Source organism: Myotis myotis, unplaced genomic scaffold (assembly GCF_014108235.1).
Source record: "Myotis myotis isolate mMyoMyo1 unplaced genomic scaffold, mMyoMyo1.p scaffold_m19_p_10, whole genome shotgun sequence".
NCBI lineage: Eukaryota > Metazoa > Chordata > Mammalia > Chiroptera > Vespertilionidae > Myotis > Myotis myotis.
Genome location: NW_023416314.1, coordinates 4,834,648 through 4,895,595, shown reverse-complemented (window position 1 = coordinate 4,895,595; position 60,948 = coordinate 4,834,648). Strand labels below are relative to the sequence as shown.

Sequence of the window (60,948 nt, the reverse complement as noted above, 5' to 3'; positions counted from 1 at the left end):
AACATGTTTCAGCATTCCCATCTCACAAGCAAGGAAGCTGGTACATTTATTCAGAACTGAGCTTTCATTAGCTGCATTAACTCCCTATCCTTACTGGCCTGCCCTACATGGAGGCTGAATATACTCCTGCAACCAGAGAAATCCCTCAGGCGGAGTCTCAGGTGCTTGCTGTAGGAAAACATTGACAGGTGTGGCCATGGTAAGTGCCGACAGAATGTGGGCAGGCACCATCATCTGCTTAGAATGACATCATGCATAGCTAACTTATCAAAGTCTAAAGACAATCAACACTTTACCCTTCCTGGGACCTACACAGGTCTAGAACACTTCGACTCCATGTAGTCACCCTCCCCTGAAATTCTTAGGCTATTGTTACTGTGTATTTTAATTCTATCTGGCTTATTTTAACCACATATGGCATTATTTTTCAAATGTCTATTAGAATCATCCACATATTAGCCTGCTTACTTGTTCTTCATTCTTTCTTGCATCTCAGACCTTCTATTTGGTTCACATTCCTTTTGTCTGAAATAGGTTATTGGTATATTGGAGAGTTGCAAACATTTGCCTTTTTGGTCTGACATGTCTTTATTTTGTCCCAAATCTTGAAAGACTTTTTCTGGTTATATAATTCTAAGTTAACAGGTATCTTGTTTTAAGCTATTGACAACATTATTTTCCTGCCCTCCCAAACCCCCATCCAAAAAAAGTCAGCTCTCAGTGTACTTGCCACTCTTTAAAGGTAATTGGTATGGCCCTAACTCCGTGATCGGCAAACCGCAGCTCGCGAGCCACATGTGGCTCTTTGGCCCCTTGAGTGTGGCTCTTCCACAAAATACCACGTGCAGGCGCGCACGTAAGGTGCGATTAAAACTTCGTGGCCCATGTGCAGAAGTCGGTATTTTGTGGAAGAGCAGGTATCTCTCCCTCTCCCTTCCTCTCTGAAATTAATTTAAAAAAATATAAGAAAAATATTGCTATGAAAAATGGCAGATTTTAATGCCTATGTTTCATTTAGGATTTTTGTGGTTTTGATTCTAACATTTAAATCTTTAATCTCTTTTGAGTTTATTCTTGTGCATGGTGTAAAAAGGTGGTCTAGTTTCATTTTTTTTTGCATATATCTGTCCAATATTCCCAACACCATTTATTGAGTAGACTAGCTTCACCCCATTGTATGTTTTTGCCTCCTTTGCCAAATATAAATCAACTATAAAGAGGTGGGTTTCTTTCTGGGTTCTCTATTCTGCTCCATTGACCTATATGTCTATTTTTATGCTGTTTTGATTACTATGGCTTCATAGTATAGTGTGATATCAGGCAGCAGAATTCCTTCAACTTTGTTCTTCTTTCTCATGATTAGTGTTGCTATTCTGGGTCTTTTGTGATTCCATATACATTTTTGGAATGTTTGTTCTAGTTCTGTGAAATACTATCTTGATAGGAATTGCATTGAATCTATAAATTGCTTTGGCTAGCATGGACATTTTTTATGATGTTAATTATTCCTATCCATGAACACTATATATTCTTCCACTTACTTGTATCTTCTTCAATTTTTTTTACAGTGTATAATCTTGTGAGCACAGGTCTTTTACATCTTTGGTTACATTTATTCCTAGATATTTTATTGTTTTTAAAGCAATTGTGAATGGGATTGTTTTCTGAAGGTGGCCACTGAGTGTGTTGATTCTGAGCCTCTTGTGAGAGACTCTGATGAAGGCCAATATAAGATGCTGCCTGTTGGAGGCACAAGAAAGCCACAATTTGTGGCTACCTCTGCTGGGTGTGCACAGGAAGGACCAAGCTGCATACCAAGGCTGGTTTTTAGCAGCACCAGGTCCAGGGGCAGGTCAGCAAAAGTCCTAAGGCACCCCAAGATCTGCCTCTGCCTACCTCCACCTGCTAGCTGCCTGTCAGGCTCAGTCACTGAGAGAACCTCTGGCTGTACTCCTCAGCAGGCTGTAAGCTCCACAATGTGGAATGAGAGGGAGTCCAGAGGGTGGGGCTATTGCTTTCCCCCAGGGCGATGCCACACAGAGGGGAATGCTCGACGGCAATGTGGTGTGGGAGAATGACCCAGCACGGGGATCCTGGCAGCTATCCCTTCAGCTCCTCCCCAGAGCCTCAAACCCCAGTCTCTCCTCATGCGAGTCTAGTCTGCTTCACCTCCCCTCTGCTGGAGCCCCGGGTGAGTGGCAGTCTCCATGTAACTTCTTCTGTAATCCTTGGTTACAAGACTTCTCTCCAGCTAGTCTTCACTTGGTTATTCAGGATGATTATTCTATAATTTAGTTGTAATTCCAGGTTGGTCCTGGGAGGAGGTGAGTGTAGCTTCCACCTATTCTACCACCAAATCTCATCTCTCCTCATTCAGGATTTTTAAATTGCTCCTTCACCTTTCCTTTTTCCAGACCTCATCTGAGACTCCTTCTTTAGTCCACATTCCTCAGCCCTGAACACATTTCCTATCCTCGTCCTTCTCCTCTTTTCTTTAACATGTTTAAATTTAAACCATTCTTTGCGACTCTCTTTCCTGGGATAATCACTGTAAGAAGAGAAGAATGATGTCCTGTGGGGAGATGACCCACCTCGCTGGACTTAGTAGTTCTTCTGTGAGTTAAATCATTTCCCCGATGAGCTCAGTTGATCTCTCCTGTCTATAATCCCTCCAAGCTGAACTTTGCCCCTTGGCCAATATTGCATGCAGCTCATGGCTCTGCCCCTGCCACTCCCCCCTTTGCGAGGATCCCTTCCCCAGGAATTTCATCACTTCCTAGAACAGCCAAACTTTTTTGGTATATTTCTCTCAGTTAGTGTTTAACCAAACACCTATCTCTAAGGGGTGGGCTGAACTGACAGAGGAAATGTTAAAAACATGAGACTCAGGAGGACAATTTCTGCAGGGACTCCCTGGCTTCTGGAGGAGAGGGAGGTAGGGCAGTGGACAGGTGGCATAGGAGAGAGACACAATGGAGTCTGGCTTCACCTCCAAGGACACCTATCTGAGCCATTTTAACCCTCGAGATTACCTAGAAAAATATTACAGCTTTGGGTCCACACAGTCTGCAGAAAACCAGATTCTTAGGCTTCTTCTGAAAAAGCTTTTCAATATATTCTGTGTGGGTAAGTTTGTCTGTTGTCTGTGTCTCCTATCTCCCCTCCCGACCCCAAAACGTGAGTCATGTAGATAAGAGTCTCAGGGCATGACTGGAATTTTTGTTTAGTCATTGCTATTTAACGGCCCTTTTGGCATCACCTTCTTATGTAGCTAAGATAAAAACTAATGTTGGTGTGGATATTTTACAGTTTACAAAGTGCTTTTATATCCATTATCTTGTTGGGTCACACTAAAGGGAAACCAGAAGATGGGAGTTCTGTCCTTGATTCTACATGGATTTGCTATGTGACTAGCGCCAGACATTTAACTCTTGTGATTGATCACTTAAGACATGGAGGTTCTAATACTTATTCTGTTCCTAACTCAATGGACTATTGTGAATATGCATGAGATAAAGACCTCCCAACATATGAAGAACTGGATGAAGACATTATATAAACTCAAATTTAAAAAAACAACACTTTCCCCCAAAAGTATTCCTTTAATAGTTTTGAGCAGCATGCCTCCACCCTAGATGAGGGAACAGAAAATGAAAGTCTGTTTAAAAAAAAAAAAAAGACTTTGACAGAATAGTCATGATGATCTAAGTGGTGAGATGATCGAGGGGGTCTATCTTTGGGGCCCTCCGTGGGGCTCTCCATCATAATGCCGGCAAAGGCAATGCAAGTCAGCTCTACCGCTGCCATAGAAAGCCTAATTCCCCTTCCTCATTCCTTCCTCTCAACCAGCTGGCGTGAAGGGAGACCTCCTGATTGACATTGGCTCTGGCCCCACCATCTATCAGCTCCTCTCTGCTTGTGAATCCTTCAAGACGATCATTGCTACTGACTACACTGATCAGAACCTGCAGGAGCTAGAGAAGTGGCTGAAGAAGGAGCCAGGGGCCTTCGACTGGTCCCCGGTAGTGACCTATGTGTGTGAGCTCGAAGGGAACAGGTAGAGAAACTGGGCTCTGCTTCTGGGCTTTCTGAGGGGACTTGGGTGACAGTTTGTTTTTCAGAACCAAGAATTATCCTTAGAGTCCAAGTTGAAAAGCAAAGGAGAAAGAAATCCAAATGGAGAATGAGAGAGCAAGAATGAGGTGGGGATGGGGAGGTGTGCGCACGCACCAGAACACAGGTAGAGGGCTGAAGAGATGCACACCGAGCCAAGAGGAATAGAGCTTTCCAGGCCGGTGTGTGGGCTCAGTGTCCTGGCCAGGTACCTTAGGACCTTGTTTTAGGACAACTTCAAGAGGCGAAACCAGCTCCTCACCAGAAGCTCTTGGGTGTCAGAACTGCCCCCTAGTGCCATCCTGTTGCTAGCCACCCAAGCACACAGGATTCTGCTGTGAGGGTGGCTAAGCTGATACCCCAAAAAGCTGACTCTATTTTTAAACTGAGATTTGCAGCATAAAGGGATTATTTGAAAGGAACTTGTTACTTCACCATCTATAAAGTGAGAGCTTTACATACTTACAACTCATGACCAAAATCTGACCCCGCCTTATCAACAAGTGAATTTATGCCACAAATCTAGCTTAAATTGCTCCTTCTCCCCACATGAGAAACTGGCAATAGTCCACTAGGCAGGGGTGACAGTTCTGTGTTTCACTGCCTTGTGCTCCTGTCCTGATGTGCCTCCACTCTGCTAGCCAGCCATCTTCAGTCCTCAGAGCATCATGTCTGCTGCTACGCATACTGCTGAGGCCCCAACAACTCCTTTGCAAACTGCATAAAAATACCACTTTGGTATTTTTCCTAGGATCCTGCTGGCCCTGTCTGCTACTTGCTCAGTTTACTTACTGTTTTTTCCTGCTCTTGTGGTTGTTTTTTGTTTGTGTGTGTGTTTTTGGTGCATTCTTTCTGTCTTTCCCCAAGGATTTAATTTTTACATGAAATCTCTCTCTTCCTTCCCCCGTCCATTTTGCCCTGTATTTCCCCCTTTGCTCATATAATGCACACTTTGTGTGTTGCACCACATCCTCTGTCTTTCCTTTTCTTTCACAATGGGAAAGCATATTTTTAATTCACATATCTCAAGATTTGGTCTAGAAAGAACTCTAATTTCCTGGCAAGACAGGCCTCTCAAAAAACAAGCACTGACACTTTTACACATGATTAAAGAAATTAGCTCCTTCCTTCCTCCCTCCCTCCCTCCCTCCCTCCCTCCCTCCCTCCCTCCCTCCCTCCCTCCCTCCTTCCCTCCCTCCCTTCCTCCCTCCCTTCCTTCCTTCCTTCCTTCCACAAACCTGTACTGACCACCTATGATGTGCTGCAGTGCTAGCTACTGGGATGGAATGGTAAATGAGATGGAGGAGGGCCCTGTCTCATAGAGCTTACGTCAGGAAGGCACACAAGTGCCAGATCACTTGGGTCCTCAAGACCAAGTTAAAGATTGTTGACTTCAGATATAACAGGAATGCATAGAGGAATAACCAAGACAGTATCAATAGTGACTTCCATATTCCCGAACTCAAAAAACAGGAGGATTGAGGCAATAGTCCTGAATCTCAGGGGAAATATAAGGAATGTGGTCTTTACATGTCCCTAGGAATGTGCCGCCTCCACCCTCTTCCTCTGGAGGATGGCCATTTCCCTGTCCTTGTCCTTACCTCTGGCTGCCATCTAGTTACCAGCGTGTTCCTTTCCTTCTAAAGCTAACTCTAAAGTCTGTTCTTTAGCCCTCCCATGTGCTTTGAACTGTTTGCTAACTGTGAGCTATTAAGGGTGTTCTACACTTTATCTTCATTTCTTTACATATCATTGCTACACTTATTGTTAGCAAACATGAATTGTCAAATGGAAATAAGCAAGGTGACTCATTGGTGGTACAATTCTTTATAACTTTGGTTGTGATTTCTTTGACTTTACAGATCAATTTAGGAGAATGGGTATATGGCTCTTCAGTGCGTGAGCATGGCTTATTTCTTCACTTATTTAAGACTTCACTTCTCTCAGCAATATTCTGTAGTTCTCATGTTTTATTTTGCTAAAATTTTCCTTTGTGTCACATTCTGAATGCTATTGTTAAATTTATTTTAAAATGTTTTAATTTTATTTTATTAATTTTTGCTTCATTAGCTACTATATAGCAATACAATTGATTTTTGTATATTGGCCTTGTGTCCTGTGATCTTGCTGACTTCATTAATTAATTTATGAGTGTTTTTGTAGATTCCATAGGGGCCATCTTCTTTGCTTTTTAGAATTTATAATATACATTAGACATTTATGTACGTTAAGAGGTATTCCATTTTTCAAAGAAATTCCCTCCAGCTCCTGTCTTCACTGTCTTCTCCAGAGCAGTAAGCAGTAATTACTACTCTTGTAGATGAGCTGCTCCATTGTGTTGGGCAGTGGTTATAACTTTATGTTTAAGGGCAGTATCATCTCCCCAAACTCATTTCACCACACAGTCTCACTGCACTGTTCACAGTAAAAGTACGCTCTGCTCAGATTTGAAGCGCCTCCTCAAAAGCTAGAGGCCCCGAAGATGCTGGGTGCTGACTTAGTAAGTGTTGACTGGCACCAATGTCTATTTGTTCAATTACTGAAACTACAATAATAGAAATGAAAGCTAACTTAATGGAAAAGGGACTTGGGAATGAGATCATTAAATATAACTAATACATTGTAGATACAAATGCCATGTATTTCCTGATTACTATCAGGTAAATATCTAAACTACCCAATATCTGGTCTAAGGGGAAAAGGTCAGAGACTCTCGGGTCCATTGTGAAAACCTGAGGTCCGCTGGGACAGTCACTTTAGTCTTTTTCTCAGAGACTTCCGCTGGTCCTTTTTTGGTACCCATTTGTGTCTGCATCTTTAGAGTCTACTTTGCCTTTGCTTTTATCATTGGATTGGTGGGTAGCTTTTCTAGGCCACTACGCCACCGACGACTGACAAATGGGGAGACCACAGGGTGCCTGCATGGTGCCAGGAACTTTTTGTAGGCCCAGAGCAGAACTGGAATGAGGATGTACAGGAACGCACACCATTGCCTCAGGCCGGAGCTCCTGAATGAGAGAGTCCGGAGCAGGAGAGCAGTAACCGGGCTGGGCTCCTTGTGCGTGGTCAGGCTGGAGCCTGCAGAGCAGCCGACAGTGCCCAGGCCCCAACCTCCTCCCCGCCCCTCACTCCCCACCCTTCCGCCCCCTACCGAAAGCCTGAGATCAACTGGGTCCATAGGGTTTCTGCGTACAAACTTTTAAAAAATATATTTTTTTTATTGATTTCAGAGAGGAAGGGAGAGGGAGAGAAAGATAGACACATCAATGATGAGAGAGAATCATTGATTGGCTGCCTCCTGCATGCCTCCCCTAGGAATCAAGCCCAGAACCCGGGCATGTGCCCTTGACCGGAATTGAACCTGAGACCCTTCAGTCCGAAGGCCAATGCTCTATCCGCTGAGCCAAACCCGCTAGGGCTCTACTTACATTCTTTTATCATCTGCAAATAAAAAGTTTTACTTTTATTCCAACTTTCCAACTTTCCACCTTTTATTTATTTTTCTGGCCTATTATACTGACAAGGACTTCCAGAACAGTGTTGAGTAGAAATTATGAGAGCAGACATCTGTGCCTTTTTCCATATGCTAGGAAAACATGTTCAATGACTCATCATTAAAAATGATGATGTTAGCTCTGGGTTTTTTCACGCATATTATTTATCAGACTAAGTTCCCTTATAATTCCTAGTTTCTTGGGACTTTTTAACCAAATGTTGAATTTTATCAAATTTTCTTTTATTTGTTGAGAGAGAGTCCCACGTGATTTTCCTCCTTTATTCTGAAAATGTGAATTACATTGGATGACTTTGAATGTTTAAACCAAATTAACCTAAACCCCTTGGTCATAAAATGTTATTCTTTTTGTATCTGTATGAGAGATATTGAACTTTAAATTTAAATATGCTTGGCAGGTGTGGTATCAGCATGATGCTAGAGTCATATACCAAGCTAAGAGTGTTTCTACACCCTCTATTTTTTAAGAGTTTGTATTTCTTTCTTAAGTGACTGGTAGAATTCACCGGTGCAGCCATCTGAACTTGGAGGTTCTTTTTCATGTGCGTGAAGGATTTTTATTAAGAATATGACTCCTTTAATGGCTATTTGGATTTTCTAGTTCTACTTTTGTGTTTTGATAAGTACTATTTTTCAAGAAATTTGTTCTTTTCATCCTGCTTGTCAACTTTTTGGCACAAGGTTTTTTTTGTTTTGTTTTTTTTTTTTAACATATTCCGTTACTAACCTTTTAATATCTGTAGCTTCTGTAGTAATCTTCCCTCTTTCATTCTTGAAATTGGCAATTTGTGTTTCTTTAAATCTGGGTAAATCTTGCTGTAGATTGGTAAAATTTATTAATCTTTTCAAAGGTCCAACTTTTGCCTCTGTGATTTTCTTTTTAAAATACATATATATTTTTATTGATTTCAGAGAGGAAGGGAGAGGGAGAGATAGAAACATTAAAGATGAGAGAGAATCATTGGTCGGCTGCCTCCTGCATGTTCCACACTGAAGATCAAGCCCACAGCCTGGCATGTGCCCTGACACTGTGACCTCCTGATTCATAGGTCAGTGTTCAGCCACTGAGCCACTCCAGCTGGGCTTGGCTTTGTTGATTTTCTTGATTGTCCATATTATATTGTATTGATTTCTGTTCTTATTTTCTTCCTTTCATTTACTTTGGTTTTAATGTGCCCTTTTCCCCTAGCTTCTTAAATAGAATCTTAGATCACTGATTTCACACATTTCTTTCTTCTAATGTAGGTGTGTAAAGCTATAATTTTCCTTTAGCATTGTTTTAGTTGCATCCCACGATTTTCGATAGGTCATGTTTTTATTATTCAATTCATCATATTTTCTAACTTTCTTTGTGATTTCTTCTTTGACAATAAATTATTTAGAATTGTGTTGCTTAATTTCCAAAATTTCTATTTTTTCTAGATATCTTATTATTATTAGTTTCTAATTAAATTTTGTTGTAGTCAGCCTGGCCAAGGTAGTTCAGTGGTTGAGCGTTGATCTATGAACCAGGAGATCACAGTTTGATTCCCGGTCAGGGCATATGCCGGAATTGCAGGCTCAGTCCCCAGTGTGGGGCATGATGATTCTCTCTCATCAATGAAGTTTCTATCTTGCTCTCCATCTCCCTTCCTCTCTGTAATCAATAAAAATATGTTTTTTAAAATATTTGTAGTCAGAGATTTATTTTATGATCAGCATATAGTCTACATTGGTGAACAATCTATGTGCTTTGACATGTCCAGGTCTCAGTTTAGTTTCTATAAATATCTATTAAGTCCAGTAGAATAATAGTATTGTTCAAATTTTCTGCATGATTTTTTAATCAATTACTGAGAGGTGTTAAAATTTCAAACTATGATTGTGAACTTATCTCTTGCTCCGCAAGATGAGTCAACATTTCCTTCCTGTACATTGAAGCTTTGTAATAACTGCATACATTTTTAGTATTATTATATCTTCTTGATGAATTGACTATTTGTCATTATGAAATATCTCCATTTTCATCCAGTAATATACTTTGTCTTGAAATGTGGCCACAACAGCCATCTCATGCTTGGTGCTTGTGTGGCTAGTAGGTAGCCTCCAAGATGGCTGCCAATAATCCTCACCTCAGCTTTTCAAACTCTTGTTGAGCTCTCTCCACTTGGCTGTCTGTTGGATTTAGTGATTGATTCTAACAAATACAATGCAGCAGCAGGATGGGCGAGCAATTCTGAGGTTAGGTCATAAAAGACCACAGCTTCTCTTATGGGGTGCTCTCTCTTACTCTCACTCACCTGTGCTGAGGAGTGAGCTTGGAAGCAAATTTCCTCCCCGCTAGGCTTTTAGATGAGCCTGAAGATATGGCCAACGCTCTGCAGCCTCAGGAGAGACCTTGCACCAGAGGCACTCAGCTAATCTGTGCCCAGGTATCTAACACAGAGGAACTGGCAGATAAATGTTTGTCATTTTAAATTGCTAGGTTTTGGGGTAGTCTACTAGTATTATACAGAACAGATAACTAATTTACATGGTACGTTTTTTCCCACCCTTTTGTTTTCAACATGTCTGTCTGTATACTTAAAGTGTTTTTCTTGCAAATAACAATGTTGTAGGTCTTGCTTTTCAAACCAATCTGACAATTTCTGCCTTTAACTGCATTGTTTAGCTGATTTACGTTTAATACAATTACTGATAATGTAGGTTGAGTCTAAGTCTACTATCCTGGCACACATTTTCTATTTGTCCCATCTTTTGTCATTCATTTATGCCTTTGTTCCTGCTTCTCCTTGGTGAATGGGATAATTTTTAGTGTTCTATTTAATATAAGTCTACATATTGACGTTTAGCGCCTCTTTTGACCACTTTGTGTTTTGTGTGCGTGTAAATGTGATTTTTCTAGAAATTACATGATATATATTTAACATATCTATTATCTCATGAACAAAGTAATATATTAAAACAGTATAATTCCTTTAACCCACTCTACCACCCCATATGCACATGTTGTCATATATTTTACTATAACACTACAATACCTTGCACCACAGGCACTCAGCTAATCTGTGCCCAGATTATCTGACACAGAGAAACTGATAGATAAAAGTTATTTTTGCTTTAAGCAGTCAGTAGTGCATTTGGTTTTTTATTACTTTATTTATCATTCTAACTATCTTTAAGTTCAGCAGTTTTAAGTATATCCAAATAAGACAGTATATATATCTATCCAGTCTAGTATTCTTCATTCTTTTCTGCAGATCTAGGCTTCTATCTGGTATCATTCCCTTTCACCCGAAGGACTTCTTTTAGTATTTCTTACAATGCAGTTCTGCTGAAGACAAATTCTCTCAGTTTATTAATATCAGGTAAGAACCAATCATTTTTCCTTCCTGTACTATGAGGACTTTAACAAATTTTGAATCCCAAAGTTCTTCTGGCAAATCTTTTCCCAATGTTTCATTGCTAAAATTGAGGATTTTAAATTGAAATATTATTATTCAAAGTATTATTTTTATATTTCCTTTCAAGATCAATTTGGACATTTGCTTTGTAATTATATTTGCAATTATGCAGACCTATTTTATGCTCACTTTATATGATTTTTCTAGTTATTTGAATTATTTATTCTGATTCATCTCTTAGTCAACTAGTCTTCAAATAATTTTTTCCAAAAGTACACATAGTCCCCTGCAGTTTGGCTCAGTGGTTGGCCCTGGGACTGAAGGGTCTTGGGATCAATTCCCAGTCAAGGGCACGTACCTCATTTGCAGGCTAGATCCTCAGGTGGGGTACAAACGGGAGACAACCAATGTGTGTGTGCGCCCCTCCCCCCCCCCCCCACCCAATTCTCCCTCTCCTTCACCTCTCTAAAAAAATCAACAGAAAAAATATCCTTGGGTGAGGACTAAAAATAATAACAATAATTTAAAAAAGAAATACACATAGTGACATATTTTCTAAGCTCATGCATATACAGTATAGGGATGAATTTTTGCTGCCCTTCACATGAGTAACAAAGTAAAATTGTTTAATACTGCTTAAATATTGCTCCATTTTTTCCTGGCATTTAGTAGAAAGTTGAAAAGTTCCTGGTCAGTGAGGCGCAGTCATCCTGTGCACTGAAAGGTTGCCAGTTCGATTCCCAGTCAGGGCACATGCCAGGGTTTCGGGCTTGATCCCTGACAGGGGTCATGCAGGAGGCAACTGATGGATGTTTCACTCTTCCGTGGATTTTTTTTCTCTCTCTCTCCTTCTCTCTTCCTCTCTCTCTCTAAATAAGAGGCTATTTTCATATGCCATTTTTAACTTGTAAACCCCCTTAGAATTTTATGCTAGCTATAGCCTTCAAATGGAAGATATCTTCTTCAAAATAAAAGTAATTTAAAACTGTTGTATTATCTATGTGTTCCCAAGAATTAAATTAGTATTAACTAGAAAAACAACTGTAGCTATAAGGATTTGGATAATATCTAAAATTACTACTAAATAAACAAGGAATTTCCCAGAATTTATAGAATTTCAGAGGAAGTTTGCAAAAAAAAAAAAAAAGTTCTCGGTCATTGTCAGACAATACAGCTTTCTGAGGTCCAAATCATTTATCAAGAAGGCTTCTATAACTTTCTTAATTTCTCTAGCCATCACAAGCCTTTCCTTCTCATTCAGAAATGAGCCCTGAAAATCTGGCAGGGTACTGAAAGCATCATTTATCTCATGCAGAAACAGCAGCTTACAACAACGGGCTCTTAAGACACTGTCCCTGCCCAATTGCTCTGTTAGACTGAAGAACTATATTTCTGGCAGGAAAATTCTGCATTCTCACCCTTATCCTTGTGCTAGATCCCGTGGCTTCAACTATTTTGAGAATGATAGTGATCCCATTCAACTGATGTCTTTCTTGAATCTTCAAGTGCCTCTATCAACCCACAACCTATTTCTCCTGAGAGCATTTCCTTTTTATCTGAAGCTATTTCTTCTCCTGACTGCTGCCGAAGACAATTTGAGCTGTCTCCCGTTCCCCTGCCTTTGGAGTGTGACTCATACATTTCAATACCACTCATTTTTATAACTAGCCTAAAAGTTATAAGACACTGGCACCCCATTCTTTTTTCACACTATTCATTTATCAAGTGAGAATGTCAGATACTAACATAGAACTAATTACTCAAGCATGAACCGAGAAAAAATGAGGTTTTACCTTACGAACTCCTAGAAAGAGCATTAATTAACCGCTGGCTCCTGGAGCTTGGAGCACATTGCCTTGCGGCCCCAGCCAATCAGCTTCCACATCACCTGGGAGCTTATGAGAAACTAGACTCTTGGTCCCCACTCCCTGTCTACAAAATCAGGATCGTGGCGTACGCAAGGTCTGCAGGGAACGGCCAGCGTCTTACCGTTTGGGAAGCACGGGTGCCTGGAGCAGAGCGTCCCAGCAGGTGCGCCAGGGCAGCTGGCCGGTGGGGATGAGAAACAGGTGTGCTCTGCCAGCGGCCTTCTCCGCCTCGGCCGGCCTCGGGGCAGCCAGTGGCCGGGAGGCCGAGCCCCGCCCAGTCGCCCCCCCCCCCCCCCAGCAGCTCCCCACTTACCTCTGTACTCAAGGGGCGTTCTCTGAAGTGAGTGTTCTCTAGACGCAGATTTCCGATCTGTTTGAGATGATGTTTGTCTATCGTCCCAGATGGACACAGTTGTGCCAAATCTGGTCCCTGAACCAGTGGAATGCCTCGGTTCCCAAGCACCTCTGCTCCCATGTCGTGCAAAGGCGGCATTCTTTCTCAGCATCCGGATGCGGAGGGTCGGGAGGGTTGTTTCAGGGGCACCTGGGAAAGTTCCTGCCTTGCGTGAGAGTGCCCTTCTCTCATAGTGCTCCCGCGCAGTGCCTCTTGGGGAACATGAGCAGGGCAGGTGGGAGCCTTCAACTGGCCATTTCCTTCCCCAAGTAAACATCCTACTCGTGTCTCAGAGCGTTTCAAGCCCAGTGTGCTGCAGTCGAGCTAGGATCCTCCCCAGGCCTGCTGCGTTGCTGGTGTTCCCATCTCCTCCAGGGGCACCATCATGCAATTGGACAAAGCACGGCCTGGAAGCCAACCTTGCCACCTCCCTCGCAGTCATGTTCCGGGCCCAGCACCAAGTTCTGTCTTACTGCCTGAGTCTCTCTTGAACCAGGATCTTTCTTCCCGTATTTTCCATTGCCCTGGTCCAAGTAAGCTCTTATCCTCTCCCTCCCAACTGGCCTCCCACCTCCACTCGCCTCCTAACATAATTAACTCAAGATGTGAATCTGTTTGCACCCCTCCCTTCTTTAACATCCCTTAAGGACTTCCCATGGCTTTCAGGACAGAAAGCAAAATTCTTAGCGCGGTCCGTAAAGCCCTGCTTCCCCCCTGACCTGTGACCCCGGTTGCCTGCCTTTACTCCATGCTCTGCTTGGCCTTCGGAGACCCAGCCTCACTGCATTGTCCTCTCTGGGTCCCTCGGCCTTTGCATGCAGGCTTTGCCAGTGCGAGCCTTTGCACTTGCTCGGTCCTCTAACTGGAATATCCCCACCCCCCCCCACCCCCGTGCTCTCTTGGCCTAGTCAGCGCCACTGCTGCAGCCTCTCTGTCTCGACTTACCCGGCCCCTTTGCAGAGGAGCTCTGCTGACACTCTGACCAAGTCAAGTCCCAACAGGCCCCCATTCGTGCCAGGCCCCTCCCCTTCCTAGCACTTTTCACAGCTTTCATCTTTCATTTTTGTGGATGATCACTGCATGAGCTCTTCCTGGCACCTAATAGAGGTTCAAAAGATCCCTGTAAAATGCTGACTGTGCGTGCACCCCCCTCAGACGCTCTCTCCTAGGACTGCCTTCAGCTGATCCAGCTGGCCGCACCGACGTTTACCAACGATTATGCCTGTTCTTACAGTCCTTACATTGACATCCAAGCGTATTTAGCTTTTTATTTCCTTTACATGTCTGATGGCTCCCCCTCAGGAGGCCCAGGTGGAACCTCTGGGGTTGGGCTTGGGGGAGGTGAGTGTAATGGAATAAAAGCCTTTGTGTGTGTGTGTGTGTGTGTGTGTGTGTGTGTGTGTGTGTGTGTGGTGGTGGTGGTGGTGGTGATTCTGATCGGCCACCTGCCTGGCAGAGATGGGGCAGGAGGGGCCTCCTCCAGATCTGGGGTGCATACTCGGGGTGGGAAGACCTGCTCCAAAGCCTTCTTCCCAGGAGTGCTACTCTATCCGCTCCCCCTCCCTGCTCCTCGGGCTTTCAGAGGTGGCATATTTACAGAGGAAATCGCTGCCCTTTTTGCATATTGATTCATTTGAGAGTACTTCTTCAGAACAAGAGACTCTGCTGGCCGCACTGCTGTTAGCTTTCTGTAAAGCTGCACACGGCTTTTCTGTGTGTGTTTATTACGCGCCCCTTGAGCTAAATGTGAGGCTGAGTGGTAATGGCGAGTCCATTTCCCTGCAGGCGAGCTGGACGCCCTGAGGAGCCCCGAGGTGTAATCTTTACGCAGCTGCCTTGGCAACGGAGTTCACCGGTGTTTGCTATCCGTCCAAGGACAAGCAAACATCCACAAGAGTGGCTGTTTCGAATGAATTTCCCTCTCAAATTGGCACATTCTCTGCGAGCTTTCCAGACTTCACAGCGTGCCTCACAGTTTGGAAACAATTGCCATCCTCACCTGAGCGGCAAGTACTGTTCTGTGGTGACTCGTGTCTTTAAAAGGCCACAGAGGTCCAGCCTGCTCTGCCGCAATCACTTAGATACACGCCCCCAAACATCCCCAGGATAAAAGGTCACCTTTTAACCCGTTAAAACATCACTGTTGCCACGTCTTAAGCTTTTGTGTACACTGAAGTTAACCATAGGGTACTTGAAATTTTTTATACTATATTAATTTACCAGTTCAAATCCGTGTTTCACACAAGACTTCCTTTATGTTGAATTATTGGGTTTTTTTTTTATTCTTAAAATGTCCTGTCGAAGGACTTCTCCATGTTCTATCAGGGTGGCTGGCAGCTTTGTCACTGGTTTGCCCACTTTTAGAATGACTAACGGTCCTGCTGTGACCCAGGCTGAGAGGGGTTCCCAGGGCCCCTGGTTTTCAGTGAGAAAACCAGAAAGTCCAGACCAATCAGGACAGATTGGTCACCCTCTTCCCACTTTTCCCCAATCAAAGGTAATTCCTCCCTGTGTGTGCGTTTCTTGGTGGTAGGAATTCCCTGAAACCAATAACTTGCTAAGCTTTCTCTCTCTGAGTCTGTCAGTCTCTCTCTCTCTCTCTCTCTCTCTCTCTCTCTCTCTCACATATAACAGCTTTACTGAGATAAAATTCACATAACATGCCATTCACCCATTTAAAGTGTGCCATTCTGTAGTTATTAGTATATTCACAGAGTTGTGCGATCCTCAACACAATCTTAGCACATTTTCATAACTCCCACAAATACCCTGTGCATTAGCAGTCACGCCCACTTCCCCATCCTCAATGCCTGCCAACCACTGGTCTGCTTTGCCTTTTCCTGTGACTGGAATCATATAATATGTGGCCTTTTGTGCCTGGCTTTCTTTCACTTAGCATGATGTGTTTAAGGTTCTTCCATATCATAGCACATATCCATTGTTTATTCCTTTTTTATCACTGAATAATAGTCCATTGTATAGATAGACCACATTTTATTTATCTAGTCACAAGTTGATGGACACTTGAGTTGTTTCTATCTTTGAGCTATTATGAATAGTCCTGCTATAAATACTTATGTACAAGTTTTTGTGTGACCATATTTTTCATTTCTCTTGAGTAAAAACCTATGAGTGGAATTCCTGGGTCATGTGGTGACTCTAGGTTTAATCTTTGAGGAACTGCCAGACTGTTTTCCAGAGTAGCTGAACCATTTGCATTCTCACCAGCAGTGTGTGTAGGTCCTAGTTTCCCCCGTTCCTTGTCAACACTTGTTGTTACCTGTCTTTTTTATTATAGGCATCCTAGTGGGTGTGACATGGTAGCTCAGAGTGTGATTTGCATTTCCTTGATGGCCAAGGATGTTAAACATCTTTTCATATGTTTATTGCTAAGCTTCTTAAATGGAAAATTATAATAAATATAAAGGATGTTGCAAAAACTGAATATATGCTGTCGGCTTAAGATTTAAATTAAATATTTATATAGGATGTCCACATTATTATCTATTATCTCAGATCATTCCACCTGGAGGTAAACCTCCATGTTTCATTTAAACCACTGCCTCTTCCTCGCTCTCTCTCACCTGCTCTGATGTCGGGCCATCCTCCGCTCTCTCCACCGAGTGACTGCTCCCTCCTGCAGCCAAGGGCTGTGTGTTCTCTGCACGTAAGCCTGGACTTGCAACCCGGCGCTTCACCGATTAACTTCCTCAGCGGCTGGGCACCCAGTCAGTGCTCCTGTTATCCGGGCTCCTCTGCGCCCTCATTCCTTCCCTTCTCTCACCGCTGATTGGATGCTGCTTCTTTCTCCTTTGCCTTTTCCTCCGGTTTCTCTTGCGCATTCTGTATGTTTTTTAATGTACCAGCTTGTCCCTTCCTTCCTGCCTTAACAATTTATGAGAGGACCCAGGCGCCCTCTTCCATCGCCGGCCCTTGCCTCCTCTGCTCCTGTCATTGACTGATTTTCTCTCAAGAAGCCCCACTGACTTGGCAGAAGAGGACAGGACTCCTAGCAAGGCCACAGAGAACACAGTCTGCTTTAGAAGACACACTCTCTGCTGCAATCTGTTCTGGAGCCTGAGAAGGGTAATTAGTAGTTCTCTTCTCTCTAGAGAGGCCCTGGCCACAGTTGTGCGATAGTGATTAAGAGTTTCTAAAAATGTCTATGGATGACCCCACTCCCCTCATTAAGCAGCCGCTACTACAAAACACCATTTCAGCATTTTAAACCCATTAGTGCCTGATATGTGTCGGTCAAATGGCATTACCTCGCAGTTTGGTAGAGGGGACAAGGTACTAATAATTAATAATTAATAATCAGTGAGCCAGGCGCTATCTAAGCAGTGGAGAAAGAGTAATTTCATGGGGACAGGCCAGTGGAGAAGTGGGCAGCCAGGTATTTTCATTGTCACTTCCACATAAAGAGATTCAGCCAGCACAGGGTAACGTGTCCACAATTCAGATACAAAAATGGTTTCTCATCATACTTACCTGGCGGGGGGTGGGGGGATGGGAGGGGGTACCATGATTACGAAGGTGTTTTCCCAGGGAGAGGCTTATCCATTGCACTCCAGATGCGCTGACCCCTGCGGTTTCCCCACATGTGGGAAACTCGACTGCGTATTTGTGGTCGTGGGGGACTGCATTCGCGCTCTCTCCTGTCAACAAAACAAAATAAAATATAAAAAGGTTTCTCATTTCTCCTCCCTGAAAGATACAACACTTAGGACAACGCTGAGATTTTTTTTTTTAAGTATATTTTATTGATTTTTTACAGAGAGGAAGGGAGAGAGATAGAAAGTTAGAAACATCGATGAGAGAGAAACATCGATCAGCCGCCTCCTGCACACTTCCCACTGGGGATGTGCCCGCAACCAAGGCACATGCCCTTGACCGGAATCGAACCCGGGACCCCTCAGTCCGCAGGCCGACGCTCTATCCACTGAGCCAAACCGGCCACGGCAACGCTGAGATTTTCAGCCCTAGCAAAGAGATCTGTGGTCCCCACGAGTGAGGTAGCACAATGTTTGTTGGTCTTTGTGTTTCAGAGTGAAGGGGCAAGAGAAGGAGGAGAAATTGAGGCGGGCAGTCAAGCAGGTCCTGAAGTGTGACGTGACCCAGAGCCGGCCGCTGGGGGCCGCCTCCCTGCCCCTGGCCGACTGCCTGCTCAGCACGCTGTGCCTGGACGCCGCCTGCCCAGACCTCCCCACCTACCGCACCGCCCTCAGGAACCTCAGCAGCCTGCTCAAGCCGGGGGGCCGCCTGGTGCTCGTGGATGCCCTGAAGAGCAGCTACTACATGATTGGGGAGCAGAGGTTCTCCAGCCTCTCCCTGGACCGGGAGGCTGTCGAGGCTGCTGTGCGAGAGGCCGGCTATGCCATCGAGCAGTTTGATGTGATCTCGCAAAGTTATTCTTCCACCGTGGCCAACAACGAAGGCCTTTTCTTCCTGGTGGGGCAGAAGCTGAGCAGATCTGCATGACAGCTTGTGGCCACAATGAAGGCACTTCCTTGACTTACCCAATTGACTTCAGTCCTTGGTTCTAATTGCTGAGGTCACTGTGCTGAGTAGAGGCTAATGGCTGGGGCGCTGAGGGTTTGTCTAGGACAAGGTTATAGCCGTCAGTAAACCTGGAGGCGGTTGGTTGACCGCCTATTCTGTGTCTAGACTTCACTACCTGTGATTATAAAAGAAAATATAACATTCCTTAAACATCTTGCTTATGAAGGCTCAAGCCCACACCTGCCTGCACAGCAATGTCTGAAGTTACTCAGCATTCATTTCCTTGGGGCCTGCTTCCTCCTTCTCTCCCACAAACAGACTTCTCTTCAACTCTTGCCTCTCTAGAGACCCCATCTTCAGCTGGGGTCCCCTGGTACCACCACTGCCTCTGGGGTCAGAGAACAGCTGTTGCTTTGCTCCTGGGTCCCAGGGATGAGTCAGGCCCTTCTCTTACTTCCCTCAGCACACCTACCTGGAGAGAAGCTTAGGGGTTAGCAAGCGCGATAGCAGGTGCTCATTACAGCTGCTGTTAGGAACAGTCTTCAGAGCCCCCCTCCTGAGAGGGTCCTGTTGGCATAGCCCTCGGCCAAGTATCTCCTTAGAGTTAGCTTATATCCTGATGGCATGCCTATGCTCTCCTCCTAGGCACCATCGCCCACGATGCTCTAAAGCAGAGGTTGACAAACCACGGCCCATGAGCCAGAGTCAGCCTGCTGCCCGTGTTGTAAAATCTTGCTGAGACATGACCACGCATTTACACATTGCCTGTGGCTGTTTCCGTGCTATAATGCCAGAGTTGAATAGTGTGACAGCAACTGTATGCATGACCTGTGAGGAACAGAGTAAAGACGTAAGATGGAGTCAAGCTGCTAAATGATTAACTTCAAGTGGGCTGAGTCATAGGGAAATGATTATTTTTGTTTTAAATGACTCTGGGGACTTAAACTTTTGAACTTTCCATTCTGTGTCAATACCTGGAAGCACATCAGTACATCGCGTGTTAATGACGGGACAGGCACCAAACCTCCAGGGAACCAGCTGAGTGACGTCAACAAGAAAGTGTTGCGATGTCTAGACCACTGGACAGCTGATGATTACCAGCACACACATGACGGTGACCATCTTGAACCAATTCGGGGCTAGGAATGTAGAACTGATTTTCCTCAAGAATATACTTTTTATTGTAAGAACCCTCAGCTATTCTTTCCCTTCCAGAACACTCTAGATACTGCCTCGTTGTGTTTCTGGTTTGCAAACCCTTAAGACCATTGAATAAATCTTTGTCACTTATTTCTAGCCATAGCTCCAGACTCTACTGAGCTCAGTTGACATTTAACAAAGCCCAAACTAGCTATTATCTGGACCATTACAGAAAGTTTGCCGATCCCAACATAAAGGAGAGAGGAGTGTCCCTTCCCACGCTTTCTCATCCCAAGATTTCCCTTTTCCTAGGTTTACTGACAGGGGACCTTTCTGCTTTCCACAAGGGAGAGTCCTTCCTCCCACTCCCCCCACATTCACGGACAATCACATCAGAGCACAAGAGTCCAACATCAGTACATTTTTGTTTACATGGTTGTTTAGGACAATGGTGTCATAACACAATATGGTCCATTTCCAGGATATTTCAATCACTCAAGCTCATAGGGCATTTACATTCAAACACAATATTCTGCCCTAACCGGTTTGGCTTGGTGGATAGAGCATAGGCCTGTGGACTGAAGGGTCCCAGGTTCGATTCCGGTCAAGGACATGTACCTTGGTTGCAGGCATGTCCCCAGTGGGGAGTGTGCAGGAGGCAGCTGATCGATGTTTCTGACTTTCTAACCCTCTCCCTTCCTCTCTGTAAAAAATTAATAAAATATATATTTTTAAAAAACCCCACAATATTCTAATCTGATTACAATTCTAGAGATTCCATCCTGAAGGACACAAAGGGGTGAGTCCTGGATGGAGAAAGCCACGCCCAGCTCTGTTCCTTGAGCAGGTGCTGATGACTGGGCCTGCACATCCGTTCTGCAAGCAGCAGCCCCCAGAAGAGCGCACTTACCTCACAGGAGCCAGCACAAAGCGCCAGGCTGCCAGGAAGTGCCCATGTCTTTAGAAACGGGGTTCTCTCCAGCATGTGCCACATCTCCCCGCCCAGAGGGAAGGCCACAGCTTCGCCCAAACCATCTGTATTTGGTTACCTCCCAAAACAGCAGCCCTTGCTTATTTATTTTTGCATAACTGTAAACAAAAACACGTTTTCATTTAAAAAAGGATTTTCTGGTTTAAAACTCTTAAAAATAAGCACTCTTCACCATTATTTCCATTATTGAAAATATAGCTCCTTAGATTGAATATTGCCTTCAAAACATTTTAAATTAAATATAGCACCCTTGCCTGGCCGGTGTGGCTCAGTGGTTGAGTGTCGTCCTATGAACCAGGCGGTTACTGTTAGATTCCCTCCAGAGCACATTGCCCCAGTTGTGGGCTCGAACCCCAGTGTGGGGTGTGCAGGAGGCAGCCAATCAATGATTCTGTCTCATTATTGATGATTCTATCTCTCCCTCTCCCTTCCTCTCTGAAAAAAAAAAAATGTAGCGCCCTTGAAAATTAAGAACAAACAACAGTTTGCTGTGCTCTGACATAAAGGATATAGGGAAACTGAAATACAGCCCTGCCTACGTTTCGGGCCAGTGAACTCGGAGCAGACTGTCCGTGAAAACCAGCTACACTGAAGACAGATTTATAAGAAAGAGACATAAGACTAATTAAATCCCGTAGCATAGACAAGAAAACAAACAAACAAGAAAATCCCCAAGTGATCTCTTTTTAAGAGAAGCTTCAAAATGATAGGTTTTTACTCTTTCCTTTGCTATGTTGTGTTATAACTTTATTTTTCTGTTTCCCCACTGAACTGTGAGCCTCTGGTTTATATGTAGACTCCCTGACACTTTGGCCAGACATGTCTGGGTGCTGGAGACAGAGCAGTGCATCGTGGAGGTGAGAGCCCTGGTGTCCAGCGCTTATGTTCCCAAAGAGGGAGTGGGGGGAGGCAGACAAGGAAGCTAACTGGTAAATAGGAGACTCTCTGATAGTGACAAGATCCACTAAGGAAATACAACTGCGTAATGGAGAGGAGAATGCCTGTGAGACAATGAGTATCTGACTAAACACTGTTTCAACAAGAGGGTTCATCAATCTCACTAAGAGGTTCCAAGGCCAGTACTCTGGGAGGGATGGTGGCTCAGCCCTGTGGGAGGGATGGTGGCTCAGCCCTGTGGGAGGGATGGTGGCTCAGCCCTGTGGGAGGGATGGTGGCTCAGCACTGAGGGAGGGATGGTGGCTCAGCCCTGTGGGAGGGATGGTGGCTCAGCACTGTGGGAGGGATGGTGGCTCAGCACTGAGGGAGGGATGGTGGCTCAGCACTGTGGGAGGGATGGTGGCTCAGCACTGAGGGAGGGATGGTGGCTCAGCCCTGTGGGAGGGATGGTGGCTCAGCACTGAGGGAGGGATGGTGGCTCAGCCCTGTGGGAGGGATGGTGGCTCAGCCCTGTGGGAGGGATGGTGGCTCAGCCCTGTGGGAGGGATGGTGGCTCAGCACTGAGGGAGGGATGGTGGCTCAGCCCTGTGGGAGGGATGGTGGCTCAGCCCTGTGGGAGGGATGGTGGCTCAGCACTGAGGGAGGGATGGTGGCTCAGCCCTGTGGGAGGGATGGTGGCTCAGCACTGAGGGAGGGATGGTGGCTCAGCACTGAGGGAGGGATGGTGGCCCAGCACTGAGGGAGGGATGGTGGCTCAGCCCTGTGGGAGGGATGGTGGCTCAGCACTGTGGGGGGGATGGTGGCTCAGCACTGAGGGAGGGATGGTGGCTCAGCACTGAGGGAGGGATGGTGGCTCAGCACTGAGGGAGGGATGGTGGCTCAGCACTGAGGGAGGGATGGTGGCTCAGAACTGAGGGAGGGATGGTGGCTCAGCACGGAGGGAGGGATGGTGGCTCAGCACTGAGGTAGGGATGGTGGCTCAGCACTGAGGGAGGGATGGTGGCTCAGTACTGAGGGAGGGATGGTGGCTCAGCACTGAGGGAGGGATGGTGGCTCAGCACTGAGGGAGGGATGGTGGCTCAGCACTGAGGGAGGGATGGTGGCTCAGTGTCCGCCAGCGCTGGGCCCAGGTGGCATCTTCCCGTCTGTGGGTGAGTCATTCGTGGTTGGAAATCTCTTTCAGATGCCCCCGCAAGTGTCTCATGTCTTGTTGCCCAGGACTGAGTAAAATGCCCGCCTCTAGACCAGTTACAGAGAAAACAGAAAGGCACAGGCATATTCCTTAAGATGTGTTAAAAGAATGAACAAATTCTTAGATAACAACAAAAAGAAAAATAAAGCTCATGGATTCCATGAATGAGCCAGCAGCTCTGTCATCCTAGCAATCCGTTCCCCCACCTCCACCCCCACCCCCTCAGCTACGCACATCATCCTATTTTCAAATTCTGACTCGGCCACTTCCTAGCTGTTTTTCCTGGGGCAAGTTATCTAGTTCCTCTGCACCTCAGCCTCCCCATCTGTAAAATGAAATTAAACTAGAACTTCTTGTCAAGAGAATGAAAATAAATGGCTACCTATAAAGGACCTAACAGTGGTCGGCAAACTCATTAGTCGACAGAGCCAAATATCAACAGTACAACGATTGAAATTTCTTTTGAGAGCCAAATTTTTTAAACTTAAACTAGATATGTAGGTACATTGTTATTAACTTAATTAGGGTACTCCTAAGGCTTAGGAAGAGCCACACTCAAGGGGCCAAAGAGCCGCATGTGGCTTGCGAGCTGCAGTTTGCCGACCACGGACCTAGAACAATGCTTAGCACTTAATATGCACATACTTCTCTACTGTACGTTATAATCCTTATTTCATCATCTCCACTTGTGGTGTTAGTTGCCAAAGCGGCTGAGAAGAGATGTATTGTTTCCAAGAAGGAGAGATTTCAGTTCTGGGCTGCAGGTGTCCAGGCCTTTTCCTGGCAATGCCCTCCAGAGGGGCTCTGCTAAAACTCAGCTTCTACACCACAGGCCACCAATTCCTTCTCGTTTAAGAAATATTCAGCAAACATGTATGTAGTACCCACACCCCTTTCCTACCTGAGGAACTTGGAAGGCAAATAAAGCCCCCGTGTCAGCCCGCTCACGGTCCTGGGCTTGCAGTCACGGTAGCATCCCCTGTTTCCAGGCACTTCCCAGGCGCGCTGCAGGCTGCAGCCCGGTCCCACCCAGAGCCCACGGTGCCAGCTCTGCTCAGGCTGTGCTCCAATGGGCGATGGGCGTGAGTCGGTTTGGCCTGTCTTGAGAAAGGCTCTGCTCATGCCAGTTCTGTTTGGCTGCCTCAGAGAGTGCTGGTTTCCTCCCAGCGAGGTAGAGGATGCTGCTTCTATTCTGAGCGTTAGTACGCTTTTTCTGCAAAGGGCCATATAGTAGATATTTTAGGCTTTGCAAGTCTTATGGTCTTGATGGAAACTACTCAAGTCTACAATTACAATGAAAGCAGACCTAACAATATGCAAATGAAAGGGCAGGGCTGTGTTTCAATAAAACTTTATTTACAAAAAGAGGTCGATGAATGTATTTGGCATTTGGTACAAGGGTTGTAGTTTACTGATGCCTGATCTTGTCCCTGAAGCAGCCTTGCTTGTGCCCAAGGTTTTACAAGGTTTCTCATGGACATTCTGGTTAGTTTCAAACATCAGTCCTGCCTACAGGAGCTCAAACCCAGTCCAGGCTGGAAGGGGACTAACGGAACATTGTTTCTCCACGCTGTAGCCACGCTCCATCACTCTCCCCTGCTGCCTCCCCCAATCAGAACTCCTCCCTCCTCCCCAGTGTGAAGCATTCAATAGTTACAGACAGAAAATGGGGGGCAGGGGGCGGGGGAGAAGCAGATGAAGCCAACTACACTAACAGTTTTCAAACTGCAAGTTGGCCTTCAATAGCGTATCATAAAATCAACTCAGTGCGCCACCACAGTCATCTGGAAAAAACAATAGAGAGTAAACTAGAAGACAAAATTCCCGTTGTAGCATTTCGCATGGTATTATTTTGTGAAGTTTTGTATAATTACATATATATATATTTGTTACTACATCATGATATATAATATATATATTACTTCAGCTTGTGATAAAAAATGTTTGAAAGTCACTAGGCCAGCCGTGGGCAAACTACGGCCCGCGGGCCGGATCCGGCCCGTTCGGCTGTTCTATCCGGCCTGCGGAGCCGAAAGAGCGGAGGGTTCTCTTGCTCTCCCCTCCGCTCCTTCACCAGCAGCAGTGTTAACATGTATTAGTTCACACAAACACTCCATCCATGCTTTTGTTCCGGCCCTCGGGTCCAGTTTAAGACCCATTGTGGCCCTCGAGTCAAAAAGTTTGCCCACCCCTGGACTAGGCTGTACTCCGGGTTCTGGGACTCATTCCCAGTAGCCAACATTTTCCTTTCAAACAGAGATGAAAGGCGTGGCCCTGTTCTTAAATAACCCCAAGCCACGGGGACACGGACAGGCACACCGTCAGCATGGGCACGGCCAGGGCTCGGGATGAGTCAGCACACAGTGCCGGAGGGGGTTGTCAGGAAAGGTGCTGTTTGCTCTGGGTCTTGTGAGCTGACCAGGGGTGTGTTTAGCAGATGGGAGGCGGGCAATCGCCCTTCTCATAGGTCTGTTGTCCAACTGAAGCTGGGACCTAAGCAGATATTTGGCTGCTGGTCTTGTGTTTGTTTTCCTGAAGTCAAACAGACAGACCCAGGCACTAGCAAACACTGGCTAGGGGTCACTCTGGTACTTACTTATAAATACCTTTGACCACTGACCCAGCACAGAGTTTTTTTTGGTCCACTTTCCAGGAAGATGTTCAGCAGCCTCACCCTGAGCAAACTGTTAGGATGCGGGAAGATGCGGGTCCTGTAATCTCCTGGGCGAGGACCGGAAGGGAGCGCTGTTAACAAGGCTGTTCACTGCTGGGTGCTGTGCAGCCCGACCAGCTCGGCCTCTGTCATGCCCATCAGCTGGCTGTCAAGAGGAATGAGGACACGTCCATGGCGGGACTTACCAGGCAGATCTTTAGAAGCCGGGACTGCCCCCTCTCATTTTAACCTCAGGCAACTGGAGAATGCGACATGACCACTAAGTCTTGTGGAGGCTACGAAAAGGTGGGAAAAGCTCAGGATTGCAGGATAGGCCCGGCCAGTGTGGCTCAGTGGTTGAGTGTCGACCTATGAACCAGGAGGAGGTCACGGTTGAATTCCTGGTCAGGCACGTGCCGGGTTGCGGGCTCGCTCCCCAGTAGGGGGCGTGCAGGAGGCAGCCAATCAATGATTCTCTCTCATCATTGATGTTTCTAACTCTCCTTCCCTCTCCCTTCCTCTCTGAAATCAATAAAAATATATATTTTTTAAAAAAGATTGCAGGACAGGTGCTCGCTTCAGCAGCACATATACTAAAATTGGAATGATACAGAGAAGATTGGTGTGGCCCTGCTTAAGGATGACACACAAATTCATGAAACATTCCATATTAAAAAAAAAAAAAAAGATTGTGGGACAGAAACTGTGTGCGAATCTTCGCCTTATCGCTTCCTTGCTATGAAAGCATCCTTCCACCTGTCTCCAACAGCCACTGCTCAGGACGACTGAAGTCAGATGAGATGCCTGTGAGGCCATCTTGGGACCTGGTAAGTTATGCATAGCTATGAGATCGCTTCGGTGTTATTAACCCTGTCTAGGCAGCCGCTGTGCCCCGTGTTGCTATATTCATTAAGATTCCTTTCATGACCTGAGTGGGGTGGACTTCAAAAGCTCTTGTAAAGCTGGATCGCGTCATGGAGAGGCTCCAGCGCGCCTAGGGAAACCCACCCTGCACACGCTTCATGTCTAAGTCAGCACCACGCACCTTTATGGCTCCTCGGTCAGTCAGGAGGTGTTTGCTGTGCCTGCTGGGTGCCAGGCATTGGCCTTGAGGGTGGAGGATGCAAGACTGAAGGTGACGCAGCCTCAGGGGATTATGTCGCTGTGAAGGAGGCCAGAAGGTGATGTGCTCTTACAGAGCCTTCAGATAAGTACTAAAGAGGAGGAAAGGAAAGGGAAGGAAAGAAAATGAAAGGAAAGGAAAGGGAAGGAAAGAAAATGAAAGGGAAGGAAAGAAAATGAAACGAAAGGAAAGGGAAGGAAAGAAAGAAAAGAAGAGAAAAGAAATACTAGATGTTTTTGTTTCTCAAGTCAGGTTGTCCTTTCTGAGAGAGGGCAAAAACAAAATGAGAAAACAAAAACAAACAAAACCCCCACCATGGCTCAGGTGTTTAAGAAAGATGACCACAGCCCTGGCCGGTTGGCTCAGTGGATAGCGCATCGGCCTGCGACTGAAGGGTCCAGGGTTCAAGTCCAGTCAAGGGCACATGCCAGGGTTGTGGGCTCGATCCCCAGGAGGCAGCCAGTCAATGATTCTCTCTCATCATTGATGTTTCTATCTCTCCTTCTCCCTTCCTCTCTGAAATCAATAAAAGTATTTTTTTAAAGAGAAAGAAAACATTTAAAGAAAGACGATCACAAAGACAAACAGGGGGTGAGTGGAATAAGAGGCTGTCCACGTATTCCCAGTGGAGCAGGGACTCTCTCCTCCTCGCCCACCACTTGCCCTCCCTCTTTGCTGGCAAGTTTTGGGCAAAATGCTTTGCTTGGCCCTCGACAACCAGAAGAGGGCGAGCGAGGCTGCCGCTGGAGCCTTCCTTCCTGAATTTGCCCTTTGCTGCGGCGAGGAATTCAAATTGAGCGAAGCCTTTCACAGCCAGAGCCCGGCCACAGCATATGCTGTGTGCTCTCTGCTCCGGGCTGCTAGGGAAAGGCGAGGGAATCCAGCCTATTTTCCCTTAACAAAAAAAAGTATAATTATTTTTACAGATGCATACATTTAAACATTTCCCCTCTGCCGTCTATACCCAAAATGCAAATTTTAATAAACCATTCAGAGGCTCTGGGCCAGCTAAGCATAAGAAATGTTAAATATTAGATTATGCAGTTAACTCACCATCATCTCCTATTTCCTGTTTATTCAAAGAAGAAACTAAAAGTTTTTGTGCTTTTTCAAAACTCCGTTTTTTATTATTTAAAAAAAATAGTCTTTCTATGGTTTGGGGCCAAACCGTGATGTTTAAAGCTTTAAATTTTACTTCCATAGCGTCTGATGAGTTCAGGGGAAGAGCTGGGGTTGCATTGCAAACCCTCAAGAAATCCCCGGGAATGAAGATCGCTTCTGTGCTGCCCGGTGGAGACCAGGACAGGATTTCCTCCCCGGCAGCCTACTGTCTCTCTCCGCTCACGGGAAAGCCCGCGCACCTTGAAAGAGAAGAGGATAAAACACAAAACTGGGGGCGTAGTTCGGTTCTCTCACTAAGATCGGTAGCAACAGGACCCACTCACTTGGAAGCCCACCACCCTGGGACCGGTCTTCTCCTCTGAGCCTGGCCACAGCTCTCCCTGTGCAACAAGGGGAGGAAGGTGTTTCTGGAAGGCGGGTAAACCGTTTGCTGCCCCCTTCTCCTCGAGGGCCCGTTTCTGCCCCTCCTCACCACCCTCTAACGTTCGGTAAAGGCTGTGGAAACCCCAGTCACTCCATGTGATCCTGGTCCTATAGGATGTATATCTTACTTGTGAGTTAAAATTTACAAAATTAAAAGTCAAAATCTCCTATTTTATAGGTGAAGGCTTCGAAACGGACCTGGGCCAAAGATCCTTCACCTTTCTGTGCCTCAGTCTCTCCTGTGAAATGAGAGGCTGAATTAGCTCCCTATAAAGTCCAACATTTTACAACTTATGAATCAGAGTACGATACCTGTTAAAGTAGAATGCCAACACGCGCCAGCTAGCAAATCCCATTTTTAATATTTAATAGAAATTGGCTCAAAACCCTATCCTTCATGCAACCCATGATTCCTCTACTGTTTCAGGGAATTGCGGGGGCGGGGCGGGGGGGCAGTGACTTCCATTTCTCCTGGTGACCCCTGGATCTGAGCTCCCCCAATCACTGGGTTCTAGTTTGTGAACCATCTCACTTCAGGCACATGCTGATCCTTTTCTGTGTCGCATGACCCTTGACCAGACTCATCCTCATTCTCTGAAATTCCACTGGCCCCAACATGCAAGTATCAGACATGATGGAAGCTTCAAGACAATGGAAGGAGTTCGCACATTAGGGACTCAGCAACTTAAAATACCGGCACCCTCGTCTTCACCTTCTGGGGAGTTTCCCAGTGGTGCGCTCTCTCCACTTGCCCTCACTGTGCCGCTCTGCTGTGCTCACTGGCTTCTTGGCTGCCCCCCGCCACGTCCCCCCACAAAGGCCTGTACCCACGTCTGCAGGTCACTGGCTTCTTCAGGTCCAGACCACACCCCTGGGGCTTCACTTCCCTCAGGCCTTCAGGTGCTTTCCTTCATAGAAACTTGGGTGCCTGTATTTCATCAGAAAGTTCACCCCCCTTTTGGTTTGGGCTCTGAGCTTCCCAGCACCCAAAGCAAAAAAAAAAAGAGAGATATTAGTTACAAGGCTCCCTATACTTACAAATTCCAGACAAGCCAGCTGTTCGGATAAGCTGGACTCGTCCTGGCCCTGCACACTCTGCCCCAGTTCACGGTCGTGGGGGCATTGTGGGGGTCACGCCCACCTGCGGCCTGCGCGGCGTATGCCCGGCTTAGCTCAGGAGGTCACTGTAGCTTTTCAAGACTGTTTTCAAGTTTGAAACCTGAAGAAAAGCACTATTGATTCCTGTACACAAAAAGCATTTAATGAGCGTCAGGAACAGTTCCCGGTGCTGGACAGAGGGGAGCACAGGACAAGCATGGCCCCCGCCCTCCCGGAGCTCACAGCCAAGGTGGGCACAGGAGGCAGGGCAGCCTCAGCACGCTAGTGTGATGAGATGGGGAAGCAGAGGAGAAAACAGTCTGGTCTTGAAGGATCGGCAAAGGCTTCCTGGAGGAAGTGACGCCTAAGGTAAAACTCAAAGGGAAAGTAAGATTTACCTGTGAAAACGGGAGGGAAGCAAGTTTGGGGCGGAGAGAAGAGCAGGTGGGACGGGCCGGAGGAGAGGGGAACACCACCAGGGTTAGTGCCCACAGCAGGTGCTGCAGTGCCCACCCAGACCCTTCTCCAGGCCGCACACCAGCCCCTACCTGCCCGGAGAGCTGGCTGCTAAGGGCTCACAGCTGCCCCTTCTCATCTGGAAAGTTACAAGCCATTACCTCCTCCCGCCCCATCCCCAGGGGGCAGCCCACACACTGGCTGATACTGGGTTTCAAAAGGCTGGTGTTCTTGCTGGAAGTGGGGGTGGGGTGGGGGGTACACTTGTACATGTAGTTTATGCTCCAAGCTCCTTCTCCCTCGTGGATGAGGCCAAGGCTAGGTTTCACCCGAGACCACATCTCGCTCAGCTCCCTCCTCCCTTCGTTAGCGTTTTCCCTGAAGAGCATCCCCTCAGTTAGTTACATGTCCCCAAGCCCCTGACCTGCTTCTCAGGAACCGAAGCTAAGACAATGGCGAAGGGAAAATTGTTGAGACTGAATCCTCTCTATGCACTTGGTTCAAATTGGAGCCCCATTCACCAGTACCTACTTAAGTTACTCCCATTGCCAATAAACATTCTTTTTTTTTTTTTTTAAATATATTTTTTATTGATTTTTTACAGAGAGGAAGGGAGAGAGATAGAGAGTTAGAAACATCGATGAGAGAGAAACATCGATCAGCTGCCTCCTGCACATCTCCCACTGGGGATGTGCCCGCAACCCAGGTACATGCCCTTGACCGGAATCGAACCTGGGACCTTTCAGTCCGCAGGCCGACGCTCTATCCACTGAGCCAAACCGGTTTCGGCCCAATAAACATTCTTATGTGATATTTCCATTTAGCCTTCTGATTACTAGGATCCCAGTTAAAACAGCCCTGATCTAAATTTGCAAGTAAGGACACCAAGACCCAGGAAAGCATGGTCGTTATCAGGGTACATACCTCAAAAAGATATCCAATGTCCTTTGACCTCCTGGGATTTGAGGACACATATCCCAGGATGACAACCAATGATATTCTGAGTTCTGGCAATACACACTCCTCCCACTACGTAAAGAGTCTGTGTTCTGGTTATGACCCAGTCTCTTATGAGTCTGATTAGTGTGAATCAGTGACCAGAATAAGTTTCTGAGCCTGGCCAGTGTGGCTCAGTTGGTTGAGCATTGTCCCATAGACCAAGAGGTGGCCGGTTCCATTCCCAATCAGGCGATATGACCAGGTTGCAGGCTCGATCCCCAGTAGGGGACATGCAGGAGGCAGCTGATCCATGTTTCTCTCTCACATCGATGCTTCTCTCCCTCTCCCTTCCTTTCTCTCTATAAAAAAGTCAATAAAAACATATAAAAAAAGAAAAAAAACGTTTCTGAACCTATAAGACTAGACACTGTCCGACATAATCTAAAATGGTCTCACATGCTCCTTCCTGCCTTTACCCCCTGGAGATCAGGGTGCATGACTTCCCATGGTGGGTCAGAGTGCGAGCTGGAACTTGACAGATGAGTAGAAAGAAGTTCAAAATGCACTGCAAAGCAAAGCAGGGAAACGCCTCTACAGCCAAGGCAATGTTTTGTGTGGGTTTTTTTTTTTTTTTTTTTTTCGTTTCTTGCTCCCAGGCAAGAAGTATGATCCATGAATTAAGGATAATTGTTGTCCTTTAGAAATGCAACTGTAATTATAACAGTTAAGTGCACTTAGTACACTGAGTCCTTACTAGAAGAGTCCATTGTTTCCGTTCACAGAGGGTCCCGCTAGCCGCTTGATCGTCCTCCTCCGGGTGTGGGGCTTACGGAAACCTGGGTCCCGGCCAGCGGGATGCACCGAGGAGAATGGGACATTCCACCTCCAGTGCGATCCAGGGCCCCACCACTCACAGCCCAGGTGAGCTGATGCCCAATCCCCTGAGGGAACCTGTTCTCTCTCTGCCTTTGGGCTCCCAGGCACCAGGTGCTAGGGATCCAGACGGGAAATCAGACATGCCTCAGTCCCTGCCCTCTCTGAGGTTACAGCCTGTTTGGCAAGGATGGACCATAAAGCCAAGCCAAACAATTCCGTGTGAAAAGTGTGAGTAGGGAACATGCACAGGTGTGGTTTCCAGGAGAAAGTGACTTTAAAATATGTATATACTGTATATTAATTTCAGAGAGGGAGAGAGAGAGGACATGAATGATGAGAGAGAATCATTGATCAGCTGCCTCCTGCACACCCTCCACTGGGGATTGAGCCTGCAACCCAGGCATGTGCCCTGACCCAGAATTGAACCACGACCTCCTGGTTCATAGGTTGACGCTCAACCACTGAACTCACCGGTCCGACCGGGAGAAAGTGACTTTGAACCTGAGATCTAAAGGATGAACAGAGTAGGCCAAGCATATGTTGTTGGCGGTGGGTGGGGGAAGGGGACCCGTATTCCAGGTAAAATGCAGCCAAGACCGAGGGAGGGGGGGGGGGAGAGAGAGAGAGAGAGAGAGAGAGAGAGAGAGAGAGAGGCTTTGTCTTTGTTCGACTCAGGTTATATTATCCCGGGAAGGACCAGGTAATGCTTCAAACTAACCAATCAACTTCCCAAGGTTTTGAGGGCTTCTGATGGGTCCACCCCCTAACCAATCCGTTCTTCAGATCTTTGGGGCTTCAGGTCCCCTATCCAATCCAATCCCTCTCCCAGGCTAGACTGACAGGCTTGTCGGGTCGACATTTGGCTCCTACTGTGCATGTGGCTCCCTCTTTATTGTTCTATCCTCCCCCTAGTGATCTTCCTGAAACAAACCGGTGAAGCTGTTTGTCCCCTGGAGTGTGTGAAGCTGTAACTTCCTGAGGAAGCAAGCCTATGCTCCCTAGTCAATTATGCTGCATAACGTCTGGTTTCTTTGGCTCTCTTCCTTTACTAATGTCTAACTACCTACGCCAACTAGCTGAATGACCAAATACATATTTCTTATAGATCACAGTATCGCAGTAATTTATGTGTCTCTTTCTTCCACAAGAGCTAGAGACTACTACGCTGTAAGCTCTGTGAAGAGTTATAATACAGTAAGAAATAACAGCAACAACTAACGGAGATATTGCTATGAGACCTTCCATATGTATTTTCTCATTCAGTTCTCACAAGAATTCTCTGAATTATATACTATTATTCCCACTTTAGAGATGGGGAAACCGAGGCTTAGTGATTATAATAGTACTTGCTTATGAAGTAATGGAGGCAGGATTTGCACACAGGCCGAGTCAGAAGCCCGCATGCTAATTGCTGGACCCGCCTGTGAATTTAAGCTCTTGTGGAGAGACCTTTGGAAAGGAAATACAAGGTCTTCGGCATAATTGGATGGCCACTCATTGGCTTGAGAAGGCAAATGGTCAGGGCTATTATTGTCCGGGAAGGTTTTCTGCTTATGGGCGAAACAAGAAGGTCTCCGCTTGGCGGTGGGACCTATGTGCTTGAAGACAGTGGTATAGGCACCAGGGGCCTGGGGGGTGGGGGGTTCTCGACAGCACCGGGTGGTAGGCTGGTACCAAACAGCAAAGTTGGGGCCCAGAGAGGATATGACCTGGGGTACGAAGGTCCCTCAGGTAGCAGCCAGGAACCGGGTTATGTCCGAAGCGATAAGATCATGCTGCAGCCACCCAGGATCTAGAAGGCACGCATGTTAGCATGAGGGAAGCCCACGGAGGGAAGACGCCTCAGCGCTCATCCCTCAGGGGCTCGGGTCAGAGTGGGATACTCAACCAGGCCAGGCTCTGCGTCGGGTCATCTGCCGTCATCTGCCGGCTGAGCCCGGGCTGCTGGGCCTGAGGAAACGGCTCAGGGATGAAGGAGTGTAGAGAACCGCCACCTCGGTACAGAGGCATCCACAGTCCTCGGCCAGAGAGGAGCTCCTTTCCCGCTGGGGGAACTGAGACTCACAGCCCATTTGCGGCCTGGAGATTCTGATTCTGAACATAACTGCACTTTGTTCAAAAACACGGTCCCCATTCACACCACTAGCCGCTCACAGTCCTCACTGGAGGTCCTCCAGTGGCCACGGGAGTCTAGGGGGGCCAGTGGGGAGGTCTGAGGCTGGAGGAGACCCTGGCATGTCCCCAGTGTCCCTACCTCAGAGCAAGCTGTCAGCCGTTTCCAGGAACAGAAAGGCCAAGGTCTCTAGAGAACAGACCACCACGGCCTGTGCACAAGTTCTCCTGCTGCCAGAGGCGGAGCTTTGATCTGTCTCCCACCCCCACCCCCAGGGAAGATAAAGAAAGAGGCCCCCCCCCCCCCCCCCCCCCCCCACACACACACACACAGTGTCTCCCTCCCAGCACCCTGCCTGCCACTGCTCAGATGATTTCATCTCAGGGAAGACCAGCCTCCCTGGCCAGCGTTCCTAAGGCAACCGGCCTCTCTGAGGAGCCTCAGGACAGTGACAGCCTTAGCACAGCTAGGCGCCACTGCGGTTATGTTTTCACCTTTAACAAATTCTCCTTGACCGTCATTTATATTCTTCAGGTCTGATCTAATTTCTCCTAGGCCTTGGCCTATGGACTTGTGACCATTTGTACAACGAGAATGGATCTGGTCAAAATGATGAAGTGAATGAAATCTGTCTCCATTAACCCCGCACCAGCCAGTTCTCTCCTATTCCAGATCCTTCCTGCTGCTGGGCGGCCGCAGCCTGCGCCTTCGCTCCCTCTCACAGGGTTCCTCTCACTGGTGCGGGTGTTTCGCCCCTGCCACTCGCACTGTTAAGAAACAGTGGATGAATGTGCAACCCAAATAAAACCCGTGGCCCGCCTCCACTGATACTACCCTATAATGAAAATTTTAAAAATCTGACTTCAAAAGCATTGAAAGCAACAAGGGTCTCGTGTCTGAGGTGTCCCGAGGCAGTGGGGCGTGGCTTGTACAACACAAAGCAAGACTTCCTAAAATCCCTCCTTTTGAATCTCCTTCTTCAGCCCCATCCCTCACAACAGCAATGTTTCTCCTCTCTCTTTCTTTTCCTCCCCCAGAGCTCTTCTGCCCCCGGCCCCTGGCTGTCACTCATGTCTCGTGGGGCGGCCGCCCCGCTCTCATCCCCCCCCCCTGCCTCCGGAACGGTCCTCCCTCGGCAGCCCATTTCCTAGGTTTCTTCAGTTTTGCACTCTCCCCAGTTCCCCGCTTGCAAAGTTCTAAGGCGATCAGAGGAAAGGCTCCCGGGAATGGTGTCCCCAGCTGAGACGCTCCTCTCTTGTGTGTGTGTTGGTGAGACATAAGCAACATGCTTTGTTCCCACTCAGAATCTATGGCTGCTTGGAGCTGTGCTGGTGTTTCAAATAGGCAAGGGGAACAGAGGTTTCTTTTCAGGAAAATATTTTATTACCTTACAATCATCTAGTGAGCACGTTGCTTCTAAGGCTTCAAGCTGTTTGCAAAGTTCAGAATCTGACCCCTGACCGCTGTATGAGCACCAGCGACTTGCCTAGATGTTTCCTCCCCTCTGATCACTAGCATCTTTTTTGTTTTTATTCTTTTTTGTTAATCCTCACCCAAGAATATTTTTTTTCCATTCATTTTTAGAGAGGGGAAGAAAGGGGGGAGAGACACAGAGAGAGAAACATGGATGCGCGAGTGACATATCAGTTGGTTGCTTCCCACACATACCCCGTCCAACCAGGGCCGGGAATCGAGCCCGCAACCGAGATACATGCCCTTGAGGGGAATCAAACCTGTGCCCTTCAGCCCACGAGCTGACGCTCTAACCACTGAGTCAAACCGGCTAGGGCTAGCATCTTTTTTGATGCATCGTGCCATTTTATGTCAGCCTGCCCTCGATCCCTCCCTTCTCCAGACTGTGCTCTCTATAATGATTGCCACGACTGTAAACCCCAAAGGCCTAACAAGGAATCTGACAGATGAGGGGTTCTTAAAAACATTTCCTGTATGGATGAATAAAATAATGTGTGAATGAATGAAGAGTTAGAAAACGATTACAGTGTATTTCTAAGCTTTGGTCAAAACTGTTTCAAATCATTATTGTGAAAATTATTACTGCAGGTAAACCGTACACTGAATTACTTTTGTTTTTTTCAGTCTAAGGATTTATAGTTTTTCTTTAATTCTGGAAAATTCTCAGTTTATTATCTCTTGTAATATTTCCTCTCCCTCATTTTAACTATTCTCAACACTTGGAACACCAATTCTGCACATGTTGGAGCTTCTCAGTCCAGCCTCTGTGATTTTAAAAAAAATCTTTATTGTCGAAAGTATTACATATGTCCTCCTTTTTGACCCATTGACCTCTTTTAGCCCATCCCAGCCCCCTGCCCTCCGCCCCAGGCCTTCAGCACCCTATTGTCTGTGTCCATAGGTTATGCATACATGTAGACAAGGTCTTTGGCAACCAAAGAACTTCTATGATTTTATTTTCACTTTTCTATGCATTTATCTTATTTGCTTGCAGTCAGGAAAAGCGGTTTTCTTATGTACCCGGGAAGAAGAAATGGAATTGGTGAATATGTAGCAAATCTCTACCACATTTATTTAATTCTTTTTTCAATAAACCAATTATCTTTTACCTTATCTACTCTACTATTGATCACATCTACTAAGTTTTTACTCATCTATTTTCAATCATTTTTGGCTATTTTTTTACATATGCCTTTTCCAATTCAATAACCAGTTGCCATTTTGAGTATGCTATTTCATCACTTATCTCTGAAGATTCCAAATAAACCTGTTTTAAACACCTTGGCTAGTTGCACCATTATTTCTGTTTCCGTAGGTATGATTTTTCCTATTTCCTGGGTCTGCCAACCAGCTTCCGTTATTATGGATATCACTAAGCGCTTTGTAATTTTTGTATAAAAGCTGATCATGATAGAAATTCTTTCCCCTGCTTGCTCCTCCCTATACAATGATTTCATCATTGTGTCAGCCTGGTCCTCTGAGATACACAGCTCTAAACTAAATCTTTGTATAAGAATTTGGGCATTTGGATCAATTATATATAGTACTAGAGGCCCAGTGCACAAAAATTTGTGCACTTGGGGGGGGGGGGACCCTCAGCCCAGCCTGTGCCCTCTCGCAGTCTGGGACCCTTCGGGGGATGACCACCTGCTGGTTTAGGCCTGCTCCCCAGGGTATTGGGCCTAAGCTGGCAATCAGACAGTCCCCTGGTAGCCCGGCAGCCCTCGGGGGATGTCCACTTGCCAGCGGGGAGCAGACCTAAGCTGCAGTCAGACATCCTTAGCGTGGCTGAGGAGGCAGGAAAGGCTCCCACCACCACCGCTGTACTGGCAGCCATCAGCCTGGCTTGTGGCTGAGCAGAGCTCGCCCATGTGGCAGCGCACTGACCACCAGAGGGCAGCTCCTGCATTGAGCGTCTGCCCCCTGGTTGTCAGTGTGTGTCATAGTGACCAGTCATTCCCAGTCTTTCTGCTGTTAGGGTCAGTTTGCATATTACCCTTTTACTATATAGGATAGAGGCCTGGTGCATGGGTGGGGGCCAGCTGGTTTGCCCTGAAGGGTGTTCCGGATCAGGGTGGGGGTCCCGCTTGGGTGCCTGGCCAGCCTGGATGAAGGACTGATGGCTGTTTTCAGGCTGGCCACACCCCGTTTAGGATGGGGGTCCCCACTGGGGTGCCTGGCCAGTCTGGGTGAGGGGCTGAGGGCCATTTTCAGGCTGGCTGGCGACTAAAGCTCCCAGCCTCCCCTTTTTTCTTTTTTTTTTTATTCTGGGATTTATTTACCTTCTATAATTGAAACTTTGTTGCCGTCCTGCTCGCTCCAGCTGGGAGGCCACAGCCTGCTGAAAGCAGGTATTTGGGGTTTGTTTAGCTTCTATAATTGAAACTTTGTTGCTTCCGGAGCTCAGAGCTGGGCCGTGGCAGGCGGGGAACCTTGGCTTCCTCCATCACTGGAGCAAACAAGCCTCCTGCTCGCTTCAGCTGCATGGCTGCCGGCCGCCATCTTGGTTGGCAGTTAATTTGCAAATCGCCCTGATTAGTCAGCAGGAAGCGTAGCGAAGGTACAGTCAATTACCTTTTTTTCTTTTATTAGATAGGATATCCACTTGATCTGATGGTTGATTGTATATAGTACCATTTTTGGATGCCATATACAGGCCCAATTCCTGTTTTTATACAAGAATCATGGCTTCCTGTCTAAACAGAAAGGTTCTAAAAATTTAGTTGGAGTTTCTTAGTCCCTGTTCACTGGGAGATACTTTTGGCTTGGCCCCAGGGTTCATTCAGGAAGCCGGATTCCAATTTCCATGTAATGCCCTTAGACATGTTCCTCACTGAAAGATTACAGACTGGCCTCCACACCTTGCTGAACCAGCTTTGCTTGTACGCATGGCTTCAGTTCCCTTTTGTCAAGCCCTCTCCTGTCTTTCAAACAATTAAAGGTACCCTTTTCTGTGTTACCCAACACATTATTTGTGTGTAGCTCTGTCTTCTTAACTGGACTGTAAGCCCTCTGAGGGTGGGGAGTAAGCCCGGTTTATCAATGATTAGAGCGTCCACCCACGGACCCAAGGGTCCCAGATTTCATTTCAATCAAGGGCACTTACCAGTGGCTAGCACTACGGCTGCAGCTTAGAGATACTCCACACTGGTGAACTTGAATTGGAGATGTTTTAGGGACTCTTGAGAAATCTAATTTTTATTGTAACCCAGAAATGATTCTTCAGTGATACGACCTGATGTTTGTGGGAGATAATTTCAGACATGACCGCAGGCATGCATTTGGACTCTGAAAGTGATGTCCTGGTCTGTTTGTTGGGGTGCTAACTTGTGCAGGGCCTTTTATTTGCTCTCATTTTGCTCCTTTGAAGATATAATTGCTTCTTGGTTCTATATTTCTATTGCTCATTACACTGTTCCATACCATTTCATTCTGAAAATAAAACAAAATAGGATATTTAAAATTAATGATGTGGGGCACTGCTTTTTTTGCTTTCCCTCTACCTCTAGGCAGAATTAGCAAACGGCTTGAACACCAGCCTTTTTTTTTTTTTTTTTTTTTTATCGGAAGCATCTGGGTTTCATTAGAGTCGGAAAAATCACTGATTATAAGGTGAGAAGCCTGAGACTTCCTTTACAATGGATCACTGGGATGTTCATCGACTCCTACGGTCTCCTGGCCAAACCTGGCCGGCTTGTGGCAGCCACCTCTGTTTCAGAACAAGTTGAAGAGCCACCCTCATTGGTTTGGGAATTTGGAGATTACCAGGATAAGGCTTCCCTCACTGGCTTCATTTTCGAAGACACAGAAAATGCCAGTTCCTTGGATGACACAAGTTCCTGTATGGCTGAGCTCTGTGTCTTTTGCAACTTTCCTTGTTCTTGAAGAAACTCATATCATTGGAGTCCATTGGTCATGTTCTCAAGGTCATAAGGGTGGCTGAAGGTTTGTCCTTTCCTTCCCAAGCACCATAACTGAGTTAAAATAGAATCTGCAGCCCTGGCCAGTTTGGCTCGATGGTTAGAGCGTCCACCCTCGGACTGAAGGGTCCCAGATTCAGTTCCAATCAAGGGCACATACTTTGGTTGCAGGCTCCATCACCAGCCCTGGTGGGAGTATATGCAGGAGGCAACCAATCGATGTGTGTCTCTTTCACGTTAATGTTTCTCTCTCTTCCCTCTCCCTCCCTTCCATCTCTTTAAAAATCAATGGGAAAATATATTCTGGTGAGGACTGAAAAAAAAAAGGAATTTGCAAAGACAAGCAACATTCAGTGAGAGATGTTACAAAAGTAGTAGTAATAATAACATTAGTATTTGGTTTTGATTGTGACTTTACGTACCAGGCCCTCTGCTTATCTTATTTCCTTTGGGTATATGTATGTTGGAGGAATGCTATTAGAGATCTTTCAGCTTATCTGAGCTTGGCTCTCTTCTCTCCCATCTGGATGATTCCTATTCCTGACTTCCTATTCTGGGGATCAGAATAGGTCTTTTATTTTTAAATAAATTTTTGTTGATTTCAGAGAGGAAGGGAGAGGGAGAGATATAGAAACATCAATGATGAGAGAGAACCATTGATCGGCTGCCTCCTGCACACCCCTACTGGGGATCAAGCCCGCAACCCGGGCATGTGCCCTTGACCGAATCCGAGACCCTTCAGTCCACAGGCCGACGCTCTATCCACTGAACCAAACTGGCTAGGGCTGGGGATCACCTCTTCCTTTGAAAACTCTAGGAGGATTAGGGGAACCATGAAATAGGCCTCCTAAACTCATATGCTATGTGTCATAGTACATGTTAATTTTAAATACGCAATTACTGAAAATGCAACCCCATTTGGCTTGAACATAAAGGAAATGTATTGGCTCATAAGCCTGAACAGACTAGTAATACCAGGCTTCAGCCGAGGCCTCTAGCAACAGGGTTGACAGGCAGGTCCGAGCCCCTTTTTCTCCTGCATCCACGGCATGCATTTCCACTCGTGGCCACTAGATGGCTGCAGGTAGCTGTGAGGGCTGAGTATGTCCCTTTTCACATCCAAGAAAGTTCAGAAAGAAAAAAAAAAAAGAAACAAACAAACAAAAAATAAAGGAGAAAGTTCCTCAAGTAGTTTCTAAGGAAGGGTGAAGCCGTTTCCCCCAGAATTCTCCAGAAAACGTGTCTTTGATTCACCCTAATTAGGTTATGTGTTCAATCCTACCTGTGACGATGGGAAGGGGGGGACCCACCTTGGGTTAAAGTCCGTCTCCCCGGCACCAACTGTGTGAGGGAGGGATGGACACCTAAATGGAAACCAGGTCCCTGGGTCGGAGGGCACCGGTGACAAGCGCTCCAAAATGGGGTATTTCCTCAGGAGAGAAGCGCCTGGCTTTGTCTTGTCTAGTCCTGCAGGGGAAAGCCTGGGGGCTCGGCTGAAGCCGGGATGAGGCCCTGAGGAAGGACACAGGGAGCAGACCAGCCTCTCGCCCAGCTGGAGCTGAAGAGGCAAAGAGGCTCACCTGTGTCCTCCCAGCTCACCTGGCGAGAAGGCCAGGTTTGAGAGCAAGGCTCTCCCGAGTGGCAGGGGGCTCGGAGTCACGTGGGGTAGCAGCAGGGAGCTGATGAGCGGGTGTCGGTACAGGAATCAGAGATTCAGAATGTTGGCCACCTTCTTACCTTTAGCGCGACTAACTATGAAAGAGGCATCATCAGACCAATACTAATACTCACCAGCTGTATAACTCAGTCGTTTAATTTTTGTTTCTTCATTTCTTCATCTGTAAAATGGGGATAATCGGATCATCATAGCCTCCTTGCCCATTTTGTGTGGAAGAAAGAGGGAATGATTCTGTTCTTAGTCCCATGTTTAGTCTTGGCCCATAAAAATGAGATCATAGCCACCCCGACCCATATGGCCTCCCTCTCTTCCTCTTCACTAGCTCCTCCCAAAGGAAGGAGAAACTCCAGATTTGATTGGTCAGCTAGCTGTCATTCATCTAGTTACACTAGAAGGTGGAGTTATGTATAAAAGTGCTGAATGAAGGTCAGTCCTGAAACATGGCACGGCCCCTTTCTTCTTTCCTTCCCCTTTGCTGTGGGTAAGTAGACAACGCAGGACCTATCTCGGCTCACCCAAACATCCTTTCCCGTCACTTCTTGTGGTGAAATTGGTCAACCCTTGTGGGATCTGGTCAATTTTCCATCCACGGGTCCCCCAAGAGTGCCGCTCTGAAATTTGCATATGAGTTTGGGGAGAGGAGCCCTCACTTTGACATGGGCTCACCACTCCCAACTCAGCCTTTGCCAGACCTTTGCATTAGGATAGAGGGTTCTTGTCCTGGCAGCTTTAATACTAGTAGCATGGTACTCTTTCCCGTTTGGCTGTTCTTTGTGTGCGAACTCCTTTGGTAGGAAGCCAGGTGGGGACCTGGGGATGATGGGGAGGCGGGTAAAAAGGTAGGAATCCATACCGAGGTCTACCCTACCCAGAGTTGCAGAGGTGGATGAAATTATACACATGAAACTGAAACTGAACACAGATGTAAGGTGGCACTTACCTCTTGATAAATAATGTAGGAGTGATGCTCTCTCCTGGGAACTGCCTGGTACAGATATCGGTTCTGTGAAGGAGCGTTCCGACTCCAGACACAGGAACCGTGACTGTTAGCTGGAGCTTTTCTCCTCCCAGCTGTGGCTTGAATAAAAGTGTATAATGGCATTAGATAGAGGCACTGCTCAGAAGGTGGGACTGATGTTCAACTTGGGGGAACAATTAGTGTTGTTACTGGACTGCTTCTGCACCAGGGGCTGGCCCTGCCGCGGCACGGCCTGGGACCTTTTGCATGTCAGGCAACCTCCAGGTCCTTGACTCGTGCAGGAAAAATGTCAAGACACGAGTCCCGGTGACAGTGAGAGTAAGTTTACTAAAGCTTGGGATAGTCAGACAAAGGAAGGGCCACTGGGGACAGGATTGGGGGTAAGCCTGGGACCAGCAGCCACTGCCCATAATCTCATTGGGACCGTGAGAGCTTAGAGTAGAAGCAGCAGAGAATGCGCCTGAGGAAAGGGGCCCATGGGTGCGCTCAGGGAAGAGCGTATGCTGGCATCCTTTGTCCTCAGGGTTTTCTCTATCTTCTGTGGGCAGGAACTTCAGGGGTGCTCCCAGGGGAGGGTCTCAGCAGAATACTCATCACACCTCCAGGTGTGTCGTTTAGTATGCTGGTATATCCAAATGGGCGTAGACTGGTTGGTTTCACCTCTATCTTTGATTAGTCTGGCTCTCCCTGGCTTTTTTATTATCTATGTCCTTAAATTGATTTTAAACCATCTTCTCTTAGGCATCTTTGTTTAGGGGGAATAGGTTTCAACCACCTACTCTTAGGTGTCTTTGGTTAGGGAGGACAGAGACTGGTGATTTATCAGCTGGCTGTTAATTGCTCAGCACTTGTCCGTTTCCTCATTCCACTTGCCAAGGAGTTTTCCTAGTTTCTTACTAACCTGCCTCATTAGATCCTTTCTTCCTCCTTCTAAGTCGATTTCCTTACAACGTGCCTTGAATTTCAGAGTCTCATGTGTCTTTGGTCTCACCACAAGGACTCTACTATTTTGAAAGATACCTGTTTTAACCCTGCCTTTCACTTGAGCTACTGCTCCCTCTTCTTCTCACTTCCCTTTACTATCCACCCCGTGTTTCTTGGCCACAGAATGATTGTCATGCCCATGGCTGTTCTAAGGTGCTCTCTCTAATGTCACCAATGATGTCATATCATCACATTCAAACTCAAATGTCATCTTAGTTCTCACCCTCCTTGATGCCCCTGTTACTGTTGTTCACCATTTCTTCCAAAATTATTTAATATTTTAGTAGCTTATTTTCTAAAGCACATCCACAATTTTACCATAATGCAGCCATATATATCTACACTAATAAAAGAGAAACATGGTAATTGGCGTACGACCGCTACCCTTCCCATTGGCTAATCAGGGCAATATGCAAATTAACTGTCAGCCAAGATGGCGGCTGGCAGCCAGGCAGCTTGAAACTAACATGAGGCTTGCTTGCCTCAGTGACGGAGGAAACCAACGTTCCCCGCCTGCCACTGCAGGCCTCTGAGCCTGCAGTTTCAAACACTGTAACAAATACAGACGCTAAACAAAACTCCAGAAACCAGCTTTCAGCCAGCTGGGATCTCAGAGGTGGAGTTGATACAGAGTTTCGAGAACCGAAACAAACCAGATACCTGCTTTCAGGAGCGGAGGCCTAAGAGCTGGAGCCTCAGAGCTAAAGCTGGCCCAGAATAAAAAAAGAAAAAAAGGAGCGGTTGGGAGCTTCAGTCCCAGCCTGAAAACAGCCCTCAGCCCCTCACCCAGACTGGCCAGGCACCCCAGTGGGGACCCCCACCCTGAAGGGTGTGTGACCAGCTGCAAACAGCCATCATCCCCTCATCCAGGCTGGCCAGGCACCCCAAAGGGGACCCCCACCCTGATCCAGAACACCCTTCAGGGCAAACCAGCCAGCCCCCACCCATGCACCAGGCCTCTATTCTATATAGTAAAAGGGTAATATACCTCCCAGCACTGGAATCAGCGGAGCCATGAGGCCTCCCAGCACCGGGATCAGCGTGACAGGGGGCAGCGCCCAACCCCCTGATGGGCCCTGCTCTGTGCATGACAGATGGTGGCGCCACAACCTCCCCATAGACTCTGCCTTGAGTGTGACAGGGGGCGGTGCCCCAACCCCCCAATCGGCCCTACCCTGAGCATGACTGAGGGTGGCATCGCAACCTCCCAATCCGCCCTGCTCTGTGCATGACAAGGGGTGGTGCCCCAACTCCCCAATTGGCCCTGCTCTGAGCCCAACCAGGGGCTGCACCTAGGGATTGGGCCTGCCCTCTGCCACCCGGGAGCAGGCCTAAGTCAGCAGGTCGTTATCTCCTGAGGGGTCCCAGACTGCGAGAGGGCACAGGCTGGGGACACCCCCCCCCCCCAGTGCACAAATTTTTGTGCACTGGGCCTCTAATATATATATATACTCCTAGTCTTTAGCCATATTTATAGTTTTTATAGAGTTGGAAATGATGTTCAAAGAATTATTTGTTCTTTCACTTAGTATTATTTATAGACACATTATACAAAAGTAGAAATGAGGAAGGCCAACAGATAGAGGATCAAACCTGCAACCTGTATGTGCCCTGACCTGAATCAAACCTGTGATCCTCATTGCACAGGACAAGGCTCAACCAACTGAGTCACACTGACTAGGTCATGTGACTTTTATAAGAAGCCATATGGTTTCTAGGTTTTGAGCTATGGGAGAAAAGAGGGAAGGAAGGAAGAAATAGCCCAAGAGAGTTGTGAGCTAGCTATTAACACCATCTAAGAAACAAGTTAACCCAGTGCAGTTATAATAAAAATCATTATTCCCGCCCTGGCTGGTGTTGCTCAATGCTTAGAACATTGGCCTGGGCACTGAAGGGTCTCAGGTTTGATTCCTGTCAAGGCCACGTACCTCAGTTGCAGGTTTGTTTCCCACCCTCAGTCAGGGTGCGTGTGGGAGGCAACCAGTTGATGTGTCTCTTTTTCCCCCTTCCTTCCTCCCTCCTTTCTACTCTCTCTGAAAAAGCAATGGGAAAAAAAGTATCCTCAGGTGAGGATTAAAAGCAACAAAAGCAATCATTATTCCTTCTGACGTAAATATCCTATACTTAGTTGGGTATAAAGGTTGCATGACTACTACAATTACTGCCATCTATGGCTCTATTTTGGCCATGACCTTTATTAGAGCTTTCTTTGGGTGTATTGTGTGTGTGTGTGTGAGTGTGTGTGTGTGTGTGTGTGTGTGTGTGTGTGTGTGTGATTTGGGGAGGGTATGGATGTTAGAGAGAGGTGAGAGAAGTGTTGGCAATAAACTTTGAGCACTCCTATAAATGAGACTGGTGTTTTATGAACTGATGGTTGTGATATATTAGTGGGTTTGAAATCATTTTATTTTAGTGACTATTGTTTTTAAATGGAGTAGAAAGGAATGAAATGGAGAATAAAATAGACCGTAGTAAGGGTGTGTGTGTCTGTGTTCATAGTGGATCAGAATGTAAATTTTCTTAATTTAAAAAAAAAATATTTTTATTGTTTTTTTTTAAAGAGAAAGGAAGGGAGAAGGGGTGAGAGATAGAACATCGATGAGAGAGAAATGTCATCAATCAGCTGCCTCCTGCACGCCCCCTACTGGGGATCGAGCCTGCAACCTCTGCAACCTGGGCATGTGCCCTGACCAGGAATCGAACCTGTGACTTCGTGGCTCATAGGTTGACGCTCAACTGCAGAGCCACGCTGGCGGGGCACATTTCTTAATTTTTATAGTGGTCAAAACATTTGAAAGCTGCTAGGTTGTGAAAAGAACTGCATTGTTAGAAGGCTAACACAGCTGAGGAAGCTTGAATCCTTAGTGTAAGGTCATTTGAGTTTAGGCCTCTCCGCCACCAACCCACTCAGGGAAGCCTACCCACCCTCTGTGTGCGGAGTCCTCATCGGCTTCCGTTTCTGCTGATGAATATTAGATTAACACAACGTTACTGCTTCCCTACTTGAGTATTTCATTTTTAGCTATTATAAATAATTCTGCTATAAGTATTTTTATAATTATAGGTTTGTTCTTTTTTGAGTTAATTAGATGGGATATGTTTTCTGGTATGATTATTTTTATGACTCTTACTAAAAAACACACACAACCAATTTACACTTCCACCAGCAATGATTTCCCCCTAGTCTCACTGATACTGAATTTTATCATTTATCCTTATCCTTGCTTATTGGATATGTGTTAAATGGACCCTTATAATTGTTTTCATTTGAATTTTTAAAATTACTTTTGAGGTTTAATGTTTCAAACGTTGGTTGATGATGGCTGTTGCAGTGAATGAACTGCCTATGTGTGTCCTGGACTATGTCTCTACTGGGAACCTGGTTTGAATGATTCGACATATTTTAGCCATTAAACTTTAAGTAAGAAGCCATATTTATAACAAACATTTTTCTTATTCTATTTCTTTTTGTTTTGGTTTTGTGGAATTTTATGGTTTTATATTTTTATATAATTCTATACATCATTATTCTTACTTTGAATTTCTTCCCTTTTTAAAAAAATATGTTTTTATTGATTTTAGAGAGAGAGGAAGAGAGGGAGCAAGAGAGCAAGAGAGAGGGGGGGAGAGGGAGGGAGTGTGAGAGAGAGATCAGTATGTATACTGAGCCCAGAACCTGGGCCTGTACCCAGATTAGGAACTGAACCGGCAACCTTTTGGTACACCAGACAATACTCAACCAACTGAGTCACACCAGCCAGGGCTTCTTCCATGTTTTAAATCATATGAAGAAATAATCTCCTAGTTGTTAGAAAAAGCATTATTTTTCTCTTTTTCTGTAATATGACTTTTAATTCTGATAAACATGCACAAAATAAAGAACCCCTTCCTTTTGTGGAATGTGAAGAACAGAGTTGGTTTTTTTTAAAAAAGGAATAAAAAGAACAGTTATCAACCCTTTTGCTCTTCTAAATTGGTTGTTCTCAGACCAACAGCATCGCATCACCTAGGAACTTGTTAGAAGTGTATATTTGCAAGCCTCATTCCACACCTACTGAATCAGAAGCTTGGGGGTGGGGTCCCCTTCATCTATGTTTTAATAAGCCCTCTAGGTGATTCTGATACACACTCGAGTTTGAGAACCACTACTCTAGATCAATCCTAAGGCGTTTTTATTTGGGTACAAACTCAGCCACAATTATACTTGCTTCTAACTTTTAATTAATGGATAGTGGAAATCATCTGCCTTTACTAGGCAATTCCCTTGGAGCCTGCAGAGAATCACTTATTCCGTTCATCAGAATGTTGAAATACAATGTCCCTCTACCCCCACCCGTTATTAGCGTGGCCAATTATGTTCTATGCCTACAATTCCTAGTGTTGCTTATAACTATCCTCCACTCAACGCCCCCCTCAGTACTTTATACTCTTTAAGGTTTGCACGAAGCTATTCTCCCAGTTACCCTCCAGGGCTATTAGCTTTGAGATATGATGTGTATTTTTGTCTTTGCTTGTGGAGAACTTCTCAGCAATGCTTTCTGCTTATTTCCTGCTCTCCTGGGTCTATTCCTAGTGGCTTCACTGCTGGTCTTTTCCTTCTCCCAAGGTCAGTTTCCAAGTACCCTTCAGTAATACATATAAATTGGCAAAAGGTAACACTCTTAAGTTATAATTTTATTATTTTTTAAAAATGTTTTATTCTCTAAAGTTTTACATATCCTTTTTTTATTCTCTAAAGTTTTACATCTCCTTTTTCCCCAATTGACCCCCTCACCCCCAAGCCTTTCCCACCCCAGGCAAACCCCTACCCCAGTGTCTGTGTCCATTGGTTATGCTAATATGCATGCATACAAGTCCTTTGGTTGCTCTCTAACCCCCCCTCCCCTACCATTTGTCTCTGGATCTATTCTTGTTCATCAAATTATGTTGATCATTATGTCTCACATATGAGTGAGATCATGCCATATTTATCTTTCTCCAAGGCTTATTTCGCTTAGCATAATGCTCTACAGTTCTATCCATGCTGTTGCAAATGGTAAAAGTTCCTTCTTTTTTATAGCAGCATAGTATTCCTGCCACAAAATAAATAAATAAATAAATAAATAAATAAATAAACAAACAAACAAACAAATAAATAAATAAAGATACTTAGGAATAAACTTAATCAAGGAGGCAAAAGATCTGTATTTGGAAAACTACAGGCTGTTGAAAAAAGAGAAAGAAGAAGATATAAACAAGTGGAAGAATATTCTGTGTTCATGGGTTGGTAGAATGAACATCATTAAAATGTCCATACCACCCAAGGCCACCTACAGATTCAAATCAATCCCTATTAAAATCCCAACAGCATACTTCACAGATCTAAAACAAATACTCCAAAAATTTATATGGAACCAAAAAAGACCCTGAATATCTGTAGCAATCTTGAGAAAGAAGAACAAAGTTGGAGGAATCACAATACCATATATCAAGTTATAGTACAAAGTCACTGTACTCAAAACAGCCTGGTATTGGCACAAGAACAGGCAGATAGATCAATAGAACAGAACAGAGACCCCAGAAATTGAACCAAACCATCATGCTAAATTAATAGTTGACAAAGGAGGCAAGACCATACAATGGAGTCAAGACAGTCCCATCAATAAATGGTATTGGGAAAAACTAAACCAATACATGCAAAAAATGAAACTAGACACCAACTTACACCATATGCAAGAATAAACTCAAAATGGATAAAAGACTTAAATGTAAGTCGTGAAACCATAAAAATCCTAGAAGAAACCATGGACAACCAAATCTCAGACATGTCTCATAGCTGTACGTTTATGGCTACATCTCCTAGGGAAAGCAAACTAAGGAGAAAATAAAAAAAATGGGACCACATCAAAATAAAAAGCTTCTGCACAGCAAAGGACACCATCAACAAAATGAAAAGAGAGCCCACTGCATTGGAGAACATATTTGGCAATGATACATCTAATAAAGGGTTAATATCCAAAATATATAAGGAACTCACACAACTAACAAAAGGAAGACAAACAACCCAATTAAAAATGGGCAAAGGCCGAAACCGGTTTGGCTCAGTGGATAGAGCGTCGGCCTGCGGACTGAAAGGTCCCAGGTTCGATTCCGGTCAAGGGCATGTACCTGGATTGTGGGCACATCCCCAGTGGGAGATGTGCAGGAGGCAGCTGATCGATGTTTCTCTCTCATCTATGTTTCTAACTCTCTATCTCTCTCTCTTCCTCTCTGTAAAAAATCAATAAAATATATTAAAAAAAAAATGGGCAAAGGACCTAAATAGACACTTCTCCAAAGTGGACATACAGATAGCCAAGGGACATATGAAAAAATGCTCAAAGTCACTGATCATCAGAGAGATGTAAATGAAAACAACAATGAGGTATCACCTCACACCTGTCAGAATGGCTACCAGCAACAACTCAACAAATGACAAGTGCTGGTGAGGATGTGGAGAAGAGGGAGCTCTAGTGCACTACTGGTGGGAACAGACTGTGCAGCCATTATGGACAACAGTATGGAGTTTCCTCAAAAAATTAGATATGGAACTGCCATTTGACCCAGTGATCTCACTTCTAGGAATATATAGTAAGAAACCTGAAATACCAATCAGATAGAATGTATGCACCCCTATGTTCATTTACAATAGCTAAGATCTGGAAACAGCCCAGGTGCCCACCAGTAGATGAGTGGATAAAAAAGCTCTGTACATTTTATACCATGGAATACTATGCAGCAGTAAAAAAGACGGATCTTTTACCCTTTGAGAGAGCATGGAGGGACCTGGAGAGTATCATGCTAAGTAAAATAAGTCAGTCAGAGACAGACAAGTATCACATGATCTCACTCTTATGTAGAATCTAAGTCAGCAGTTGCCAACCGGTGGTCTGTGGACCACTGGTGGTCAAGGTCCGAAAGGTTGGCGACCACTGATGAACAGAGTGGATCCAGAGACATGGAAGCATGGAACAGAGTGCAGAATCTTGGAGGGAAGGCTGGAGAGGTTGGGTGGATGGGAGGTAATTACTCAAAGACCTTGCATGCATATATGCATAACCCATGGGTGGTGAAGGCCTAGGGTGGGGGAGCGGGGGCGGGCTGGAGGGGGTTAATGAAGGTAAAAAAGGAGAGATATGTAATACTTTCAACAATAAAGAATTATTTTAAAAAATAAAGAAAAAGGAGGAGAACCAAGATGGCGGCATAGGTTACCGCCGGAGATTGCTGCCTTGAACAACCAAATCAAAACACACCTAAAAGACGGAACGGACATCATCTAGAACCACAGGAAGGCTGGCTGAGTGGAAATTCTACAACTAGGAGGAAAGAGAATATCATACCCAGACTCAAAGGAGGCGCAGTGCTGAAGTGAAATACTCAGGTACGGAGCGGGCTGGCGGTGGAGGGCGCGGTTGGTGCTTTCAATCGGGAGGGAGTTGCAGATTCTGAGCTCCAGATCCGGGCGAGTCTCTAGGGACCCAGACTCAAACGGGAGAAGCGGGACTGTCTGGCTTCAGTCGGAACTCGAAGGCAGCTTTCTCTCCGAGGTTTGCAGCGGTTGCTGGGACTCTGTGAGGCAGAGCCCCTAGGGACGGAACTGAGAGCCACCATAACTGCTCTCTCCGGCCCACCCTGTTGATCCCCAGCCCGAGCGACCCACCCGCCCCGCCCAAGCCCTGCGCAGAGCCAGTTGCCAGATAGCCTCAGGCAAAGGCTACATTAGCACCTCCCTAGAGGACAGAAGTTTTCCCACTGCAGACACAGCTGATTCTCACAGCCAGCTGGCCTGGAGGTCAAATCCCCCTAGTATTAACTACAGCAATCAAGGCTTAACTACAGGAGGACTGCACACAAAGACCACTAGGGGGTGCACCAAGAAAGCATAAAAAATGCGGAGACAAAGAAATAGGACAAAACTGTCAATGGAGGATATTCAGTTCAGAACCACACTTTTAAGGTCTCTCAAGAACTGTCTAGAAGCCGCTGATAAACTTAATGAGATCCTCAACAAATCTAATGAGACCCTCGATGTTATGATAAAGAACCAACTAGAAATTAAACATACATGGACTGAAATAACGAATATTATACAGACTCCCAACAGCAGACCAGAAGACCGCAAGAATCAAGGCAAAGATTTGAAATGCGAAGAAGCTAAAAACACCCAACCGGAAAAGCAAAATGAAAAAAGAATACGAAAATACGAAGATAGTGTAAGGAGCCTCTGGGACAGCTTCAAGCGTACCAGCATCAGAATTATAGGGGTGCCAGAAGATGAGAGACAGCAAGATATTGAAAACCTATTTGAAGAAATAATGACAGAAAACTTCCCCCACCTGGTGAAAGAAATAGACTTACAGGTCCAGGAAGCGCAGACAAAACAAAAGGAATCCAAAGAGGACCACACCAAGACACATCATAATTAAAATGCCAAGAGCAAAAGACAAAGAGAGACTCTTAAGAGCAGCAAGAGAAAGAAACTCAGTTACCTACAAGGGAGTACCCATACGACTGTCAGCTGATTTCTCAACAGAAACTTTGCAGGCCAGAAGGGAATGGCAAGAAATATTCAAAGTGATGAATGCCAAGAACCTACAACCAAGATTACTTTATCCAGCAAAGCTATCATTCAGAACTGAAGGTCAGATAAAGAGCTTCACAGATAAGGAAAAGCTAAAGGAGTTCATCACCACCAAACCAGGATTATATGAAATGCTGAAAGGTATCCTTTAAGAAGAGGAAGAAGAAGAAAAAGGTAAAGATATAAATTATGAACAACAAACATGCATCTATCAACAAGTGAATCTAAGAATCAAGTGAATAAATAATCTGGCGATCATAATAGAATCAGGGACATAGAAAGGGAATGGACTGACTATTCTTGGGGGGGAAAGGGGTGTGGGAGATGCGGGAAGAGACTGGACAAAAATCGTGCACCTATGGATGAGGACAGTGGGTGGGGAGTGAGGGCGGATGGTGGGGCGGGAACTGGGAGGAGGGGAGTTATGGGGGGGAAAAAGAGGAACAAATGTAATAATCTGAACAATAAAGATTTAATTAAGAAAAAAAATAAAGAGAGAAAAAGAATATAGTTGAAATATGTCGTATAGTTGAAATCATAAAGTATGTAGCCTTTTTAAATTGGCTTCCTTAGTAAATATGCATTTAAGTCTCTCCATGTCTTTTTGTGTCTTCATAGATCATTTATTTTTTGCTCATTTCTTTTCATCACTGAATAATATTCCATTGTCTGGACCCACTGTTTTGCTTATCTGTCCTCCTATTGGAAGACCTCTTGGTTGCTTCTGCGTTCTGGCAATCTATAATAATAAAAGCGCAATATGCTAATTAGACCAGACATCCTTCCGGAAGAAGCCAGGGCTGCAAGGGAAGCCCAGGTCCCGGGTGCTGGAGGGAAGCCTGTGCTAGCAGCTGAGGGAAGGAAGGCCTACTCTTGCACGAATTTTGTGCATTGGGCCTCTAGTTATAAATAAAGCTGCTATAAACGTGTGTGCAGGTTTTTGTGTGGGCATGTTTTCAACTCCTTTGGATAAATACCAAGGAGCAGGATTGCTGGATAATATGGTAAAAGTATATTTAGTTTTGTAAGAAACTTCCAAATTGTCTTTCAAAGTAGCTGTATCATCTTGCATTCCTGCCAGCGATGAATGTGAGTTCCTGCTGCTCATTCTCTCCAACCTTTGATGTTTTCAGTGTTTTGCATGTCAGATATTCTAACAAATGTGCAGTGTAACTCACTCTAGTTTTAATTTGCAGTTTCCTAATGACATATTTTATTAAACATTTTTTCATATCCTATTTGCCATTCGTATAACTTCTTTGGTGAGGTGCCTGTTCAGATCTTTTGCCCATTTTTAAATTGGATTGTTTGTTTTCTTATTATTTAATTTTAATAATTATTTGTATATTTTGGATAACAGTCCTTTATCAGATACTAGAGGCCCAGTGCATGAAATCCGTGCATGGGGGAGGGTCCCCTCAGCCCAGCCTGCACCCTACACCCTGCACCCTCTCCAATCAGGGACCCCTTGGCGGATGTCCGACTGCTGGTTTAGGCTGTATCCTGCAGGGATCCGGCCTACACCAGCAGTCAAACATCCCTCTCGCAATCCGAGATTGCTGGCTCCTAACCACTCACCTGCCTGCCTGCCTGGTCACCCCCCAACTGCCCCCTGCTGGTCTGGCTACCCCCCAACTGTCTCCCTGCTGGTCTGGTCGTCCCCTAACTGTCCAGAAGGAAGTTGGATATCCGGAAGATGTCCGGTCACCCGGTCTAATTAGCATATTACCCTTTTATTAGTATAGATGTGTTTTGCAAATACTTTCTCCCAGGCTGTGGCTTGTCTTTTTTACTTTCTTTAGTGTGTTTTACAAAGCAGAAGTGTTTTTATTTAGAATTTTTTATTGATTTTAAAAGAGGAAGGGAGAGGGAGAAAGAGAGAGAAACATGGATGTTAGAGTGCAACATCAATCAGCTCCCTCCTGCATGCTCCCTACTGGGGATGGAGCATGGAACAGAGGCATGTGCCCTGGCTGGGAATCAAACTGGCAACCTTTCGGTGCACAGGACAATGCCCAACCAAGTAAGCCATACTGGCCAGGGAGGATATTTTTAATCTTTATGAAGTTCAATTTATCCATTTTTTCTTTGATGGATTGTGCTTTTTTTGTTACTAATATATCTAAAAAGTTATTGCTACCTGGCTGGTGTGGCTCAGCTAGCTGGCGTGTCATCCTGTATACCGGAATGTTGTAGGTTCAATCCCTGGGCGCATTTGGAAGGTGGCCAATCAATGTTCTCTCTCCCATCTATGTTTCTCTCTCTCTCTCCCCCTGCCCCTTTTTGTCCCTCTCTCTAAAATCCATTAGCATATCCTCAGGTGAGGATTAAAAAATAAATAAATAAATATAAAATAAAATAAAATTGCCAACCCAAGTTCACCTAGGTTTTTTCCTATGGTATCTTCTAAGAATTTAATGGTTTTGTATTTTACATTTAGGTCTATGATTCTTTTAAAGTTAATTTTTGTGAAGGGTATAAGGTTAATGTTAGGATTCTTTTGTTGTTGTTGTTTGTGGATGTCCAGTTGTTCTGGCATTGTTTGTTACAAAGACTATCACTTATCTATTGTATTGCCTTTGCTCCTTTGTCAAAAATCCGTTGGTTAGATTGTCATCTGACACAACAAGGTTGTGGGTTCATTCCCCAGTCAGGGCACATCCAAGAATCAACTAGTGAATGTACAAATAAGTGGAATAACAATCAATGTTTCTTTCTTTCTCTCTCCCCCTTCCTCTGTCTCTCTAATATCAATTCTTAAAAATCTGTTGACTATATTTGTGTGGGTGTATTTCTGGGCTCTCTATCCTGTTCCATTGATTTATTTGTCTGTTATTTTACCAATATCACACTGTCTTGGTTACTTAGTTTCATAGTAAGTCTTGAAATTGCAGAGTTCAGTACTCTGACTTTGTTCTTCTCCTTCAATATTGTGTTGGCTGTTCTGAGTTTTATGCCTTTCTATATAAAATTTAGAATGGGTTTGTTGGTAGCGCACATTTTTCTGAAATTTACAATTTTTGAAATTTACAACAATTGACACAGAGGTTGGAAACGGTTACTCAACGTACCCACTCATAAGGGAGCTGTGAGGATTTTCCCAGTGCCAGGCAGGGCTCAGATGGCAGGTCTCCCACAGCCAGGTCCCCAGTGTTGCCTTTCCACTTAGGTCTAAATAGCAGGATCAAATGTGTATATGCCGGCTTCGAAGTGAGTTGATTGTCGTGCATACGTGGCCTGTGTGCAGAGCAGTCCCCAGTTCCTATCAGGGACACAGGCCTACTGCACAGCAGCCTGCTTACAAAGCCACCCACAGCGCCCAGTGACGGGGAAGCCCACAGCTCGTGGTGTTCAGAGCACTGGCAGCGGGGAGGTTGGCACCTTCCATGTCAGAAAGGAGCGTGGTCACGCTGTTAGGATGTGGCTGCCTGAGCCTTTCTTTAACAGCCAAACGTGGCTCACGGGAACTTTCACCAAAACACTAAGAGGCCAAGTACTCCAGTTGTCTGAACGGAAGCACAGATAGCCCTTGATCTGAGTCCTGGCTATTCCACAAGTACATCTTTAAAGCCGAGTGGAAAATTATTCTCTTCTCTCATGTGACACACTTCCCAGGCCAAGTCTTTAAAAAATCTATTTTTCTTATTAGAAAAATAATACAGGTTTTAAAAAGTAATTGAAAAGTACAAAAAATTCTAAGAAGAAAAAAAATTACATATATTCTTGTCACACAAAGATAACCTCCATTACCAGTTTAGTAATTTTCCCAGCACTTATTCTATGCATGTATACCTAGGGTCTGAGGGTTGGTATTTTTAATTAATTATTTTCCTTTGGCCCACAATATTTGGGTATGTGTGTATGGACTTTTTGTTACATTTATCACAGCATTTCCTATAACATTGCATATGCTTCATGAATATAACTTTCGGGTTGCATTATATATATTCTATGATTTTTTAACAGTCCTATTACTCCTAGAAAATTATGATTCATCATAAGGATGACCAGATGACCCAAAAACCTTCTCTTTCAATCCCAGTCTTGTACATATGTCTTTGTCTATGTCTCTGACTTCAGAATTGTCCTTCCTAAATAAGGACAAGGACACTGTTTGTCTCAGTGTCAGGCAGGCTCAGATCTTGTGTCAGTTTTGTCAAAACATGTGTTTTTAACACATTAGTGTCATATAGTGTCATATTCTTCCTTCTGTCTTCACATCTGAAAACAATGTGAAACACTTATCTTGTCTCTTTTCCATCAATTTGTTCATTTTTATCCTTTTGGTTCTTAGCCAGATATACTATCCCCCCACCCCCAGCTTAGATAGTGATGTGGGACAGGGGCTGTAAAAGAGGCCCTCAAATGGAAACTAGGCCAAAGACCTGTCAGAAAGCCCATCCCACCCTGTCGTTCACAAGGACCTGTCCGCCGCAGTGCTGATTTTGCAGATGCTTCTCTGCATAAGGACGACCCAGGTGACCCGAAAACCTTCCCTTCCGATCCCAGTAAGTTGAAGTTCCTCACTTTGAAATTTATAAATATAAATGCAAGAAAATTATAATGAAATGAAAAAAAACAAACAAACCTCTGGCTCTCTTTCTCTCTATCTCTCCATCTATATCTATCTATCTATCTATCTATCTATCTATCTATCTATCTATCTATATATAGCTGAATCCTTTATTTTGCCTTTTTTGTCCAGCTTATCAAATCAGCTGTGCAGTCAATTGGACTGAGTCATTGAAATCACCTAAGATACTATACCAACTATATTTGTATAGCAATGTTTAAACAAACCATATATATAACATGTATCTTAAAGTACTGTGGGCATTGATTGTCTACTGATATAATTTGAGAGTCACCCAAAAAGCCTACAACCCTCAATATACTCACCCATAGCCCCAGTCACTTCTATATTAGTTATTCATGAAAATATAGTCCTGCCTGGCCAAGTGGCTCAGCTGGTTGAGTATCATCCTGTGCACCGAAAGCTTGCCGGGTCGATTCCTGGTCAGAGCACACACCTGGGTTGCAGGTTTGATCCCCGGTCGGAGTATGTATGGAAGGCACCTGCTAGATGGTTCTCACTCTCTATCTCTCTTCCTCTCTCTAAGCATGTCCTCAGGTGAGGGTTTAAAAAATGTAGTCCTTATTATAAGGACAGAAAAAGGCCTCTCTTTTTCTTTGCTGTGGCCTTTCACAATTTATGAGAAGCACCTGGTAATTAAACCCCAAGATTGGTGGCTCCTCTGATTCAAACGCCTTCTCTGTTCAAACTTCAGGACCAGGTAAGACTATTCTCAAGGTTGCATTCTTTCATCCCCTCCTCCTTGCTGTTTTAACAGCTTCAGGATAATTTGCTCCTCCTCATCTTCCCTTTCCCTACCCCTCTCCCCTTCAGACAAATCTCTTTTGAATTCTTCATACCTTGTGTTCTAAGCTTGTTTTACAGGTTTGGGAAAAATACTAAGACATCCTTAGGACATCTGCCTGACTTCTGGTAATTTTTCAAGACAAATTGGTCAACTTCAACACTATCCCCCTACCCCTTCCTTATTGCTTAGCAACAGCAACTGTTTGCTCTTTAAAAGTGCAAGCCACCCTTTCTTCCCAGCCCTGCATTGACTGGTCCTTCCCTCCCTTGGAAAGTAAAATAAATTTTCTCCCTGCATCTATCTCTTTTCTCAGCTGTGAATTCTTTCATAGCCCATGTCACCAGCCAAACCCCAACACTTATTACAAGAAGATAACAACAACTACAGGCTAAAATTTCTCCTGGATAAATGCAAAATATTAACAAATCAAATCCAGCAAAATGCATAAAAGATAACAGGCAGTGACAAAGTGGGTTTCATTCTAAGAATACAAAGTTAGTTTACCATTTAAAATCGATCAATGTAATTTACCATTTTAACAGAATAAAAATGAAAGACAAGATGAGCATCTTAGTAGATGAAGAAAAAGCAATTAACAAAATTCAACATCAATTTATGATAAAAATTCCCAGAAAACTGAGAATAGAAGGAAGCTTCAGCAACCTACTGAAAGGTATCTATGAAAAGCAGAACCTACAACTGGCATCATAGTATCTGAACTCTGAACCCTTTCAACCACTAAAACTGGGAACTAGGTAAGGATGTCTGCTCTCCTACCCAGTGCAAATAGGCAAGAAGAAAGGAAAGAAATTGCGTTAGCAAAGAAGTAAAACATTCTCTATTTGCAGACATGATTGTTTACATAGAAAGTCCTAAAGATCTAAACAAATGAACAAAGAACTACTAGAACTAAAACAGAAGGTCTCAGCTACAAGGTCAACATATAAAAACCAACTGTATTTCCATAAGCTAGCAGCTTAGAGAAAATTTTAATTCATTTACAAGTGTCAAAAATTAGTAAAATACTCATGAATCGTTTAATAAAAGACATGCAAAGACTTAACCTGAGGTGGTGAACACACAACACAGTGTATAGATGATGTGTTATAGACTTGTGCACCTGAAACCTGTATAAGTTTGTTAGCCAGTATCATCCCAATAAATTTAATAAAAATAAAAAATAAAATAAATCAATAATATAAAAAAATAAAATGGGTCTTTCAAGTAAAATAAAAAAGACAATCATGTATAATATCTATGTTGGTTGTGGTAATAGTCAGAAGAAGGAGGGGCAAGGACTGAGTGGAGGTGGGTTAGGGGGAGGGGAATGGGGAACATCTGTAATAGTGTCAACAATAAAAAAAATGTATATGTTGAAAACTATAAAGATGACTGAGAAATTAAAGACCTAAACAAATGGAGAGATATATCAGGTTCATGAAGCAGAAACTCTGTAGTGTTAAGATGCCACTTCTTCCCATATTGGTTTGTAGAGCCAATATAACATCAATGACAATACCAGCAGGCTGTTTTTTAAAAATAAAAATTAACAAGTTCACTCTAAAATTGATATGGAAATGCTAGGCTTCTAGAATGCCTAAACAATCTTAGAAAAGAAGAACAAATCTAGAATGCTTACACTACTTACTTCAAGACTTATAAAGGTACAGTAATCACATCCAAGGATAGACAAAGAGATCAATGGACTATAGACCAATGGTCAGCAAACCGCGGCTCTCGAGCCACATGCGGCTCTTTGGCCCCTTGAGTGTGGCTCTTCCACAAAAAACCACGTGCGGGCGCGCACGTACAGTGCGTTTGAAACTTCGTGGCCCCTGAACAGAAGTCGGTTTTCGGCCTGGGCAAGTCTATTTTGAAGAAGTGGCGTTAGAAGAAGTGGGGGGTGTCGGTTGGTTGGGCGGCGACGGGAGACGCAGCGCAGGCCGCCGCAGGATACACAGCACGGGGGAGGCGCACTCGATTCATGCACCAGTTGAGTGAGCCAGTCAGTCAGCAGTCTCATTGTGCAGTGGTTAGTGCTAGTCGCATCCGCAAATCACGCACAGGTGACAAAAGATAGACGAAACAAGTATACAAGACGAGTGTGGATGGGAGAGTTGGAAGGCGTCTACCTCAGCGAACGTACCTCCATCAGATTGAGGACGTTCTTAGCAAAGGCCAGCTTAGGAGCACCCTAATTAAGTTAATAACAATGTACCTACCTATATAGTTTAAGTTTAAAAAATTTGGCTCTCAAAAGAAATTTCAATAGTTGTACTGTTGATATTTGGCTCTGTTGACTAATGAGTTTGCCAACCAAAGGACTAGACCAATGGAACAGAGCCCAAAATAGACCTATACTTATACAGTCAGTCAAAAGACAAGTTTGTTCACCAAATTGTGCTGGAACAACTAAATATTCACATAGAGAAAAAGAAACTTTGAATTATATTTTACATCAGACACAAAATTAATTTGATGTATATTATAAATATAAGAGCTAAGATAATGACATTTGTAGTAGAAAGCACAGGATAATATCTTCATGATCTACAGTAAGCAGGTAGACAAGGCACAGAAAGCAATAGCCATTAAAGAAAAAGATTGGCAACTAAGTCCATCCAATTGGAGCAGTTATGCTCATCAAAAAACATTGTTAGGAAAATGAAAAGGCAACCTACTTACTGGGGAATATATTTACAAAGGACTTACATCTAGAATAACTACAATAGAATAAAAAGTGTCAAACAAGAGAAAGACAAATACTGGATGATTTTACTTATATGTGGAAGCTAAAACAGAACAAAACACAAACTCAGAAAAAGAGATAGAAGTCAGATTTGCGGTTACCAGAGGCTGAGGGTAGGGAGTGGGGAAATTGCAGGAAGGTGGTCAAAAGGTATAAACTTCCAGTTGTGAGATAAAGAAGTCGTATGGATGTCATGTACAACATGATGACTGTAGTTAACACTGTTGTATGGTTTAATTGAATGTTGTTAGATCCCAAGAGTTCTCATCACAAGAAAAAAAACTATTCTTTTTTTTATATCTATTCTATACTATTGACCCAGAGTGCAAAATTGCGCGAGACCCGGGACCCCCGAGTTCTGCGGGCACTGCAGGACTCCCCCGAGTCCCGGCAGGCCATGGGACCCAGAGTCAAGTCCCCACCCACCCACGCGTGCCTCGACACACACGCAGCCTCCTGGTGACCGGTCTTTGGTCGTTACAGCGTTATGACCACTGGGTTTTTATTGTATAGATGAGATGATCGATGTTAACTGAACTCATTGTGGTAATCATTTTGAAATATGTGTAAGTCATTATGCTAACATCTTAACCTTCCATAGTGCTGTATGTCAATTATATCTCAATAAAACTGGGAGAAAAGTATAAAACAGCTCAGTTTTTTAAATGGGCAAAAGACTAAAGCAGACACTTTGCAAAGAAAAACATATGGGCCAATAAACACAAAAAGTGCCCAATATCATTGGCCATCAGAGAATCAATCGCAAATTAAAACCACAATTAGATAATAGTACATACTAGAGTGACTAGAATGAAAGAGAGTGACAATACCAAATGTGGGCATGAAATGGAGTAAGCAGAACTCTTAGACATTGCTAGTGGGAATGGACAATGGTGCAACCACATTGGAAAAGTTTTGACATATGCAAGCACCTCTTAAGCTAGCAATTCTACTCCTATTCACCCAAGATAAATGAAATATCTGTGTTCAAAATGACCTATTCATAGCAACTTAATTCACAGTAGGCAGTAATTGGAAATGACCGGAATGCACATTAACAGCGAAAGGATCAACAAACTGGGCTGTAGTCTAGAAGGGAGTCCTAGTCAGCAGTGAAAGGAAGGGAACTACTGGTAAGCACCACAGCGTGACTGGGTCTCCTAGACCTTACGTTGAATGAAAGAAGCCAGTCATAAAAGAGTGCAGATTGTGTGACCCTATGTATGTAACATTCTAGAATGAAAAGTAAACTCATCCTAGGGGGAAACATCACGCTTGCGGATTTTAGGAGGTTGGTGACTGAGGACACAAGTGGAGCTTCTGGGAGGCTGAAACTATGACAGACATGTGGGGCCACACAAATGCATCCTTTTGTCAAATGGGAC

At 45.0% G+C, this 60,948-nt stretch overlaps 1 protein-coding gene, 1 long non-coding RNA gene, 1 other non-coding gene and 2 pseudogenes across 4 annotated transcripts; 4 read left to right on the top strand and 1 right to left on the bottom strand.

Annotated features, from left to right (window-relative positions):
* Nucleotides 1-2,859: 2,859 nt before the first annotated feature.
* Nucleotides 2,860-20,070, top strand: NNMT (nicotinamide N-methyltransferase). 2 transcript variants are annotated; one of them, XM_036324285.1, is made up of 3 exons: nucleotides 2,860-3,126; nucleotides 3,850-4,057; nucleotides 15,058-17,240. In XM_036324285.1, the coding sequence occupies exons 1-3, from the start codon at nucleotides 2,973-2,975 to the stop codon at nucleotides 15,380-15,382; spliced, it is 687 nt and encodes a 228-aa protein (XP_036180178.1). In that variant the 5' UTR covers nucleotides 2,860-2,972; the 3' UTR covers nucleotides 15,383-17,240. The 2 variants fall into 2 exon arrangements, with proteins under 2 accessions (XP_036180178.1, XP_036180176.1); XM_036324283.1 differs by lacking the exon at nucleotides 15,058-17,240 and adding an exon at nucleotides 18,321-20,070 and having other exon boundaries at nucleotides 2,873-3,126.
* Nucleotides 6,803-7,103, bottom strand: LOC118664070 (annotated as a pseudogene).
* Nucleotides 17,756-17,933, top strand: LOC118665534 (annotated as a pseudogene).
* A 5,034-nt stretch (nucleotides 20,071-25,104) lies between the features above and the next one.
* Nucleotides 25,105-30,493, top strand: LOC118664310. The gene is made up of 3 exons (XR_004970292.1): nucleotides 25,105-25,953; nucleotides 26,417-26,474; nucleotides 27,974-30,493. It is a non-coding gene; the product is annotated as an uncharacterized LOC118664310 (long non-coding RNA).
* LOC118665527 lies at nucleotides 26,217-26,322 on the top strand. Its single transcript, XR_004970646.1, has one exon. It is a non-coding gene; the product is annotated as a U6 spliceosomal RNA (small nuclear RNA).
* Nucleotides 30,494-60,948: the final 30,455 nt, after the last annotated feature.

Bases quoted from the DNA above. Each gene is read 5' to 3' on its own strand.
- NNMT (XM_036324283.1), top strand. From the start codon at position 2,973: ATGGAGTCTGGCTTCACCTCCAAGGACACCTATCTGAGCCATTTTAAC. The intron at 3,127-3,849 runs GTAAGTTTGTCT...CCTCTCAACCAG, and splicing joins TTTCAATATATTCTGTGTGG to CTGGCGTGAAGGGAGACCTC. The intron at 4,058-18,320 runs GTAGAGAAACTG...TTTGTGTTTCAG, and splicing joins TGTGAGCTCGAAGGGAACAG to AGTGAAGGGGCAAGAGAAGG.